The following is a 60,948-nucleotide window of genomic DNA, read 5'->3' on the forward strand; positions in this document are numbered from 1 at the left end:
GCGCTGTAAATACGAAACATTGGCAATATTAATTATTATTACTTTTATTATTCCTTGTGTTTATTTTATCTTTGAACCACCTGCATTATGCTTCTATAATGTGCATGCATATGCAACATTAATTGATGATGGCAAGGAATCTACTAAAGTTTCGTGGCAGCCAAAAAGAAGACATAAATCATAAGAATATGAAAAGAAGAAGGAGTCCTTGGGCAAGAGAAATTCATTTTAGTCGCAACTGTGATAATAACATTCATCCTAACCTAACACATCAAAATAATCGCATGAACGATATCTATACACCAAATTTTTATTAAAAAAATCAACAAAAATAAATAAAAAATAAGTTTTTTTTTATCAGAAAAAAAAATAATAAATATAGGTATTTCAGAAATATCTCAATCTTTATACAAGAAACTCAAATCACTCACAAACCCTCAAAAACATTATCAATCACAAAACTAACTTGTGTTTTTTATAACGGACCTCATACAGACTAGTAGTTCAAAACACCAATCAGAATAAGAGAGCACATGTTAGTCTAACCTTCATAGTTACCCATGACCAAACCTTCAACTGAACCATCGTGAAGATTTCATTATGATCTATAATTCCATTCCTAAAAATCATCTTATTCCTTTGTTTCCAGAGTTCTCCTACGGTTGTTATCCACACACAGAACTAGATGTTATTGACAACTTCACTCTCCTTAGTCATCTTGAATTGTGTGAAGTGCTTTTTTGGTTCATGATGAACTGTCGATGCCACACCCACCCATTCATAGCATTTTGACCACACCAACCAAGCTACCCTGCAAGTAAAAAAAGATGTGACCGTTGTTTTCGCTTCCTCCCCACACATACTACAAATGCTATTTTCCTATGATATCCCCCTCTCTTCACCAAATTTGCTTTAGTTGCTATTTTGTCCTCCAGCACCCGCCATGCAGTCAAGTGAGCTGATGGTTGAGCCTTAATCGTCCAAAATCCATCATACATAGCTACTCCTTCCCCTTGTTTATCGTCTTTTAGGATACTGTACGCTGATTTGATTGTATACTTTGTTGTTTCACTTTCCTTCCACACCCACAAATCCTCCTTTTCCTCGTTAATACTCTTGCTTCCCATCAGTCTTCCCATCTCTGGCTTTTGGTGCTTTTCCCAATCAGACAAACTCCTCATACATCCTATCTTCCATACCTATTGAAGATTGTTATTCCACTCCCATTGTCGCAGCTTATCACCCTTGCTAGAACAAATAGAGAAAAGTCTCATAAACTTATCTTTTAGCGTCTCGCCGCCCAGCCATTTATCCTTCCACAACATGATTTCTCTCCCATTTCCGACCTCCCAAAAGAAATTATCCTCAAAATATCCTTTCCACCCCTCCAACCTCCAAATCTCCTTCAAATCCCTCCACCATAAGGATTCTTACATACTAATCCTTTGGTTCCATAGGCTTCTCCAACCTCCATACTTCGATTCCAATACCTCTTTCCACAAACCTCTTTCATCACTGTCCAACCATCATATTCACTTTCCCACATTGAACTTGCTTAGCTCTAACATTCCTAGCCCTCCCATCTCCTTTGCTTCACAAACTTTTTTCCACAAAATCCACACAATATTCCTTCCTTCTAAGCCTCACACCTTTAAGAAGTTCCTCTGCAGTTTCTCTACCTAAATAAAAATATAAAAAAAAACCTATGTTGAATAAAAAAAACCTAAATAAAAAAAATAGGTTATTCTCTATCAAAAATTAAATACCAACCTAATCTATGTTGAAATAACATTTTTAGGATTAATCACCGCATTTGAAGTATTGTTTCCTTTAAAACTTAGAACTTCATTATAATTTTATCCTTAAAAAAGATTTCTTAAAACAGAATATATATTTAAAATGTCATTAACTTCTAACATATAAATTATGTGTAACTAAAGTTGGAAACAACATATCAAATTTAGAAAATTTAGGATACCAAAATAATTACTCATATTTTATACTTTTAGTTTATATATAACAATTGTCAATAGTTGTTCACAATTCATTATCATATTGAAAATTATTTATTTTTAAAACAATAAATTTCAAACTCGTATTTAAAACCATATTTAATATGAAAATTAACCTTCATGTATGCTAATGTTGAGTTGAATTTTGAAAAAATAGATCTTATTTCAATTTTCTTATGTGACATGTAATTTATCATGAATAAAACATGTTATTTACTTTTTTTAGCTGTTGACACGATATTTTCCAGATCAATAAATTCAAATTTATGAACTTGAATTCTGCGTCGTCGTATCTAATTAACATTTAGTTTGCGCAATTTATTTTCATAAATTATTACTCAAATGACCATAAAAAAAATATTACTCGAATTTAATAGTTTTATCACATTTTAGTTTATTCTTATATAATCAAACAAAAATTACATTATCGATAACGAAAATTTCTCCTATCGAGATTATATTTTTTCAAGTTGTCTATATGATTTTTTTAGCTTGTTTTCTTGTCCATTATTATTTTTTCATTTATTTGCATACTTTTCTTTCATTTCATGAATTATTTTTGCTCACAATTTTTATGGCCCTTCCCTGTTCTTTTTTATGACTTTTTTGGTAATTTTTTCACTCGTTCTGGTTTTTTATTCACTTTCTCTTACACACACTTAATTTTTTTTTAACTTATTCATTTGAGTAATTTTTATTAGGTTTAAACCGTCCGTTCATTTTCAACATTCTCCTCACCGTCCTTTTCTTTTCTCATTTCCTGGTTTTTCCTCCTATTTTTGTTCACATTTAGTTCGTATAATTTTTCAATTATTGAAATTAAGAAAGATGTGGCAATCATTGTTAGATATTTAAAAAAATGAATATATATATATATATATATATATATATATAATGAAATGTCCTAGGATAGGTTCGAAATGACTTTGATACCATGTTAAGGAGTGGACTTTAAGTCTAACTCAACCTCATAAAATCGGCTCATAAGATGAAGTTTGCACCCACTTATATACAATAAAATGTCCTCATTTCTAATTCTAGTGTAATTTTTAATAATTAAATAAAATTTCGGAGTTATTTTTAATAATTAGATAAAATTTTGGGGGTGGAAAACTGCAAGAATTAAATTAAATGAGAAAACTAAAATTAAGAGAATGAAAACTAAACATTAATTAAAATACATAGACTTGACCCCATGGATAGAAAATATTTTTATTGAAATAAAATTATTATCATTATAAACTATGCCGAGCACAAAAAAATAAATTTACATTAATTTTTATTACTTTATTAGAACAATAATCAATTCTAGACTGCCTTCAATCTCACAATTGAGGAGCTATGTGAATAAACTTTATATAATCATTTACAGAAGATTAAAATAAGATGAAACAATAAACTCTTCTCTGAGAGTTTGAGAACTCTTATCTGAGAGTTTGAGTAATATCTTGAATTTCATTTACCACCTTCTCTTACAACCATAATACGGTTATGCTTGTTTTACAAGTTAACTCTTTTTTTTATAAAAGGTTGAAACATTCATTAAATATTTTATATTTATTTTTTATTGATAAAAAACTTTGTTAGAATATTATTTTCTATTTTACTATTTGAATATCTTTATAATAAATATTTAATTTTTTTATTAAAATAAATAAATAAATATAAATTACTTCAGAGATTCAACTCTTATACAAACCTGAATAGAAAATACAACACCTTCCCTCAAAAGCTTATCACAAATTTTATTTGAACAACTTAAAAACAAGTCAACAGAACAAAACAAAGACATATAAAAAATAACTTGACATCTCATTTCAATTTTCTAAAAACAAAAGCTCTGTACCTCTATACTTTTAAAGTTTCTTGATCAAATAAATAGAAATCAGATAATCACGACACATATGAAAATAATATGATATATATTTAGTCAAATAAATTTATTACATGAGACTTAGGTATAAAGAAAAAAAAGTGTGTATAATTAACATATATGTTTTTATGAATGTATATATAAATGGGAGACATTAACCGTGCTAGCCTGGAGAGTTGCATGGCACAACTAGTATCTGAGATGAGCCATGCTGGCTGAGGTGAAGAGAGGGTGATGCTTAACGTGGAGGGCATGTGGTGTGAATGTCCCTGCAAATTATGTCTTCCATGTGGTTTAACCTTCAACTTTATTTATTACTCAAAACCCTACCATATTCTCCCTTTTCTTTTTAATTAACTTCTCTCATCTTTTTTCTTCTATATATATGCCAATTGTGGTGAACATGTATAACCACAAACTCAATAATTAATTCTCAAAGGACTCACGCGTTCGATCATTTGTTGATCCAATCGCATTCATTGGTCAATATATTATTATACAATACTATAATCATCCATCGGGGTCGGTTATCTTTCCGTGAAGGAAATCTTATGATTGTGACCCATTAACCAAGGATTGCATAAACAATTGCATTCATTTCATACTTTTATCTCAACTCATCATGCTCATTTCGGAGGGATTCCCAATCTATATCTTGCTTCATCATACAAAATAACCAATGTGTTTTAACTAATACTTCAACTTAATCATTAAATCATGGGGTCACTGCCACATATACATACAACTCTAACTTCAAACTAATGGTAAAAATTATTCATCCGTTATGGAATTGATAATAATAATCGATTACTTGTTCTAACTTCAGAGAGAGACATCAACTTGAACTCTCTCTCTCTATTATATATTAATGATATTAATTAAGTAGATAGATAAACAGATAAGAGAGATCACTTTAAATTATATTGATCCCATTATTGAATCATAATAAATTATATATCATCTAAATCATTTGTAGCAAATATTGCAAAATTATCATACACATTTTTTAAATTTACATCACATAATATACATACACATATATATATATATATATATATTCTTTGTTTCTTTATATTTAAGTCGGTGAAAGTATATTATAACACATTTTTTATTATATTGGTTATTTTTTGAAATTACAAAAATGTGTTAATTCAACTTTATATAATGGGTGTGGAGGAAAGTATGGTGCAGTTGCTACTGAAAGACACGGAGTATATAATTTTAGTCAAAAACTTAGAAGATGAGTGAATGTGAAAAGGTTAAGAAAGGCCCTAAAGTACACAATTAGTTCAACTTATAAAATTTTACAACCTACTAGGTTAGGAGTGGATTTAAATGTAGGGAGGAGATGTGAAACTGAAAGTTTTACCATCAATTCAGGTATTAGTTTGGAAAATATTTTTTTAATAGAGTTTCTACAAGGGAAAATATGAGAAAAAATGGAGTTGAGCATGCTAAGTAGTCATTTATGCGTTACGTGTGAGCTGGAAGAGGAATCAATAAGTCATTTAATTTGTACATGTAAGTTTGTTGGAAAAATATAAAACATGTGCGCTAAATGGGTGGGTGTGCATACAACTCTTCGTAATCAGCCTAGGATGTTCTTAGAACAATTTTCCTTACTAGGGATGGGGGTAGATAGGAATAGAGTCTGGAAGAGCATGTGGGTGACAGTCATGAGAAACTGAACGCTTGGGCTGGATAAAAGCATATTTCTTTTACGATGAATGGTGTTTATGCCCTATCCAATGCATAGGATCTATCAGGTAATATCCATGTAGTCATAGGAAGAGGAGCACAAGTTGGGGATGGGATTGTCGCTTCAGTTAAAGTAATGGCTAGCAGGTGAAACACATGTAGGAGATCATTTTATCTAACATTTTATATCTTCTTTCAGACTTCTAGCCTAGGATGTTGGTTGTTTTGTGCAAGTTTTCAATGGGCAGTAGGCCATATATTTGCATATAGAAATGTAAAGAAGCACAAAATCATATAAGCTTACAAGGACTTGCTACGTCACTAAGCAGCATAGAACACATTTGCACAAGAAGCTCTTAAATATTGTATGGGATAACCTCTGGGTATGATATTATTGTTATTGGAATGTATTCTAAGGACATATTTTTTGTGTTGGGTAGGATTCAGAGGGTAAGTGTGGCAAGGAATGTGTTTTTCCTACATATTTTACGTATAGGTGGACTATGTGGGTTAGGACATTCCTTAAATATCCTATTTTTTTCGCTGATAAAAGAACTCATTCATATCTTGTAATATTTTTTACCAACAATGATACACATTCTAGAAATAATACATTTGTGATAGTTGCTCTCATGTATAAATTTTGCATTTGGAGTACCTTAATTAATTATCAATTATTTCAAAAATAGTTAATTTAATTAATAAGATTAAATTTAGTAATAATTTTGTATTATTTTTCAAAATTATTACAACAAACTTTTTCATTCAGACTTTTTTTTATTAAATTACTTTTCATATAATTAATAATGTGAGAACTACCCATATTTTCCAATTCACACAAGAGAAAGAAAAAAACTCATCTTATAAATTTATAACATTTATTGTTTATTAACTATAAAATGTAAAATGATTAATGGTATTTTAATAAAAAAAATAACACAAACAAATTTTGTTAAATTTCTTGTACAAAGGAGTGAAATAATTTTTATTAATCAATTATTATTATTGTAAGTATTTATTTTTTGTGCTAAATAAAGAGTGTGAAATAAATTGAAAAGTGATAATTAAATTCGCATTGTATATATAAGTTTTTTTTATCAAAAGGAAATAATTGAAATTAAAGGAAGATATGGGATATTTCAACTCATATACAAAAGGTTAAAATACAAAGATAACATATTGTAACCAAACATTCATGTGTTTCTTCCCCTTTCGGACAAAAAATCCCTTTTGCATCATATTACATGTTAGCTAACACTCATCAACCTCTACATATTGCATATTACTTCATTTTGTACTAAAGTTCTAAATCTTACATTCATACCCATCTTCCACAACACTTAATCTTGTCAATTAGAACTCTAAACTCAGGTATATAGTGTAGTATGCGTGTTCAGATATATTTGATTCAAATTCTCACCCCTATTTCAACAACCCCTACATCCAAAATATGTAAAGCTTGGGAGGACTACATGTGTTATGTTCCTACTACAGACATCTAACTCTGTTAGCCACACTCTCGAGATAAGCGTTGTAACCCCATCTTGTGATACATTAGAAGAAGCATGCCAATTGTTATAGGGTCAATTCATCATCTACATTACTAAAAGCTCATACTCAAATACTGATTCCTCATATATCTAACAAATCATCCAGCTTTATGAACATAATTATGATGCAATTAATAACCTGAAAGTTATTCCTAACATTACAAGTTATCAAATATTTTCGTCTATTTCAAATCCCTAAAAATACTTTCTAGTTAAATTTAAGAATCAAAATCAAGACTTCATTGATCAAATAGAATCAAGCAATAAGCATCAAACAAAAATACCAAGAACAAGTAGAAAAGAGGTATATATATCACAAAGAATACATTTGATCATAGTAGATTACATTCAATCTCAAGTTTGAAAGCACTTAGTTGCTCATGATAGCTTCTTCAATCTTCATTCCTGATCTGGATTGCATAAAAAACGTTGATCTGAGAAAATTCTTCTCCTAAGAACAGAGTTTTCTTCTTTTTCTCTCACTAACTTCCCTAAATCTCTCTTCTCTGGTTCGGTTTTAACTCTGTTCCAAAATTTATTTAATGAAATATAGCTCAAGCAAGATAACCTAGCTTAGGATAGATCTTTCAGTGTTGTTTTAGCTTGGGCGAGTGATTCTAGCATGGGCTAATTTAGTATTGCACCATTAACTTAATCTAGATAATTTTAGCCTTAGCTAAATTTTGTAGCCTGAGCGAGATGCTTCCTTTAAATTTCCTTTAAATTTCCTTCCTTTAACTTAATCTATAAGTCTTTGCTTTCTTTTTCTTTCTAACGCTTCACATTCATCTAAAATTTACACAAAAATTGGGATTAAATTTCTTCATTTGTTTCCTGATTCAAAATATATAATTGAATTCAATAATTCTCATATTAGGATAATTTTCTGACATTAAGCAATAATTAAGTTCCAAAGTGTTAAATTTTCTTAATTATAAATACTACTCATTGGCACTTATCATTACCTCAGGTTATACCCCATCATTTTGTTCTATCTAGGTAACCCCAACCTGATTTACCATGTACCATGCATCTTTTCACTTAGATAATTGACTATACTATAGTTCTTGTGTACCCAAATGGACTAAGATACTAGTTCAAATACGAGAAGTTTTCCTTTTCAAACTTATATTTCATCTACAAACAGACTTTATAATGTGTCACGTAGAAGATTTCTTTTGCATCCACTTTAGCATTCTTAAATATGATTTCTCAACTTCCAAATACCCCAAATGATTGCAAGTCACATGCACTTCCAAATTAAATTTCCCTTACTGCTAAGTTCCAAAGTGTTGAATTGTTGAAAGTGATTTATGGTTTGGTCATGTTGCATTGACCATAGCCCATCCACCTATTACATATGTTCTACACCATAGTTGCAACCTTATATGTGAAGAATAAGTGGCTCACTATTTCTACAATCTCACCACACATAACACAAGTGTCATCACCTAATACAACTCCCCTAGGCTTAAATTGTCTCTTGTTTATGCACTGTTTAGGCCTTAACTTTTCAAAACATAGTTATTTTATCAGCAAATAATTAATTCAATAAAATGGATCATTTGATTGATGCTCAAATCCATATAAAAAAAAATTGAGGTTGTTAGTTCTTTTCCATATCTTTATCATTGATATTCATACAGTTTTTATCTCTACAAATCAATGCAATTACTAGAACTTGACACAAAATAGTCCAAAAAAAGACATTACACTTTCTGAATCTTGTCACAAACAATAAAATTAAAACATGTAGCATATCACCCTTTAGAGTAAATGTTGTCTTTTCTAAGTATATGGAATTGCCCTGCGTATATCTGATTTGATTGCAAATTATTCCTTTATTCCAATGGTAATATTGCTTATATTCCAAATGTTAATGATCCACTGTCAATTTCCATAACATAGTGTAAAAGTCTATATGTTCCCCGCACACCGATTATGTAACTTTTCATAAACTGGTTTAACTGTGTATTCATGTACCTCTTCATCTTTCCATATCCATACATCCTCACGATTCATGGATAAAGTCTTTTGTTTTACTTTTGCCATGAGGTTTGCTATAATGTTTTTCCCACTCAAACCAACCTCTCCTTCATTCTAAACACCATTCTATACTCCTCACTTAGCAATTGTTACCCTCCCATTTTTTGCATTTGCATACATTATAGATAGTTTATTCATAAAAGGAGTCACTTGTCCACCTATCCTTTTAAAAGTATATCTTATCACCTTTTCCAATCTTTCAAATAACATTTTCATGAAATCAATGTCCTCTTACTTCCTTTCCATATACTTCTCGTAAGCCTCTTTACCACCTTGATTCATACCCAGGCTACCATTTTCATTAAGTTTTTCCATGTCCCCTGTTTTTTACTCTTCCTTCCGTAGTCCTTGCTCAATCATTCCTAACCTCTATTTTCACTTGGCTAAGAGTGCAATATTGAATAATCTAATATCGTTGATACCTATTCCACCATGTTCCCTAGGTTTACACAAAAAAAATTCATTTATCTGAGTAAATTTCCTACCCTTTGAATTTCATCCCACAAGAAATTCATTTGTAACCTCCTAATCTCTTGGGACATCCGAGAGGTGATGCTTTAAAATAAAGATTGATAATACAAAAGAATAGCTGTGAAGATTGATTTAATTAAGCATAATATATTAAGAAAGGACATGAATATACCATTTCATTTGGTTAACTTTTTCTTGATCTTATTGACAAATTTTTAAGGTATTTTGAATAAATGAAAATTTTAACTAACTTTTTCAACAAGAAAGAACTAAATAAATTGAAGTATTATAGATAGTCCAATCCTTTTTAAAAAAAAAATTATAAACACGTGAAAAGATCCAAACATGTCATCATACATTTTAGCAAGAAAAAAACATCATATTATGTAAAAATTAAAATAATAATAATTAATGTTATCTTAAATTTAAACGATGACCGTTAAATATACACAATATGAACTTGTTAGTGTCAAGTTGAAAAAAAGTGCCATAAAGTATATAGTACTGGTACGTTGGATGTTTAAAATCTCAAATAAATCAGGATTGAAAATTGCTATGTTGACTATAAATACCTACAATGATGGAATGAATTTCCTTGAATTCATTGACAATTCGCAAGAGTCACGACAAAAGTCATTTAATTACATATTAAATCTTATTTAATAAGAATAATGGATGAGTTATGTAAATTTAAAGGTTAATTAGTGATGCAACAAAGTGTGGACTTTAGAACAATATGAGATAATATTAGCTAATTAATACTTTCAGCTATGCGAACGCTATCACTTCGCTACATTATCAAAGTTATCATAACTGCAAATTAGAACGTGTTAGAAAAAATGGGAGAGATATTTTTAAAGTTCAGGTTTCAAATAAGGTGGGTACACTGTATTCATCACCAGAAATAGGAGGAAATCATGAACACACAAAAAAAGAGACAGAAAATGACCCAAGCGTAAACATAGTTATTAATTTCACTTTTAATTTTGTAGGTATCAGAATTATTGAAGTTTAGTTTCACAATTTCTAATGATATTATTTAGATATCTCAAATATCATAATGTGTGATTTTTATCTCTTATATTTCAATTGGACCAATTGAATTTACAAGCATTGTAATCATATAATTCATTCTCTCAATCATTTGGAGGGTTTACATTGATCGATAACAAATACTAAGGACTTGAAAAATCACAGTTATAGTATTTAGAGAACAAAAACTAGAATGAGGCAAAAGTTTAATAAAAAAATGTTTTTTATATGAAATAATGTGGGATATTGTAGGAATATCCCAACCATGTTAAAAAAACTGATAATATATTTACATAACCTCCAAAAATATTAATGACCAACAAAATGTTATCTCTACGTATATTATTGCTGATTAAAAAAAAATTCAGATAACTTTTTTTTTACCATCATCTATCCAATAGTATATAAACAATTTTGTTGACCACATTACATTAGACAACAATATAAAAAAAAAATATTTAAATCACAAAATTTAGTAATTAATTATATCAAAATAAAATAAAATATTTCTAGTCCACCAATACATCCAACTTAACCGTAACAATGGTTTTCCTCCTCGCACTTTGTAATAAAGATGGAGATGACTTGTTCATTAGATATGTACTATTATAACTATGTAGTTACATGATTTTGATAAAGGTGATAAAAGACAGGTAACTATGAAATGTTCTGATCTCTAGTGGGACTATATATTATGGGTGGTCCGCATAATAGTGGATAATCTGATAAGACCAACAAACAATTGCTAGGATATATTCAAAATGATTCTGATACCATATTAAGAAGTGAACTTTAAACTTAACTCAATCTTATAAAATTGGCTTATAAGATGAGATTTGCACCCATTTATATAGTATGAAATTTCTTAATCTCTAATCGATATGTGATCTTCAACAATAACTAACTTAGTGTGGGTTAAGGTGACAATAAACGTCCACGTCTCCTTAGTGTCACCTAGACCTACACTAAATGTAATAAAATATTAACTTACATCTACTTTGTGTCCACATTCTAGATCTTAACTTATTATTATTATTTTAATATTTTTTAGTTTGAGTTAAAGGTCTCTATATCTAACATTTATTTTTGTATTCAATTTGAGTAGACTTCACTCATGCTAGTGACTTCTTTTTTTATAACTCTCATTTTTTGTTGACAGATAAAATAGATTTTTCTTATAGTGAGAAAAAAAATCACAACAGAAGTCAATTTACATAATAAAAAATATGAAAATCAAAAAAAAAAAAGTATTAGATAGTTGTATATTAAAAGTGTAATTAAAGGATAAAGTAGGTTAATTAGATGCATGTAGATATTTATTTATATATTTGTATTGTTGAATTGCATGGCGAAAGCGGAGAAAATTAATTAGGTACAGAAATGGTTAGGGATAGCATTACTTTTGTAGCTAGTTAGTGTTTACATAATTTAAGCATCTGTAATCCTAATACATGTTGCTATTTTGTTGATGAAAGGGCAATTATGTGGAAGAATTGCAGGGACCATGTTACTGTTTGGTTACCATTTGAAGCCAAACCAAGGGTAGGTCATAGCTACAACCCTTCGGAACTCATGTGTCGCTTCTGCAGTCACTGGTATCTGCATATAAGATGAATTTCATGCCAACTTCAACAAGTAATTTTCAGTTACCTTAGTTTGCAGGGCTGGGCTAAGGCTAGGGCTACAACTAGAACTAGGGCTAGGGCTAGGACTGGGATAGGGCTACCACCCCACAAACAGATGCATTCACTCACAGAGATACGCAATTTATTGCTTCTTAATCTCAAAAGAGCATCAGAAAACGACGCTTTCTATCTTTCCTCTCCTTACTATTTTGGATCTATTTATATATATTCAGATCAACACTCACTCTCATTCTAATAAGGGTTACAATAAATGTCCTTCTAATAAGGGCTTCTCTGATTTTCACTTACATTAAATACAGTGATCTAGAAGCTCATGAATGACTCATGTTGCCACACTTCAATTTAAATGTCAACTCTTCAAAATACAAAAAATAAAAATTCAATCTCTTTTAAACCTTTAAACAAGATTAATTTCCATTTATATTAAATGCGCCACCTAAATTATCTTCCTATTTTTGGAAAAATACGTTGGACCTGCACATCATATATTTTTTAATACTTGTCATTATTAAAGTTGCACCGTCTTCTTTTAAATTAGAAACTTACATGTATATATATAATATTGAGATGTCTTAACTTTCTCAGAATTTTATGAACCGGCAAACTTTACAATTGGCATAAATGTTTGTATAAAGTTAACGAAAAATATAATAAAAAATATAGTTAAGCATGTGAATGTCTCCTCTTACTTTCCTAAGCTATGAAAGCGAATTATGCTGAAGTTGAATAAATTTCCAAAAGAGATTTTTTGAAGCTATCAAACACTGAAGCCACTAATGGATTACACCATATATAAGCAGGGGTGAAGCCCAAGAACAAAAGTGATAGATTAATGGGTCATATAAGGACTTGTGTTTGACTGTTTCTTCCTGCACCTCCATATGTTCTTCTGGCACTCCATGTGAAAACACTTTTTTATCTTTCTTGTACCACCTTCATATTTTGGATTACATAATCCAGAATGGTATTCCGGATTATATAATCTGGAAGCTTGAATTTGATAGTAGCTTCCGGATTATGTAATCCGAACACGTATTTGAAAAAAGGCTTCTAGATTACATAATCCAGAAGCTAGAAAAGACTTATGGATTATGTAATCGAGAAGTTAATCATGCATATGAAAAAAGACTTCTGAATTATGTAATCCAAAAACTAATTACAAATGTGAAAAATGACTTTCAGATTACGCAATCTGAAATTTTACAAAGGGACATTTTAGAAATATGAAAATTTATGGAGGTGGAAGAAGAAAATATGAAGGTGCATGAAGAAACAGTACTTGTGTTGTTGTTATCTTTCAAATAATGTATTCAACTAGGGACAAAAATTTGGATTTTTGCTTTCTGCACCTACTACGTAATTTTAAAAATGGCCCTTCTACTTTTCATGCTCTATTTCAATTGCGACTTTCAAATTATCTATCAATCCGAAAAGACCTCCAAAATAGAACGAATATCATGAATTAATAAGAAACAAAAATGTTAATTATTATTAGAGATGCATAACAGAGAGGAGTGAGCAAACAAGTGAGATGTAACAGCATATTTCCTCATTACAAGAACATGTTTCTTATTACACATTCCACAAAAGTGTTTCAAATTGGGGAATTCAAAAAAGTGTTACATCTTAAAAAAACAGAATGGTTTTATGGACTATGTAATTTGTAAATGATTTATGAATTGTTTAATTTCAAATGTGATTATGGATTACTCAGTCTTAAATGTGTTTTCAAATTTAGTTGTCCAAGTCTTAAAAGAATCACACCATCTCAAGTGTCCCTAGACTAATCCAGAAGCCAAAATAACATGAAACAATGTGAACAAGTTTATCTCTTTCACGACAATGACACTGGTTGGACCAAAATAAACAGTAGTGGTTGAAGAAGTTCACCCACGAACATAAGTTTTGTCCACAAAGGCACAAAGAACAAAAATTATTAATTTTAGTTTTGTATTTTGTAGACCCTCATGGAGTGATTGAAGAAATTATTGAGATACTAAAAATTGAACCTATTAAAGAAAGATGTGTTAAAGTAAAAGTCTATGCACAAACTAAGTGATTGGAAATTGTAGTCCAAATAACACAACAATTAAGCATTCACAATTTTCATATACATGGAAAAAGTCAAAATTATTTATAGGTCAAGTATAATTTTACAATCTAGAAATTTTTTATATAATTTTTTATATAATTTTGCACTCAAAATTTAAAAATATATTTTTAATTATACAATCATTTTAAATTTTAAATTGTACAATATATAATCTATAATATATTTTTATATCAGAACATGCATTTCAGATTATATAAATAAATAATGTAAGGATCTAGAAAATAACCTTAGAGTGAAGTGGTATATTTTAAATGATACCTGAATATTTTATTATTAAAATGAAAATGACATATAAATAGAAAATTCAGTTATTCAGGTTTCATTTTAAAATAACCACCATTTCCCTTTTCCTTTCTCTCCCTTCTCTCTCTTCTCTCTAAGATTCTGACCTCCTCGTACATCTGTTTGACGATCAGAGTACGCCATTAGACTCCTGGCAGCAAAGATTACAAGTCTACCCGATCAGAATCTCTATTAAGTTCAGTTTTGTTCCTCTTTTTCCTTTCCTCTCCTTTTCTTCAAGATTCTGACTACCTCGCTTATCAGTTTGGCGATCGAAGTCTGCCGTTAGACTCTTGGTAATGAACCCTATAAGTTTGCCGGATCAAAATATCAGATAGAGTAAGTTCCTTCTTGGCTCCTTTTTCTTTTGAGTTAATTTTGATCTTATTAGATTTTGTACGGGTTAATATTAGATTTTGTACGGGTTAATCTTTGTTAACTCAAGGTCCTAGTTATATAGTTAGATTTTGATTAGGACTCTGTGGTGCAGGTTAATTACTTTAGCTTTTGGGTAGATTTGGAGCTCTTAGTGAGCATAAGCTAAAGTTCAGGTAAGGGAAGCTAGTCTTATTATTTTCAATAAAACCCTAGGTTAGAAGATTCTGGATGTGGAGGTGACGTGGTCACCAATTCCAATTGCAGGATTGTCTCTCTTAAAGAGTAAAATAATATATTGACTGGAATGGTTGATTTTGAATCTGTTATGAGAATAATTTGTTGAAACTGTTTGTGATTGAGAATTGAAAGTGTTTGAATGATAATATAAATGAGTTGAACTATTCCTTTTGAATATTTTGGTTGAATTACTTAAGTGAGATGTTTGAATGAGAAGTGGTTGTGTGATTTCAGATGATGATTGATTTAAAGAGCATATATTTGGATTGTTTAGAAAGTATATATATATATATATATATATATATATATATATATATATATATATATGAAGTGATTGAGTGGTGTATTGATATGTTAAATGATGTATGTAATGAGGTTAAAGTGTGATCAAGACGTAGTATTTTCAGGAAAGGAAATACCATGTTGAGATTGTTATTAGGGTGTATTGATTTGTGAGTGTCCTGTGAATGAGACGATCCTGACTCTACTGATATAATGGAATCAAATAGATGAAGTTATTCAGTTGGTGAGAGTCGAAGGAGGTCCATTTGACTGATTCTGAGGTTTGAAAGAACTGATCAGAGCATATCAAATGGATTTACCCTGTCATATGAAGATGATGAGATATTGAGATAATTATGTGCATGACAGGTGCAGGTCTCTGGATGCTAATTTCAATACACGAGTCTTCCGGAAGTAGAGTCAAGTGTCTATGTGTTGTGAGTCAGTAAAAGTCTTACATATGAAAAAATGAATTTTATGAATGTAATAGACACTTGATGGTTTGAGAAATCATATGAGAATTGATGAATTATGCTTATTAATTTGAAATTTAAATTATATCAAAACATTTTATATAGATAGCTTACCCTATTATTTGTTTGTGTTTGTTTCTCTAACTGTGATGATCGTGTATTTACACGGGAGCAGATGAGATTGCAGGTAATAGAGCTCCTCAATGAGCAACAGAAGGATTAGATAGATTTAAATTGAATGCTTTGTTTTGTTTTTAAACTTTTTGAATGTATATATTAAATCCTTATGAAGAGGGATATATTTTGAGATACAATATGAGTATATGTTTATGTTAATTAGATATTGTACGTTAGTTAGATATTGTACGCATATTTTTTTATTTATTTTTTTAAAAAAATAAAAGTTAGGGATGTTCCAAATAAAATTTTGAATTAAAATATATTTTAAATAATATAATGGGGACATTAACATTTTAAATTTGTTTAAATATCCTATATTTGTGCATGAAAAATCTATGAAGTGCATAAATAAACCGAGACTTACATGCAGTTTTTTTTTAACCTTTGGATCAAATGTACTGAGTGAAACTTATACAAATATTCTTATAAGAGTTTTTAAAAATGCTTTTGAAAATCTAAATCCGTAAGTCAAAATTTCTTCTCTAAATTTATTTGTATTTCAGAATTTATAATTAACATTTCAGATTTTGCTTTCTAAGATACGTTTTTCATTTCAAAATTATTTTTGGAAATTCATTTCTGGAGAGCAAAATACACATATATATTATTTATGTGGAAGGTCTTTCTAGAATCTGATTTCTGGAACTTCACACTCCTCTGTTTTAAATCAAAATTTTAAAGATATTTTGGACATTTAAAAATTTTGTTTAGTACAGTACCAAATTATATGTGCACGAAGAAAAAGCCTCCTTTTGTTTTTCGGCTTCTTCTTCCTACACCCCTGCATTTTTCTTCCTGCACCCCCAAAATTTTCTAAATCCCGAAACTGACCTTAATCTTTTATTTAAAAAAAGACACCGTGGTTACCGGAAATAGGAATCTGGGAATGTGCTATGGATTCATCAATCCGGAACTGAATATTTTTTTTTTCCGGATGAGAGGGTGTTTTGGAAGAAATTTTGCATAAATTATTGATTTCTGGATTGCTGAATCCGGAAGCCTAATTCTGTTACAGATTCGTGGATCCAGAATGCTTTTTTTTTAATTACAGATTTCTAAATCTGGAATGCATATTTCTGTTACCGATTGGTGGATCCAGAATGTTTTTTTAATGTGAAATACATATTTTGAATTACGGATTGGTGGATCCGAAATTTTACCGAAAATGTCAATCCAAAAATTTTCCAGATTCCATAATCCATAATGCAAAAAAATAAATACAGATAAAGTGCATTTTAGGGTTTTTAAAAAATAATTAGGACAATTTGGTCTTTGCATAACATTGTGAGGGTGCAAGAAGAAAAATGTAGGGGTGCAGGAAGAAACTGCCTTGTTTTTTTTAATAAAATGGGCCTAATAATGGGCCAGTTTGTGTCCTGGTGTTTGGATAGTAAAAGTAAGGGTAAAATTCTGATTTTTGACACTGGTTACTTTTTCCTGCACTCTATATATTCTCGTGGCACTCGCATGGTAAATGTGAAAAAAACTTTTTTCTTTCTGTAAAAAAAAAAAAAAAAAAACTTTTAAAATCCTACATTCTTTATATTCCGGAATACATAATCTAGAAGATATTTTTGGATCCGATAGTTTCTCCATATATTATAGAATCTGGAAGTAATTTAAAAAAAAATATATGAATTACATAATCCATAAGCTAATCTTATATCCAAAAATAAATTCTAAATTATGTAAATCCAAAATATGTTTTTAAAAAAATTGTATTCCGATTATATAATCTGAAAGTCTCTTTTGAGAGTAATTTATAAGTTAATCTCGTATCCAAAAAAAACTTTAAGATTATGTAATCTAGAAACTAATCACAAATCTGGATAAAGACTTCCAGATTAAACAATCTAGAAACTAATTATGAATCTGGAATAAGATTTATGAATTACGTAATCCAGAATATAAACTGCACTTTAACTTATTTTTTTTTCTTTTAGAAAGACATTTTTAGAATACAAAAATTTAAGGGGTAGCACAAGAACATATAAGGGGTGCAGGAAGAGGAAGAGGGGGCCTTTGACACTAATTGTTTTCTTGTAGATAATTCACGAGACAAATAACTTGTTTGCATCACATTGCAATTGTAAAGGATGTTTTGTCTCCAAACTAAAGACACGCTTGGCTTGTAATAATTTGTAGTGTCCAAATGCTACTTAAATTTGTAGTAAGTATTTACAGGAAAGAAAATAAATTGAATTTTTCCGTACAAACTTTTTTTAAAAATCTTTCTTTCAAAATTTTGAAAGTCTGGATATATAAATTGATGTTAGTTTATGGAAGAAACTTATCCACTTCGTTTTCTTATTTATTTTTTATAAACACATATGAAGAAGTTGATCAAATCTTATATGAGGTTCACATCTTATTATAAAATCTTTGTGATCATCTCAATAAGATGGCCCATTTTGGTTTGATAGAAGAAATATACTGTGTTAAAAAGCATATATGCGTGTGTGCTTCTGAATTTGTAGCATTGTTGAAATTAATTATTATATTTATTTTATTAGGCTGGGTAATTCATTAACAAAAGGTCACTTTCTAAAATTGTTTATAAATAAATAATTGGTGTAACATTTGAAAATCTGGCCAATCTGAGCTCACAAAAGGACTAATTAAACTCAAACACTAAAAGTGCCTCCATTCTCTAATTAAGTTGACATCTAATATGAATCATAAGCCTATGATTTACATTCACGTATAGTATAATATGTGGTATAGAAGTATAACACTTTGCTTTTCCTGCTTGAACTATTATATATATTCATCTAGTAATTCAGATTTTATTTCTCTTTAATGTAAACACTTGAAACTACCAAATAATTATAAATAATATATCTTTGTACTGGTCGGGCTCCGAACGATTGAAATCCGGGTCAAATAACATTTACAATGTAATAAACACGTAATAAAGTAGTTACAACTGATGTTGAATGAGTTAAATGCATGCTCGGTAAATATCTCAAGATAACGATAAACCGAAGGATACACTCCCATGATTTCAGGGATACACTCCCATGATTTCAGGGAATCACTACACATGTTCTGACCCATGTTCCAATAGTGTCCAACCCACACAGGTAAGGGTTCATAAGTAAACCTATAAATAGAATTTACAAGAGAAGAAAATGTATGTTTTCATATTCTATGAGAACACACCAGAAATACTAGCACTGACTTAAGCGGAGTGTAATCGCAAGTACCCCGACCGGCGGAACACTCACAGCAAGAGGAAGAACTTAAGAACTTCAAAAAACTAGGACCCCATCATCCGTTGTGATTTTTAAAAGAGTTACAAGGAAGACTTACTATATAACAATTGATAAATATTTCAAAAAGAAAAGAAAAAAAACGTTTGTTTTTAATGTGGTTGGAATATTGTTGGTTAAGTTTATCAATGAAGATGGGCCAATCCATTGATTAAAAGCTCCCACGGAAAATTGTCTCGTGAAAAACGCCTCTTCGTGCATTGCCTCTAAAACCGTGTGTTGAAACCAAAAGAAACCAAATTAAAACATCTTTCTTTCTTTTTTAGATTTTAGAAGCAAATGATTCATGCTTATATTGGAACCAGTTTCTTAATAATTATCATAATAATAATATATTATATTAAGAAGTTGACTTTAAATTTAATTTAAATTTATAAAATTAATTTATAAGATAAAATTTACACTTATTTATATAGTATAAAATATTAAATATTATTATTTTTAATCGATATGAAATCTGGTTTATCGATATATTTTATGATGCTATAAACAATGATAAAGTCAGCATCTCATCGTTTTGTTTTTGTTTGATTTGAATCACTCAAGCTGACTTTGTTTACTCTATTCTGTTAAAAAGCGTTCATTTAAAGGCTTCTAAAAAAATTAAATTCTTGCAGTGTGAAAGGATTAATTTGTGTGTACGATTAAGACTAGTGCAATTGACTTTCATCTAAAATTGTATTGTTAGATTGATATCTGATAGTATCGTTAAACAATTTGCAATTTTCTTCCTTTTTTTTCTCTGTGCCAACTACCTTAGATTTAGCAGACCTCGATCATAATTACATTATATTATAAGACAGTAACAAGTGTCATACTAATGAAAATGGCATCATGTTAATGGAATAATATTCTATTCAAAAAACGAAAGTGTTAGATGAGCTCCAATTGGCATTTTAATCCACAAATTTTGTTGTGAAAAAAATGAACAAATTGGGCACAAAGTGTTGTTGAATATATCTATATTTTTTTTCTCAATTTCTGCTTACATGCTTATCGCTGTAGATTTAAAAAATATTATAGAAAGTAATTGTTAGATATTTGGCAAAGTCTGATGAATAAGTTAAGCTAGTTTTTAGGAGTTAAATAAATATGTTGCAGATTTTATATATTTTAATAGTAGTGTCTACTTTTTAGTTAGATTTCGGTTTCGGTGGTTGTAAGGCTTTTATAAAAGTCATTCTCTTTTCATTATAAAATATACTAAATATTTCTATTATCTGGTATCAGAGCTACACATAACAAGAGTGTTTGAGAGGAAAAACACAGTACTGAAAAATGGCAGACACTACCAGTTTCACCGCACCTGTCATACCAAAATTCAATGGAGATTATGACCACTGGAGTTTGCTCATGGAGAACCTTCTTCGATCCAAGGAGTACTGGAGCATCATTGAACCAGGGTTTGACGATCTGAGAAAAATCGAATCACCTACTCCGACTCAGAAAAAGGCGCTTGAAGAAGCTATTCTCAAGGATCTCAAAGCCAAAAACTACCTATTTCAATCAATTGACAAAACCATGTTGAAAACTATCACCAGGAAGGAGACAGCCAAACAACTATGGGAGTTCATGAAAATCATGTAAGTCAAAACATGAATAAACGTAAATTGAACACATACAATTTATGTTCACAAATAGATCTTATCATATCATGATTCTCACACAATCATACAATCAAGAAGGAATAGGCACTTACCTTGATCCATGAGTGATCCTAATTGAGCAGTTACTTTATCTCCTTTATCCCAATCTATCTCTTGCAATTTCGTTCTTGTCACACACTTTCGTGATGGTTAACAGTGAGACAACTATTATTTGCAGAGACAGAACCTTATAGCCTTTAGTACCTAATCTCCATCAGATGTAGGTTTTCCATTAGGTATATCATCATATATATATTTCTCACATTAACCAATGGGCCTTTTATTCTATTATTATTATTAAATCATATTTGGGCCCAAAGCCCAAACTCTAAGTCATGTGAGTCACTTTATAGAAATTAATTTACATAATTTCTTACAAATCAAGCACCAAGGGAATGCTAGAGTGAAACGCGCACAACTACAAAGGCTAAGGAAAACTTTCGAAACCTTGGAGAAGAGGGCTGGAGAACGAATAACGGGATATTTTTCAAGAGTCATGGAGATCATCAACGACATGAGAAATAGTGGAGAAGAATTAGACGATGTCAAGATTGTTGAAAAGATTTTAAGAAGTCTCACAGACAACTTCAACTTTGTGGTTTGCTCCATCGAAGAATCAAAGGATATTGATAGCCTTACTGATGCCTAAGCATCACTACAAATACATGAGAGCAAGGTGGTTCAGAGAAGGAGTGAAGAGCACGTTCTGCAAGTGGAAAATGTGTCAAGGAACGCTCAAAGAGGAAGAGGACGAGGATGCGGAAGAAGCAGCTACAGAGGTAGAGGATGATCCTTTGTAAACAGAGCAGCCATTCAATGTTTTCGATGTGGAAAACAAGGTCACTATCAGTTCGAGTGCACTAGTGACAAAAAAAACGTCAACTATGCCGAGTTTGACGAAGAAGAAGAATGTTTACTAATGGCGCATGTCGACGTGAGCAATCTCAAAGAAAGTGGCATATGGTTTTTGGACTCCGGATGCTCAAACCATATGACGGGGGGAAAATCTTGGTTTGTTGATCTAGATGAAGGTTTTAAGCATTTTGTTCGGTTGGGAAACAGCTCTAAGATGGTAGTTCAAGGAAAAGGAAACATCAGATTTGAAGTGGAGGGGATAATACTTGTTTTGACTAATGTTTATTATGTCCCGAATCTGACCAACAACTTGTTGAGCATTGGATAACTTTAGGAGAAGAATCTGACCATTATGATCAAGAATAATGTGTGCAAGATATTTCATTGTAAGAGAGGGCTGATCATGGAGACTCAAATGAAGATGAATCAGATGTTTTTGGTTTACGCTAAGAAGAAACCAACATCTGAGAAATGTCACAGGAGGTTTGGACATTTAAATAATAAGTCCATTCAGATTATGGCAAAGAAAGGAATGGTGAAAGGGTTACCTAGCTAGAATGAGGATGTTAAGGTGTGCACAATATGCAATATGGGAAAACAACAACGAGAAAAATTCCCAAAGAAGAGCAAGTGGAGAGCAACAGAGAAGCTAGAACTAATTCATGCGGATCTATGTGGTCCAATCACCCCAACGTCTCATAGTGGAAAAAGGTATATGTTCGTGCTTGTTGATGATTTTTCCCGTAAAACATGGATTCATTTTCTTGCAGAAAAAGCAGAAACGTTTGAGGCTTTCAAAGCGTTCAAAATTTTTGTTGAAAAATAAGCTAAGACTGTGATTCGTGATCTGAGGACAGACAGAGGAGGCGAATTCACCTCAGACAAATTCAACAAATTTTGCAGAGAGCAAGACATAAAACGACAATTGACGGCATCATATACTCCTCAACAAAATGGAGTAGTATAGAGGAGAAATAAATGTCAAGATTTCTATGGCCATAAGCAATTAGATGGACGATTCATGTCTTCAATCGAAGTTTCACAAAGGAAATAAAAGACAAGGTGCCTGAAGAGAGATGGACAGGAATCAAGCCAAAGGTTGACTATTTCAGAGTTTTCGGTTCAGTTGCTCATGTTCATGTTCCGATACAAAAGAGAATCAAGCTTGATGATCGAAGTCATAGATGTGTCATGCTTGGAGTTAGTGAGGAGTCCAAGGCTTATCGACTGTATAATCCAATCACGAAGAAAATCACAATAAGCAGAGATGTTATTTTCGAAGAAGAAGCGCAGTGGGACTGGACATTGAGTACACCAGAGCAAAACATATTCACATGGGAAGATGATGATGGAGTTCTTGAAGAAGAAAAAACTGAGGACGAATATGAGGAAGAAGGACCTGAAAATTCTATAGCAATACATGCTCCGAGAGAAGAAACAGAAGAGATCACTACAGCAACAAATCCTGTGCGTGAACATGAAAAACAATAAAAAAGAGCAAGAAAGCCACCTGGATGGATGCAAGATTTTGTAAGCAGAGAAGAAGAAGATGATAACTAGACAAACTTTGTTTTTTTCATATGCAATGATGATCCGATAAACTTCTCTGAAGCGGCAAAGGAAGAAAAGTGGAATTAAGCAATGAAGTTGGAGATTCAGTCCATTGAAAGAAACAACACTTGGGAGCTCACAGAATTGCCAATAGGAGCAAAGACAATCGGCGTCAAATGGATATACAAAACAAAGCTGAATGAAGAAGGAAATGTCAAAAAATGCAAAGCACGTTTAGTGGCGAAAGGCTACTCTTAAACAACAGGGATGGATTATACAGAAGTTTTTGCACCAGTGGTCAGATGGGATACAATTAGGAGTATTCTTGCAGTAGCTGCCTAACGAGGTTGGTGTGTTTATCAACTAGACGTCAAAAGTGCTTTTCTATACAGTGAATTGAAAGAGGAAGTTTATGTTGATCAGCCTGAAGGATATCTTAAAGTAGGGGAGGAAGACAAAGTATATCGCTTAAAAAAGGCCCTCTATGGCTTAAAATAGATGCCAAGAGCATGGTTCAGCATAATTAAGAGTTACTTTACGAAGGAAGGGTTCAAGAAAAGTGACTATGATCACACCCTTTTCTTCAAGAAAACAGAAAACGATTTATTGGTGGTAAGTCTCTATGTCGATGACTTGATTTTTACTGGAAGTGACAAAATATTGTGCGCAGAATTCAAGTCCTCAATGCAGAAGGAATTCAAAATGACGGACATGGTAAAAATGAATTTTTTCCTTGGAGTGGAAGTTCATCAAAGTGAAGTTGGGATACACATATGTCAAAAGAAGTATGCAAAGGAGGTGTTGGAGCGTTTTAATATGGGGAACTGTAACTCTGTCAAAAATCCAATTGTTCCAGGAATTACTGTTTCAAAGGAGGAGATTAAAAGAGCTGATGCAACACTCTACAAACAACTTGTTGGCTGTCTAATGTATCTTACGGTAACAAAACCTGATTTGATGTTTGTAATGTGTTTGATTTCACGTTTTATGTCTGACCCTAAGGAAGAACATATGTTGATTTCCAAAAGAGTATTAAGATACGTAAAAGGAACACATGACTTTGGAGTGTTCTGTGGGAGATTGTCAAAAATGAATTTGTTGGGAGCACTTTTGGATATGTTTTCTTGTTGAATGGGGCAGCAGTTAGATGGAGTTCTCGAAAGCAAGACATAGTCACTCTCTCCTCAACCGAAGCTGAATATGTTGCAGCAAGTTCCTCTGCGTGTCACTGTGTTTGGCTAAAAGGGATGTTGCAGGAGCTAGGAGTTGTAAATGGTGAATGTATAGACATCATGTGCGACAATAGCTCGACGATTAAGTTATCTAAAAATCCAGTCATGCATAGGAGGACAAAACACATCGATGTCAGGTAACACTACTTGCGAGACTTGTGTAATGAAGAAATCATGAAGTTGGTTTTTGACTAAGCCTATCAAGTTGGATCAGTTTGTGAAGCTCAGGAATTTGCTTGGAGTTCGAAGGATGGAAAGTTAAACTGATGCTTTTACCGTATCAGTTTAAGAGGAGGAATTATGTTAGATATTTGGCAAAGACTGATGAATAAATCAAGCTAATTTTTAAGAGTTAAATAAATTTGTTATAAATTTTATATATTTTAATAATAGAGCCTATTTCTTAGTTATGTGTTACGTAAATTTCGGTTTCTGTGGTTGTAAGTCATTCTCTTTTCATTATAAAATATACTAAATATTTCTATTAGTAATGATTAACATATGACGAATTTGCCCATCCATTGTTTGTTAAATTTAGTGGTTAGTTATATAAATAAATATGATTGATTTTATTTTATAAACTATTAAAATAATTGTGTGTATCATTCAATACTGATGTTGGTATTAACTGTTTTTTAAAACAGTCACAGTCGATATTTCTATAATTTTATGATAGTTTAATCACTTATAATAGAATAAAAATCACTTATAAAGTAAATTTACTTGGGTGAATAATTTCTTAATTAAATGGATTCTTAAATTAATAAATTGGTAAAGTCTCTACGAAATTACACGTTATCAATTAGATAAATAAGAAAAATGAAAAAGTGATCTAATAGAGAATAAATTAAGAAAAATATGAAATAACGAAGTGGGAAGGTGGGAGAGTGTGTGATTTTTGGCACAAAATAGAGTGAAAAAGACTCTTGTTTTTTTTAAAAATTGAGATATTAATTCTGAGGAACAGGAAAATGATAAATTTGATAAGAAAAATAATGAAAAATAAAATATTTTTAAATTCATGTTTTGTTTTGATTAAAGATTTGAACCGAGGAAATGAATTTGAAGAAAAAGTGTTAGAAAAGTGAGATGATTTAAATTAAAGTAAATTGAATGAAAAATTAAGAAAAATGAAAGGAAAAATTATAAAAGTTCATGATTGATGTGAAATGTATAGATTAAAATTTTATGTAATTGATAAAAAATAAAAATTATAAAATTTTCCTTATATTTAAAAATAATTAAAAAGAAATATAATTTATTAATTTGTACATTTGAGTTGTTTTGTAATTAAAATTGTCAGAACATGACAAATTATCATAAAAAAATATTTTTAATTTAAAATAAAATTTGTATATTTATAATTATAAAATATGTGTGTGAAGCATGGAACTTACGTGTGATAAAAACATTATTTTTACTATGGTATGTTAACTTAGTTGAAAAAAAATACAAATTATTTAACATTTTAGATACATACAAAATTATTGAAAATTGATTTTGATAAAATTAAATAAAATTATAATATAAATAATTGTATAATATTTAAGTGAAATTGTAAATTTCGTAAAACTTAATAAAATAAATTAAAATTACATAAAAATACATCACCTAATTAATATTAAAATATAACCATACAATACAATATGATGAAAAAAAAATAGTTAAATTAAAATTATTAAGTGGGGGAAAACAACAATATAAAATGACAACTATCATTTGAAAGAGTTATCGAAATCATCAAATTTTTGTTGTTGATGGTCAATTCTTTGATGAACTCTCTCAAAATCTCTAGTTACATTGATGTTCAAAATATTTAATCCTTGTTGTAACTCTTTAATATCACCCCAAGTTTGTGAAAGCATCATAATAGAATATGAGGGTTGAGGTGCAATGTCTTCAACATTGTTATCGGGTATTGTTAAGTCTTGGTCGTCTTGTTCATCATCTTGGTTCATCCCACCATGTTGTCAGACATCGTTAACTTGAATGGTATTCCTAGTTCCATAGATGCATCGACGGAAAAGTCCATGCCATATTGAACCATGATCCATGTAATCAAAATGTTATGTGGAAGAGACATGTTGTTGTCCATGCATTTGATAATGTGTCGCGTTATGCAATGAGACCAATTAATCATATATTATTTTTCATGACCCATAACATAAAAATGTCTTCCTGAAATAATTAAGCAAAATTGATGGCCCATATACTCAATATGGACACGAACATGTAATGCAATAGTATGTCATTCATTAATATTCAAACTATCTACATTATGATTGTGCGTCTCTAATTTAATCATGGAACTCAATGTCATATCATGATCATAGTTGAGCTCCTCAAGAATGTTTGGAGATGACAATTTTTTATCTTGGTACTTCAAATTAATCAAAGTCAACCAATTTGAGTATGTGATTTATTATTAAAGTTATCAAAATTTGTCATCTTCATGTTAGAATGAAACACTTTAATCAAATTCTCAAAGTAAGGAGCTTTAAGCCACATGATAAATTTTTCCAAACAATTATCATTATCCATGTCAAAAATATCTTCACATATAAAACCATAAATATAATTTGTGATAATTAATTAAATTAATTAAAAATTATTTCACTTAAAGCACAATATTTAAACCATTTTGTATTTTAATAAAGACAAGTCTTTTACTCACAATAAAATATACATTAATATTATCAAAATTGCTAATATTGGTACATAATTTATATTAGTTTTTTTATAATTTTTGTGTATAAACACTTCATATTATTTTTTATATGTTAAAATATAAACAGGTTAACTTTTTTTACTTTATTATTTTATATATAGTATTTTGATATGAGATCCAATTATTTTACATATATAGAACTTATCTTATGAATATTATATTATTTTTACTAAAATTATATATAAAAAAATTATTTCATCAATAAATAAATTAAAATATATAAAAATATTTTACAAGTTTATTTAATTTTATTATCTTGTATTTACCAACTATTTACAATTTAATATCTTAGTTTAACAATTTTCTAGTATCTAGCCATTATCTCTTCATCTTACCAATTTTTCATTTTCAACTATTTTTTTTCAAACATAATTATATTTAATTTTATATGATGCACAACACTGTTCTTCATAAATTTGTATGATCTATGTAGAAAATTTCCATAAGACTTGTTTATTATTATTATTTTTTATTTCATCTATTAGTTTAGTTTGAAGTTAATATTAATTTAGAAGGGTAATCACATTTCATAGGGATAAGGATTTTGTAGGGATGATGATTAATGCACAAGTTGTTACTACGGAGTTCAATAAACATATTTGGACATATATCAATCAAAGGACCACACATGTATGCATAAGAGATGGAATTTAAGACTTATTTATTAATGATCTCTACAAGGAATCAAACACAGGATGTTTAAACCACATACAACACCACACTAACACGTTCCTTTACCAATGCACCTACAACACAATAATCATACAAGTCATGCAAACGTAGTCAAATAAGGAGATGATCATAACATTGCCAGCCAAATGCATGGATTCATTCACTCTCAGCCAAAGCAAAACCGTGCAAAAAATAGTTATACAAAAGGCTTTTTAATTGATTACGAGGTGTGGATAATCAATTATGTGCTTCTTTTTGAATCATAATCGATTATCCACACATCATAATTGATTAGAGAGTCGTATTACATTTTGAAAATCATGCATGCACCTTCATATATCATGTACAAATGCTTCGTTCACTTACCAACACTGATAAGAAAGCTTCCTAACCCAATACCACCACCAACGTTCATCAACTTCTAGTAGCACCAGGAACCAAGCACCTCAACTCCTCTTCTCCCAACAACAATGAGAACTCTCAAGTGACACCAAAAACACAATCATGATAAACAATAAACAATGTGATCCAAAAAGAGTATTTACGAGTTCTTAATGACAAGTTAAAACCTAATAGTCAACAATGAAATCTTTGAGCCTCCACTATTTTAGGAATCTTTGCATACAAGAATCATTGTCATGCATATGAAAAAAAAGGAATAATTCAGTTATTTTACAATCGTTGACGTGACTTTTCCCTTATTTATTTTCACACCTGATATCAACCACAAACATTCTTTTCGTGCAAATCCTTACTTTCATTTTTACACAAATCACCTTATTCAAACACAAATAACACCTATAAATTTGTCTCAACATATAACAATTACCCTACAATAAACCTAACATAAACAAATGGAGAAAAAAAATTATTATAATTAATAATACATATTCTACTATAATTATAATCAATTTTAAAGATTTTTTTTTTAATTTTAAAAAAATCTCTCAAAGTTGATTATTTGGACAACAATATGTATTTTTTTCATTCTCAAATCTTAATTTTCAACAATAAGAAAAGTAAAATATCAATAGTAATATAAAAATATTTGTTTTCACCTCTTCTCAAATTCATGCAAAGAGTAACAGGAAAGATATAATTTTCTAAAGAAATTATAATAAAAATGGAGATTGAAAAATTTGTCGTGTCCATAGATTGAATAAATAGTATCTATTGCCTCACCATCTTATATCTCTGTACACCACTTCGCATGCTATCCGACCCCCACTCAGGCAAAGCGTGAACTGTGAGCACACCACGCATCGTTAGTCGGTATAACCTTTTCTAGTAATTTGTAAAGTCAACTGTCAAGGTCAAAACCGTAATTTTAGCTCAACTTGAAAAGAGGGAAACTCTTTATTATTTATTTCGGTATTACCCATGAAAAATCAGTACTTCAATAATTTTGGAGTTTTTATAATTAACAACTAATTTTAACTATTATTTATTGTTTGATTTTTGAGCAGTTTTCTTTTGGAAAAAAACTTAAATAAATATTATAAATATAGGTATTTATTTTCAATCATATTTAAACTTTTATTTTAATAAAATATGATACATACAGTTAATAATATAAGTATCATCTACATAACATTCTAAATATGATTGAAGGTAAGCAATTATAATATTATATATAAGGCTTCTCCATTTCTTTCTTACATGTCCGTGTCTAACAGAGAGTCAGCCGTTGTGTTAGATAGAGAAAGAAAAAAGTTAGAGAGAGAAAGAGAGTTGTGATTTGTGAAGCACACAGGATCTAAAAACGTGTAATCTGACAAGACGACTTTGGAACATCATGGTTAGTCAGCAACATCTTCATCTAATCGCCTTGTGTGGTTTTATGTGTATGAACGCACCTTCGTTCTATTCAATTTCTTATCTTTTTAGTCTTTCTCCATTTGTTCAAACTTCTTTGCTCTTTATTTTTCCCTTCGCCGTGATTGGGGCGTGGGAAACTTCGAGACCCAGGTGTCTTTAGGTATGTATGGTTTGTAACTTTGAATTCTTTACTCTTCTGGGTTTCTTGTTCGCCTTTCCAAGTTTCTATTTTTTTACTCTATGGACTCTTGGTTTTGTGAAATTTGTATTTGGGTAGTCCCCGGCGTGTTTCTTGCTGTGTAGTTTTGGGAACTTGCAATAAAGTCAATATGAGTTTTGGTTCTAGAATTCTTCCGGATTCTTGTTATTTGGTTACCAAGAAAGTTGTAGTCTAGAGCTTTGATCTATTTTTCTGCTCTTTAAAGACCCTGTTATGTTATTTGATCTCAGCGTTTAGAAAAAAGACCCCCTTTCTTTTCTCGTGTGCTTGTTTGCCTCTGCCCCTGTGCGTTTGAGGGGGTATTTTATTCGATTCGTGACCTAGTAACTCCCGTAGCAAAAAATAGGGAAATCAGATTCCTTTTACAGTAACATATAGTCGAAGTTAGTATACAATAGAACCTTCAGTAAGCCTTTTATTTTGCTTCAGTTGCTCCTATGTTAAGTTAGATTGAAGAGAAACACAACCAGGTTTAAAAACCCTTAAAAAAACATGTTTCTGACTAAAGTATGGAATTTTAGCCTTTAGGTCCATGTGGGGTTTTACTTTTATTCATACACTTTGTGCTTTACCCCATTCTATCTTCCTTCTCTTTTGCTTCTTGATCACTAAGCATTGAGGGAGGAATTTAAAATAAAGTTTGTTTTATTTGCAGCTCCTCACTCTTCTAAGGTTTCAGTTGTTGTGACGTCCTCTTAGTGACTAGAGTGGAACATTGATTCTTTTAGTGGCACTTTGATGATATATTTAGTTCTGGGGTGAGAGTATATTAGAACAGATGTCCTTCCGCAGCATAGTTCGTGATGTAAGGGATGGATTTGGAAGCCTATCAAGGAGGAGCTTTGAGGTAAGGCTTCCTGGCCATAGCAGGGGCAAGTCACGCAGTTCGGTCCACGAGTTGCAGGAGCAGCCAGCGGTCATACAGAACAGCCGGTGGGCTAGCCTTCCCCCAGAGCTCCTTCGCGATGTTATTAATAGATTGGAAGCAAGTGAGAGTACATGGCCTGGTCGTAAGCATGTAGTTGCATGTGCTGCTGTGTGCAAGTCCTGGAGAGAAATGTGCAAAGAAATTGTCAGCAGTCCTGAACTCTGTGGGAAGATTACTTTCCCTATCGCCCTGAAGCAGGTATGAACCTTTTGTTCTTCTATCCTGTGCCTAGAATATGTGTAAAATATTTGCTTTGTGTATAAAGGATATGAAATCTGTACCATCATCAAAGTTTACATTTTTATGCTTCGTTGATTCTTGTCTTGTCTGCAGCCTGGGCATAGGAATGGAACCATCCAGTGTTTCATCAAGAGAGAGAAATCTAAGCTGACATACCATCTCTTCCTTTGCCTCAGTCCTGGTGAGCTTTCCTTTGTTGACACTAACATATATGAACTTATATAATAATCTTGATCTGTTCTTTCTTTGATTTGCTTTCAGTGTGTAATTTTTGTACTTATGGCATTTGATATATTTATTGACCTTTTCCCTTATCAATCTGAGCCAAGGTCACCTTTGAACTTTTAGTGGTGTTTCTTTGATTTTTTGCCCAGCTTAAGCGCTTATGATGTTCATTTCTATGTTTGGATTGGTGAAAAGGGATGGAATGAGGTGGTTGTTTTGAAATGTACAGCTTCCTAGTGGCACTGGGAACTGTTTGTCCAAATTCGTTTTTCATCAAAAACCTATTGTTGTTTACGCAATATAGGTAGTAGTAGTGTTCGAATATGATGGTCATATTCTTTGTTGCGGCCCACTTACAAGCTTCTTGTGTTATTTTATTGAAGCTTGTGAAAGTAAGTAATATCTACTGGCCACCAAGTTACTTGAGGGTTGGGATGTCACTTCTAGCTTATTCTGGTCACATATAATCCATTCAAATAATTCAACCTTGTTCAGAGCATCGTTTTGACTTGGTGTTTGTTTTGGCTTCTTAGCTTAGCTAATGTTTTAGCCGTTTGTGAGGCATGTCTATGCTTAGTTTGACTATAATTACGAGAGAATAATTCATGCCTTGCCTATCCTACTTGGTTTATTGGTTCAAATGTTTTCTATGCTGGCACAAGTACTTCCTTATCTTGAGTTGACAAATGTCTTGCTGTTCCAATATGCTGTATATATATATATGCATTTAGCAATTTTATGTTCCTGGCTATCATTGTTTTTGGGACCTGTTCTGGACTGATAACCGTGTTCCTTCCTGCAGCCCTGCTTGTTGAAAATGGAAAGTTTCTTCTCTCTGCAAAAAGGACCAGAAGAACAACATGCACGGAGTATATTATATCAATGGATGCAGATAACATATCGAGATCTAGTAGTACGTACATTGGAAAACTGAGGTAAGAAAGACTTAATTTTGGGGCTACTTGGCATGCATTTTTGCATTAACAGACAATTTTCTGGTTTTTATTGCCCTGTACAAGATCTAAATTTATGCATAATTTTTTTTACCATCACTCAAGAAAGTACTACAAATAAATTGTTTCTTTACTTTGTAGTCATTATGGACTTGCACTGTATTAATTTGTGGTTGTAGCAGGTCAAATTTTCTTGGCACAAAGTTTATAATTTATGATACACAACCACCGTACAACAATGCTATGCTGTCCCCACCTGGGCGTAGCCGTAGGTTTTCGAAAAAGGTTTCTCCAAAGGTCCCTAGCGGCAGCTACAACATTGGTCAGGTCACCTATGAGTTGAATGTCCTTGGTACTAGGGGACCCCGAAGGATGAATTGTACAATGTACTCAATTCCTGCATCATCTCTTGAGCCTAATGGCGTTGTCCCAGGGCAGCCAGAGCTCCTTTCCCACCCCCTTGAGGATTCTTTCCGAAGTATCTCCTTCTCAAAATCAATTGACAATTCAACCCGGTTTAGCAGCTCTAGGTTCTCAGACATAATGGGAACCGGCAGTGAAGACCAGGAGGGAAAGGTTGTACCATTAGTTCTGAAGAACAAGTCCCCAAGGTGGCATGAACAGCTTCAGTGTTGGTGCCTTAACTTTAGAGGAAGGGTCACTGTTGCCTCTGTAAAGAATTTTCAGCTGATTGCTGCGACATCGATGACAGCCCCAGCCCCTATAGGATCAGGACCTACACTATCCCACCCACCACAGTCTTCTTCTTCTGACCATGACAAGATCATTCTTCAGTTTGGCAAGGTTGGCAAGGATATGTTTACAATGGACTACCGCTACCCTCTATCTGCATTTCAGGCTTTTGCTATATGCTTGACTAGCTTTGACACAAAATTGGCTTGTGAATAGTTACAACAGATATATATGTGTGGTAAGAAAAGTAGGATTTAATCTCCATTTTAGATATTTGTAGGAATGTTGAAGCTCCATGAAGTCATTGTTCTTCATCTCACTGCTAAACTGTAAAGTATGGAACAATCTCTTCTTTTTGATAGTCAATACTATCTTTGTCAAACTTCGATGATGTAGATTTCCATATTTTGTATAAATATGTAATGAAAATGTAGTAGCATTCTTGCTTCCGTAAGGTATGGTGTATATTGAAAATTTGGCATTAAATATTTAAGGTGATTTCATAAATCTTTGCAACAACAAAAAAGAGTGACAGTTATCACAGTCCATCGTTGTGATTTTTGAGGAATTGTAAAGCCCTAGAGGTCGCCCAGAAGTATTTATGAAAAATAAACAAAGTATTGCGATTATAGAATTTGTTGTATTATTTTAGTTTTTTAATCGAGGTCTGATTAATTTAGAGGGGCTTGATTGTAATTGAAATGAAGAACAAATGAAGGAACAAGTTCTCCGTGCACAAATGGAGCGAGCACATTGCTTTGCAAAGGTTCATCGAAAAAAAGTGCGCTCCATTAGTTGTATTTCAGTTGAATGATGATTAAAATAATATATTTAAATTAAAATTAAACATAATTTTAATGTTTTTAATCTTTGTACAAAACTAAAAAAAAATATTTTTTAGCGTATATAAATTTCTCTTAATTTGCTTGTAAATAAATAATGTGAAAAAATACACATTCCTTAATTATCTCAAGAAGAAAAAACTTCAAAATGAATAAAAAAATTGGAAAAAGTTGAGACTACCTCGCCCTTATAAGCTTTGCGACTGATTATATCACATCTAATTATAAGAATAGTTTACTTATTTTATATTAAAACAATATTTTCTTAAATATTTTTAATTTTTATAAGTCTATTTATGAGTTGACTGTCAGGTTTTTAGATATTATTAATATATAATAATTAAATTGGTCAATTTTTTAAAATTTCTTTAACTTTTAGATAATATGTTATTTCTAAATAAAAAAAAAGTATGATTTTATTAAAAACATAATAGTGGAATATCATTTTAATCAAATATAATGGATATGAATATCTTTCAAAGAGAACTACTGTAAAAAAATTTTAAAAATAGAAGAGGTAGTATTTGTTTCAAAACTAAAAGATCCAAGTGCTATTTAACAATGCCACCCATTTTTTTTAATAGTATTTTATATTTATCAAGTGGATTGTTTATTTTATTACTATTAATCATCCTAACCTATCTGATATCAATATCTTATCCACCATAACCAAATGAAAGTTGTTGCACAATGAATTTTTTTGAAGTTATTTGATGGCCACTGTGTCGGTAAATAAAGATTGGTGCACCATTTGGCAAAAAGTTGATATGGATCATAAATACTCATTCAATTCGCTAATTGCCACGTTTCCTAAAGTTGTCTAGTTTTTACCAACATATACTGCTATGATATAATAGTATATCAAGAGGTGCATTCCAACCATATAGTGCAAAAACCAGAGGACAAACACACAATCCCATATACATTTGACATACACAAAACACACTTTTATCAAAAATATGTATTGTGGAACATTATTAACTATCCCAACACAACTAACCCATTATACATTTCCTAGTACTATGTCATGTTAAAATCTCTGTTTTCTTCTTGTTTAACATCAACTATTTTATTCACCAATCAAAACCTGTGGCACACATAGGAAGAACATGGTACAAATGCACAAGAGTGCAGGATGAGAGAATTTTGTGCTGAGATGAGCATTAGAAAGATGAAAGTTTTTAGAAATACAGTGAGATCTGGTTAAAGAGATGAAAGTGTGTGATGATTACAAGGGTTAAAAAGTGTAGAGAGTATTGTTCTATGATTAATTAAATAGACAAGAGGAGAGCATACCCAAAATGTTGAACTCCTTGACAGACTTACGAGAAGTGAGCACTGGTAGCATTTGAGCCACTAATTGTAACAAGGTGTGGAGTTGGTGATGAAGTGAATGCAGAAGATGATGGAGGTTGATGTGCATCCTCTGATAGCATCTCGAAGGTGTTCTTGAAAGCCATGGAGTATGAAGTTCTCTTCCATCTCCATTTCTCCCTCTTCCATCTCTTCCTCTGGTTGGTTCTGAGGGATGAAAGGTAAGCTGATATATAAATGTATAGTGCAAGCCCACGTGGTTTCATGGGGTTGAGAGCAGTAACCCCCTTCGGCACGGTGGGTCTTAGATTATGACAATCAATTAAATAAAAATATTATCCAAAACAAAAAGGGAAAAGTTAACCTAGAGAGTTAGGTTATGATGTACGTGGATTCAAGAAAAATAGTTTCTATAATCATTATTAATATTTTTTTTAAACGGTGATTAATGATATTTTCAATATTTAATTCATTATTTTGAAAGATGAGAAGACCATGGATATTTAATGTGAAAAGAGGTCATTATAATTTAATACAATTTTCTAAAATTTACTTGTTAACAAAAAAAAACTTTATTTCTTCTTCTTCCCTTTATTTATGTGTAACTTTTTTTTTCATCGTGGTTTAAAATTGCAATTTCTATAATTTTATTATCCTCCTTTTCATCATGGAATGTAATTTCTAAAAATTATAGTAATTTATTCATTAACCTTTCATCGCATGTAGTTTTTTCGTCAGTCAGTGTTTTGAAATTAGTCTAGTAAATAGTTACGTCACTCTTTTTTTTCTATTTTTAGTTCTACTTTATTTCCGGGTTATTTCTTAATGTGTTGAGAAGAAAAAAAATCCATGAATATGATCGTCTTATAATACTTTCTATATTTACTATAGTATTACTAGCTAAGAAAATTTCAAATTAAGTTGACGGTTGTATTTATGTTGAATAATTTTAAACTACATAAAAAATAATTGTTAATTTTCTTTTTCAATCTATATTAAGGATTTGATTATGAATCTGAAATTAATTTTTAATTAAAAAGGAAATATCTTTTACATTGAATGAAAAAATATATGATAGATTTATCAGAGTCCATAAACTTGTTCCATACAAATTAAATTTGTTCCATGTAAAGTAAAAAACAAAATAAAAAGATAAATACTTTTATTATCTTAAATCATGATATTTTGTTTCAATTTTTATATTTCTATATTTGGGAGAGAGAAATTACTCTCTCTTTTTTCTCTACAAAATCCTTAATCTAAACGTAGATATCTCTTCACATCTTTTCTCTTTAACTGTGAAACTCATGAAGCAAACAAAATCTATGATTTTTGCTTTAGAATTTCGAAAGAAACCAAATCTCTTTGGCAAATATCCTCCTCCATTATTAGCCACAAGATTTTTCCAAGGTTCTATTGTAAGGTTTGACCGAAAACAGTGGAACTCTTAATCACTTAGATTAGCGATTAAATTAGTTAGATTTCATTTTACATGAACTATTATTTATTTTTTAAAATAGAAGGAATCAGGTACTTTGTAGCTGAATTATGAAGTGTAATGAAAGTTAATGATGAAGTTTGGTAGTGATTATTATATGGTATCCCTGTGAGTGTATGTGTATGAAGAGATGATAGGACATAATATAGTATAAGATGGATGGAATGATAAACATATGATGAACCGAAACATGTCTGAAAGGGCAACTTTAAAATTGAACGATAATCCTGAAACGTGAATGTTGTAGACCATATGAGTGGATTCTCAAATAATTGTGGTCCCAGAAGAATGTCATGCGCATGTAGGAAGAAAGAAAGTAAAATTTCTTTGTTGTTATGGTCTTTGTTGGTGGAGCACTAGATTTTATATGAAAAAATCCTACCCCACACAAAAATCCTGAATTTCGTTGGATTTGGACTCACACTCAGTAGTGCGTGCCAAATATTTTGGAAGATAATCTTCTCACTTACTTCACACTTTTCTTTTCCACTATTAGGAAGCACCAGATTCACAGAAAGAACACGTATCTACCTTAAAACGTGTTTCTCAAATTGCTTGAAACCTTATTGCGGAAATAAGTGCTTCGTGTTAATTTCTTTTAAAAAAGTGGATAGATAGATAGATATTGTGTAAGGATCCAAGTTTTTTATGCTAACTGTGCCAGAGTTCGTATGATAAATGTTTCACGATTACTTGTCCATTGTACAATTTGGGTTGACATAGTGAGCGAAATCTGGAATTATAGAAACTCAGTCATCTTTAATAGCGGAGTGGCAAATGTGTTTGAAGTGTTCGCTTCGGTGCAAGTTAAGGTATGGTCTTGGATTCATGCAAAGTCTCGTTTTGCATATTTCCCGTATTCTGGTTGGGTTTTAAATTCTATGGCTTGTATGAAGTTGATTCATTAAGGTTGAGTAGTGTTGGTTGGTAATCCCTTTACTAAGTTGGTAGGTAGGTGATCTAATAGGAGTTTATTGTCAGGTATTTATGTATAAGGGTTGGACCACTCCTGAACTGGTTCCTATTTATTTATTTATTTTTATTGCCGATAAAAAATAAAAATTCCAATGTATCATTGAGTTTCAATCTTTTTAATGCTTGCTATTACATCCCAATTTACTCTTACTTTTTTGCTTGGTATTGCAATATTTACTCTTGTAAAACTCACTGTGAAAAGAACATGTTATTTGAACTCGATTTATTATTTCAGCCTTTCAAGTTCTTACTTTTATTTTTTGTGAAAATACTTATATAAAAAAATTAAAATTAAAATCAACAAAATTTTGTTTTCAATTGAATTGATTTTGATCAACAGAAACATGTAAAAAATCATTTTTTTTAACTTGGGGTGTTTGAATAGCAATTTGGGAAAGCGATATCGGCCCATACAGAGCCCATAAACACACACAAACCCAAATAAAAACTGCCCAAAACAAAGTTCACGCAGCCGAAACTAAAAACCATTGCGTCTTTTTCGTTGTTGGTTCTTCTCCACGCCACTCCACTTTTTCGAATTTTTTTTTTCACTTTTTAGTCCTTCCATGATTTTTCAACGGAAGTTTTTGTTTTCTGTGGTTTAATATATTTGCATAACTCAGTGTATTGAACAGATTTTCATTGGTTTTTTATTTTTCATTGGCTTTTAACCTAACTACTGCCGTCGCCACCACCACCAAGATTTTTCGTCATGCACACACAGTTACATTGTTTGTGAAGGCTTTTGATGAACGCCATTGTCTTAAAATTGCATGATTTGTTCTGAGCTATGGGATCTGAGGGCGTTTTCACGCTTTTACCTCAGTTCACCGAAGGTTTTGTTCTGTTTGTATGTGCCCGATGATGGAGTAGCACCGTCTATGCTCTGTGATATCATCATGCTATATTTCCCTTTGCCGTCTTCGTTATTGTTTGGTGTTTTCTACGTTTTTTGTTCTTTCGTTTCTCGATTACTTGTATTTTGGAGAAACACTAATAGTTTGACGGCTAAATGGCCGATTAAAACCTGTTAGATGGTTAAATCTGAAAGGATTTTGTTTGTTAAATATGAAGCAGTGACCAAAATTTTGATCTAGGGTTTCCTGGGGTTAAAACTCATGTTTACTGTTTTAACTGATTTAGATGACATTTGGCATGATGCTTTCTATGCTGCCCAATGATGGATAAATAGTCTATTGAACAGCTACATGGTTTTGTTCGTAACTGGACCTGCACCTATCTCTTTCTCTTTCTCTCTCTTTCTGTCTTTCTCTACGTGTGTGTGTGTGCGCGCGTCTATCTCTCGATCGTTCTATTCATACATATATATATATATACACAAATTAATTTGAGATGGTGCAAGAAGGCTGTGAACGAAGCCTGTGATGAAGCTGTAGATGATCTGTGTTTAGCTATGATATCTGAGGGTTATGCGTTCTATTTTATTTTGCAACACCAGTGTTCTCCGTTTGTTTCAGCAATTTTTCTATTGTTCTTATTAGATATGTTAGCAGAACTACACAATTTTTTATTAACATCTGAAACCCTGTGGCTTAATGCATTTGAAATAATCAGGGGAAATGTGCAAGGAGACTTGTTTATGTGATTTTTTTATAATGTAGTAACTCTTCACCCTGCCCAGTGATACCGAATTGACTAGTTAGCAACTTATTTGTTCTGTTCATAACTGGATGTGATTTTCCTTCTCTTGTGTATTTGTAAATGATTCATGATATTGTGAAATAGCCAAACTAATGAAAATTCTTTAGCTGATATGTGAGGGTTACGCTTTTCCTGTCTTCTAACAATATATTTTTCTTCTTTTGGCAGTGATTTTTTACATTTGTTCTTAGATTTAATGATGATATGCTAACATTCTTTTATTAAAATCTAGGTTTAATGCCACTTTTGGTCCCAATGTAAGTGACTAAAAAACAGTTTCAACGCTAATTTTGTTTAAAACGACTCCATGTGAAGTTGGTTAAGTTGGTGATGACTTGACAGACAGATTGAATTTCTTTTGAACGCCTTTACAGTGGCAGAATAGGTGGTGGGTTGAGATTTTCCCCTTTAATGTAGTTGCTTTAGTCATCTTCCAATCTTAGAGGCCAAGAACCCCAACAGGTGCTGCTCCATTTTCTATCCCTCTTAATTCTTTCTCAAATCTTCACATGGTTTCACGTCAAAATCTCTTTTTTCTCCCGTTTTCCCACTTTCATTGTAATGATTTAATTCTCTGTCCTGCCCAATGATGGACATCGAACGACTTCTTTGTTTTGGTCATAACCTGTCATGTGCCATTACTTCTCTCTCTCAGTATCTATCTATCTATTTATCTATCTATCTTTCTATCTCTCCATCAGTTTATGTGTATGTATGTAGTTGGTGCATGTGGGATGTGAATGAAGCCTGTTTAGAAGTCGTAGATGATTTTACTTAGCCATGAGATCTGAGGGTTATGGACTACTTCTTCCAAAAATGAATGTAAAAGATCTATGTTCCTGGTGTTATGGACTGAACTGTTCTAAAGTCTGAAGTGCCTATTTATGTTTTTTTTTCTACAATGTGTTGTTTGGCAAGATAAAAAAGCACTTGTATTATTTGTTTTTTGATGGCCATGATTTTGACTAAAGGCTTGATATTTTTCAAGTATTATCAGCAAAATTGAAAACTTAGGAAGACATGGAAATGACTCTGTTCTCTTCCATACAAAATTTATGATTTTTTCAAGTCATTTCCTTCTTTCATATCAAAGAGTCATTCCCACACTCCCACAGCTTTTCCTTGTTAGTTCTCTTGGTTTGTCCTTTACATCTACACTTGCTTACCTGTTCCTCGCTTTACCTTTTATTCCAAAAGTGGTCCGTCAGTGTCTGTTGCTAGCTACACATATTTTCACTTGGAAGGAATTCCAGTTGATGTTTGGAACCAACAGTAAAGTATTTTGCATGTGCATGTAAATACCAAACAGCTAAAATCTCTTACAACATTACATATTTCAGTATTTAGATATTTTCACTTGGAAGGAATTCCAGTTGATGTTTGGAACCAACAGTAAAGTATTCTGCATGTGCATGTAAATACCAAACAGCCAAATTCTCCTACAACATTACATATCAGTATTTAGTATATAAATTATCAATGTTGTGTTTTACAGCTGTCATTGGTCAAATATTGTTTTGTTTACTGAATGTGTTGAATTTTTAACTGTGTTTCATATTCATGAGTGATTATATTCTAATATTGTTTTAACTTGAAGAAACATATGGCCCACACTATAAAAAGCTTCTTATTGAAGATAATGCTACCTCGAACTATTTTTCTAGTAATTCAGTAGCCATGAAATCTTTGTTCGTTTTCGTGGTCATAAGAATAAACCCAAGCCTTTTTCTTTTCTTTTTTTCGTGATTAGCTTTGTAACATTTATTAGTTTATTATCTAAATCAATTCTATGTTCCAAAAAAAACTGTTTTATCTTTTTCTATATTATGCATCGGATGTAAACATAAATCATTATTACTTGTGTTGTTGAGGTTTTTATAATAGTTTGTTCACTCGTGTTAAGGTAATACATGTTTGCTCACTTGTGTATTGCTAGGAGGTTGAGGGTCTTGTCTGCACTACGGTGTTCTTTGTATATTAAAGCCTTTTATTTCTTATACAACTAGTTAAGTTGATAGTGTCATTTTAGTTATGATTTTTTTTTTGCACTTAAATGTTTTTTGTTATAACTGAGTGTCATATTTCTTCTGTTTGCCCAATGATGAATGCTCATTGTGAGATATGGTACTTTAGAATATTGTTGAAAGCCTTTCCATCTTTTCTGCCTTTCTTCCCACTGCCATCACCAACTCTGCTGCTGCTTCTCTTCTTTCTCTTCATTCTCTTTGCTGCTGTTGCTGCTGTTGTTGTTATTATTATTATTATTATTATTATTGCTGGTGGCAAGTAGAGATGACGGAGGTTGTGGGTTTGAAGTGCTAAGAGGATTGTCGAAAGGCTTTTATGGATGTTGAAATAGTACCCAATTGAACTTATCTGAGAGCACAAAATAGTTTCTGTACATTACTATTATCTGTTATGCATTTTTTGTGTGTAATACGTGTGGCATTGATCAAATATTGCCCATGGAATTTAGGTAATTGTTATGAGTTCCCATGTTCTTTATGTCTTTTTTTCCTGATTTTTTTGGCTAACTTGATTGTTCATGTGCATAGTGATGTCTTGTCAGTAATGTGTTTTTTTTTCTGAAGAGCTGCACCGATATTTTGTTTTATAGGGACAATGTGATCGAACGTTTTTAAATTTCACTTGTCAAGTTTGGTAGCAGCTATGGTGATTCTTGTGCGCCTTCCGTCTTTTTTTACTCTTATGTTTAATGCCCTTTCGTGTTCTTGTATAATGATTGATGAAAATTATATAAATATTACAGTGCTTTTAACCTGACAATTTCCTTGTTGAAATAATATGGACAGGGAAACGCGGTTTCGTTAATAATCTTCAGCTGCAAATCTATTATTTATTGTGAGTTGTGGCCGGAGATTCTTTTGTATATAGATAGAGCGAAATCTGAGATGCTATATAGACGTTTACTTTTGAGCGTGATATTGATAAAGATTTATGTCTCCAATTTTGATGTGGTCGGTTACCGTGATTGGGATGAACTCGATGTTGTTCAGTTGATGTTTGCATATTTCATGTGACGTAATGTACTCGGAAATGATTCGTGCAAATTCAAGCTTTTCTTAACCCGTCTTGTGTCTCCTTTTTAGGACGTGTTTTTGCTTAATTAAATTGAAGTTCGTGATTTATTATGGGTTTTGGGTCATTGTTGAGTGCTTCAATTTCTTGAATCTATCAAAGCCAGGTCAATGAGGGTTGTTGGAAAATTGAATGATGTTGTCTGGTTGGAAAACGACTAGCAGAAGTACTGGTATTTGTAGGTATGAATCAAACAGAACGTTTTTGTATTTCAAACGTAACAAGCCAATTGATTATTCTGATAAATAAGTATAAGCAGGAATTTGAGTACATTTTTTCTGCTGGCCAAATACTTTTATAGTGGACGAAAAGGCTTTAAATAGTCAATCATATAGTTAGAACTTGCTTCATTACTTCACATTAATGATACTACTCCCAAATCATCTTTTATATAAGTAATTAATTTCACACTAATAAAGAAAATTATTTCATTTTATTAAAATTTTGGCTGCATCTTAATTTTTTTAATTTTATTCGTTGTTAAACCTAAAATGTTATTTTGATAATGTTAATATAACGCCATACATTGCTTAGAAGAATTAGAGTATTTGAAGTAAAATATTAAGTTTACTTTATCATTGGTGTGGATTTATTTTATAAATGAAAATGGAAGTACTATTTGACAGCGTTATTTGGATTGTTTTTCTGCCTCACAATTTGTTCAATATATTATATACTAGAAAGTCTTTTAATAATGTAAATAATAAGAGTATGAAAATGACATGGATTTCATAATTATCTTCGTTCTCATAATTAGTTTTTAAAAAATCAAATATTAGGAATATTTATAGTTGTCTGGTCAAAAAATTATAGTGAAAATCTACATAAATTTAAAATTACTTGCATAAAATAGTTTATCTGTGATTTGTAATTGCATTTTTTAATTACTTTATTACAATGCAATTATTGTCCAATGTCATGAAATCTTTATATTTTTAAAAGTTTTTTTTTATTGAAAAACATAAGCAATATTATATACTTTAGTATGAGTAAATTTGTTTCAACATGTAGTGAAATTTTTTTTGGGCCAACACTTAATTTTTAGAGTTTGGCCATTTTAGAGTTTGGTTGGGCCAACAACACTACTAGGAAGAATCTAGAAGATTGTTTAGCATCTCTAAAAAAAACTTTGAAAGTAAAGTGTCTCACAAATTGAAGAACATTTTATTACTTAAATCAAAGATAAAAAAGCATGTACAAAATACTTCTATTTATAGGAAAAAGTCTCTTAAAATTTCTCAAATGAGATTGTGACAAGTGTAACCTCATTATTGTTACAATTCTTTCTACTGGGAGAGTGACAAATAACATGCTGTCATTGGAGTAAAATCTTCTCAATTGAGGAGAGGAAAACATGTGGACTTTCATGTCTTCTTTGCCTACATTTCTATTTGCACCCCTCTTTTACCATTTTACACCTTACTCTTCTTTCTATTTGCACATTATTCTACTTTGACCCAAAATATAAAACTCAATACTTCTTAACTACTATATATACAATTTTTATAAGGCTAAGAAGAAGAAAAAAATTCTACAATTTCTTCATTAAAGCTCGATTTTCATTTATTTTCTTAACCTCATTTTGCGTTTACAAAACAAATTCTCTGAAACGTGTAGTGAATCCAAAAAATCACTAGAACTCCAAAATGTAAGGTATAAAATCTTAAGTCGTTCAAACTTAAATAGTATATTATTGGGTGTCATTCTATCGATTCTTTCTTAATGTAAGACAAAATTTGTTTTCTTACCTAAAAATATTACATGTGAATATCAATCGTATTGTATGCAATTATATAAACATGTAACTATGATTATGCCACATGAATTTACTTATGAATTTAAAATGTTTTTCTTACAATATTTTTCATGGATAATTTGTAGATAATTAGTTTTTACCTACGGATTTCAAGCTTTTCCTACAAATTTTAATTGTTGGTGATCCTATGTTTCTTGTAATTTTTTATAAGGGGTCTTCCCATTTTGTGTGTGTATAAAGTATTAGTAAAATTATCGACGTATGTGAAATAACTCATGTTTTCGATCCACGAGAATTGTTGGTGATGTTTCTTCCTCTACATGGATAAAAAATGAAAAAAAAGGGCATGTAAAGTTCATAAATACTCAAGTTAATACTTGGGGAGCCAACCCTTTGGCTTTTTTTAATATGTGTGCATGTGCAAGACAAACTTTGGGACACTCGGATTTACCTTGGAGTCTTACAAAATGAGATAAACTTGGCAGCATTACGCAGTGAATCATGGTTTTGTACAAGAAAACATTGAGATTATAAATGTGGACCTAATCATTTTTACTTGATTAATATTTGGAAATCACATGGCACATAAGTGTGATTTGTCCATAGCTTAAACAATAAAGGCACATCTAATTTATGATGGAGAGCAACCACACGTGAGATTGTTTAATAAATAAATTAATAAGATTTTGTTATTGGAGCACGAAACTTAAACAAATATGGAGGCACTTCCCTTTCCAATTCAATGCTCTAATTTATTCCTCCATCTTACAATTGTGGGGCTCCATTTTATTCTTTAATCTTTTTCTTTTATGTGCCTTTGTTTTTTCTTTCTCATAAATAAATATAAAGATAAGGTGTCATTCAGCACCAACTAAGAGCTTGCTGGTAGATGTAATAGTCATGAGAGCTAGTTGAATGTCCCTACCTCCAAATTTTAATTCAATATCAACCCTACTTCTTCTTACAATCAAAGTCCTTTTCTAGTTCCCTTTTTCCATGGAAAACAATTTGTGGAGACAAACACTACAAACATATTCATTATCAATTATTCAAAATAATATGATGTTGTTTTAGTAAAAGAAAAACTTTAAGGTAATAGATTTATAGATGTTAAATTACTTCTTCTTTTTTTTATACTCAAACACTACAATTATTAAATAAAAACTAAGCTTTTTTATGGGTCAGAACCATCAATAAGATACCACTTTGAAAGAGCTAGAATTATAACCTTGTGTCAAGACCTACGGGCCGGGGGATAATCTCAGGTAGACAATTTCTATATAGCGTAGGCCTCCTCAAAGGTAACGGAGGCGTGCAAAGGTTTCCTCGAGTCAGACGGAGATTGGCCCTCGAGTGCAAAGACAGAAGGGAGTTTGACTGCAAGATCCACCTGTCGAGCAGGGACAAAAGTCGACCTTAGTGATCCGACGATGCCGAGTGGAAGGATCGTCGCTGAACGAATAAAAGTTACTCTAGGGATAACAGACTGTCTTCCCCAAGAGTTCACATCGACGGAAAGGTTTGATACCAAAAAATAATTAGTTTCTATATTTACTAAATTGAATATTATACTAAACATTTATAGTTAATTAGATACCAATTTAAAAACTATTTATTAATAATAAAAAATAATATACATACCAATCATTTTTTAAACTCTAAAATAATATCTAATTTAATCAATATAATATCTAATTATTTTTTATTTTTAAAATTAATTTTTATTTAATTTTTTTAGTAGTTACACTTAAAGTTCTTAAATTCCAAATGATAACTTGTAAACGAATTCTCTCTTTAATTAAGGAAGAGAGTTTGACCAAAATATATTTTTGCATGAATATTATAGAGCATAAAACATGTGTATCATATGCGTGTATATTTGTATATAATTAATTTATTAGTATCAACATGATTTTGAAAACAGTTACTATAAAATTGAATAATTTTTAATATATGAAAATTATATATAATTGAATTATAATACAACTCTTCACTGCAATGTATTCTTATTAAAGTTTAATATATATATATATATATATATATATATATATATATATATATATAATCTAAATCAAACAAGCATCGCAAGGAAGATTAAGCTAATAATTAATGATATAAATAATAATGAAATAAATAAATATCAAATCAATAAATCAATTGATATAGCAACATAATTAAGTCAGTAGCTATTTAATTATTTAATTGGGTAAATATGTTTTAATTTTTTCAGTTTAAAGCTACTAATACCGTTCCAAAATTATTAGTTAGACCTTAGTTTGTCTTTTTTTTTTGTCAACAAAAAATGAAATAAAATTAAGGGGATACAAAGGGGTATCCCAACCCTTTTACACCTTAGTTTGTCTTTATCGATATCATCCATTATTAGTTAGTCCTTATATTATCTCATTTTCAAAATATATAGAGAAATCAACAAAATTTGTGACAATTGGCTTAATCATTGTTATTTCCAATGTTTTAGTTTTTGTTACTATTTTAAGATTAGCACTTGATTATATAGGCATGAATGCTTATTTTTTTTAATGGTAACTAATATTGTTTAATGTTTTATCTTTGTTACAAATTCAAAACCTAAGATGTGATATTATTTTGCTAGTGGTAACATGAAAAGGAATGTTATGTCTTTGTGATTGTCCATTTATTTTAGTTTTTCATAAATATAGTTTTCGAAACAATCTTATTTAGATGCACTGTTCATAAATTAGATTTAAGTATTTCTTTTTAAAAGAGATTCAAAACTTAATTATGACGGACTAAAAAACGTAATTTTTGTAAATGTGTTTTAGTTATTATAAATATATGAATTATTTTCTTTTCAATCCTACCAAAATATTTGTTTCTTTAAATATCTAACATTTTTTTAATTATTTTTTAGTAATTGCTTTGATTCTAAAAATGAAAAAAGATATATAATTGAAGTAACAAAAAATATTTCAATTAAGATAATTAGATTCTTCGATACACATTATTTAATTAAGTAATACACTCCTTATTTAGTATAAATAAGATATATATATATATATTATTTTTTATTTAATAATTTACTTTTAACATTCATATATTAATAGTTTAATTTTGTTAAAATATTTTGATTTACTTAAACTCTTATAATTTATTTTCTATATATTAATTTTGATATTATAATTTTGAATTATTGTAAAATATTTTCTAATTTTATAACCAAAAAATGTATATCTAAAATATAATATAATATATTTTATATTTATCTATTAAAATATACTAAAATTATATGTTCTATAAAAATAATAATAATTTTTCATCTTTATACAATATAAATTAATTTTATTCATAATATACTAATATTTTGTGATTCATTATTTTTTTTCTTAGAAAAAAAAAAAAAAATATATATATATATATATATATTTGATTAATTAAATTAAAAATTATTTTATAATTTAAAAATATTTTTTTAAATTAATATAAAAAATTGTTACTACAAAAAAAATGTATATTATCGTGGGGTAAAAACGAAGGCTAAGTATGAAAAACCTACGCAAAATGTCATTATCGTCGGCATAGCGTTAATAAGAATTTTGAAGCTAATATATATTGGCGGGTGCAGATGACACATGGCGGGTGTTTTTTGCGTAGGTCAAGCGTGGGCTTAGCCTACAAGGAGTTTGGAAATTTATAAAAAATTGTGAGTTTGACCTACGCTAAGCTCACAGAAAATTATATTAGCGTGAAATAAACTCACGCTAAGCCCACACAATTATATTAGCGTGGGCCAAGCCTTCAAAATGTCCAAATAGATTGAGTTTAGTTACGAGGGGTACACAATAAGAGTAGGCTAAGCCTTCATGTTGGCAACAAATTAGCGTGGGCTTAGCCTTCAAAATATTTTTTATATTATTTATTTGAAAAATTGTAGGCTTAGCCTACAAGTTTGGCACACAAAGAATTTCACGTAACTACAGTTTCTAGTTTGAAATATATTTTTATTGAAATAAATCAATTTAAAAAATAAAACTATTTTTTTATTAAAATAAATTAATTTTAAAATTACATTAACTAATGTGAAATCAATTTTAAATTACTTTATTTCTCTTTTTCTTATTGCATTTATCCTATTTTTTTACCTATTTCATTTTTTTCAATATAATTATTCAAGATAAAATTATTTTAGGGGCAATCTAATATGAATAAATGTTTTTCTTACTAAAAATATTTTATTTATAACTTTTTTTTAAGAAATATTTAGTTACGTTAGTTTGGTTGAAAAGAATGTATGAGGATTTATAATGATGGTAAAAGTCTATATCTTATATACTAAAACTAATTTAAATTTTTTAATTAAAAAGCTAAAATTGAGAGCGTTAAGTAAAGTAAATGTTGAAACTCTGTAGTTCATAATGATAAAGCATAAGCCTAATAGTTACTTTTGTCTGCAAAGCTAACTACACTCTTAATATTTTACCCTCCAGACAAACCAAAATTTCCAAAAACAAATTACCAACTTTATATATTTTGCTTCATCAAGAAAATAAATATTCTAGTTTATTCTATTTGCATGCCAAAGGAAGAAAAAAAGCAAGGGAAGAACATAAGAGGAAAATAAGAAAGGTAAGCAACAAATATACAAATAACTAAATGGTGTTTTGAATGTATCAGTTTCCTTCGAATGCCACCAAGACAGGAAACATGTCAAATGAATTAAAGGGGAACACTTAAGGGGTGTCTCAACCCTTATACAAAGAAAGCTTACAAAATAACAAGCATAAAGATCTAGGTTCCTTTGGTTCTTGTTTTAACATAACAAGAAAGAGCCTAAAACTAAAGAGATCATCCACATAACAAATGACTACAAACATTCCCAAAGAACAAGGACACACACTCAAACAAACTATGCTTAACACCCTGCTACTAAACTTGAAAACAACAGTGCCTAGGCTCCAAAAAGAACATCAAAATTGTAGCAAAAACAGCATCAAAACAGCACCAAAACTGCAGCATAAATCAACATTTATACAGCATAAAACCAGCTAAAAACAGTACCAAAACTACAGCAGAAAACCAACATTTGTACATCATAAAACCAGCACTAAAACTGCACCAAAACAACACCAAAACTGCAGCAGAAAACCAACATTTATACAGCATAAAACCAACAAAAAGAAGTACCAAAACTGCAACAGCAAACCAACATTTGCACAACATAAAAACCAGCAAAACCAGCACCAAAACTGCAGCAGAAAACCATCATAATCCTAGCAGCTACTTCGTGATATCTAACTCCCCCTGCATAATCATAATCATAAGTTGAGCTATTAAAGCCTACCCTGCTTAAAACAAATCAGTATCTGCTACTATCTAATCACCCACCAAAGGAAAATAAACTTCTACTTTCTGATTATTTTGTACATTATCAAACTTCATCAAGAGCAGTATGCGACATCAATGAAGGTAATGAAACATAATCTAGTTAATACAAGGAAAAGCAAGTTATAGTACCATACATAGATATTGTTTTAAGAAAACTTACAAAAGGACGAACTCAAGGCAGGGGTTGATCATCAAAGCTCTGAGCACAGTGAGGGTGAACCTGACTTGTGCTTGTTGAGGTGTCACCCTGTTGTCGCTCCATCATCATGGTTAACTTTTTCTCCATGAACTTTATTTTATCCTCCAACATTGCACAATTTTGATTTTCTTGAGCAGCTATTTGAGTTGCTTGATCAACTCTTTCATTTGCTTGCATCACTTGTTGATGAAGTTGTTCATTATGAGAAAAGTAATCACTGGAAGGAGAAAGTATTGAAGGTTGGGTTAGGGAAGACACTCCATGGCGAATGTTGGAAGCCAAGTCTGCAGTGCCATAACATCGACCTCTACTCTTGCCTCCAACAACATCCTTCCAGCATTGAAGTTTTGTTGTTGGATTGATCGGTTGGCTGTTGGAAGTTGATCCTTCAGAGTTGTCAAATTGGAGGGCTTTCAATCGCTCATGGTAGGTTTCCTAGTTCATTGTGAAAAATTGTAAGTGGGACAATAATAATATAAATCATGTATACAAAAGTAGAGTAATAACTTACGTAAGTCTGTTTGGCACGACTATCTACCCAAAGTCCATCCTTCTTAGTGTGTGTGGCTATGAATAATTCATCGGGTTGAACCGGCCGGCCAAATTTTCGTTCCTAAAATAAATGGAAAAGCTACCAATATTAGATATTATCTACTAAATTTAGGCTTATGCAATAAAATATAGATACTTACTAGGCCCAATGCAATGTCGAGGTGTGATTTACGACCAATAGAGTGCAATGCCCCACCTCGAGTCGATGACCTATTCAATTTATTTTGGATTGATTGTTCTTTGAACTTTTTCGAATTCCAATAGTCCAAGAGACCAATCCATGCTTGTTCACTAATCCAGTTAGGTCTAGTTACTTTCATCCTAGCTTTACCAAGCATATCAGAGAGGCGTTTTCTCACCTTTGACTCATACACTTTTCTAATTTTCCACTCATCATGAGGGGCCCAAGTCACTCGAGTCTGTAAAAAGAACAACAGATTTAGATAAAAGTTATTGAATATAATAAATGCTTAAATGGAAATGAGTGAAAATGTTATGTTAAGATCACCTTAAATTCAGTCCACCATTTAAGTTGGACTTCCTCTGGTGTTTCGTCATAGTGATAGTAAGGACCCTAAATTGTGACCTAATTGCATGTCCAATTGCCTTAGTAGCACAATGATTAGGTGTCCATCTACAAAACATGCAAACCAAAATGTTAAACATGAAGTATAGCAAATAATTCACAATAAAGTTCAATGCGATAATAAACTTACCCTTTACCCACTGGTCGAATGATGACTCTCCCACTACCATCATGTTCTTCATCAGGGATATCATGGTGTGTCGTGGGTTGTACTGGCGTATTAGGGGAGGGTTGCACTGATGCCTGAGTAGGCTGAACTGATGTATGAGTGGGTTGCACTGATGCCCGAGTGGGCTGAACTGATGTAAGAGTGGGTTGCACTAGAATTTGAGGAGTCACCTGAACGGATGGAGCACTAGAGAAGTGAACTAATGAGGGATTAGATGTGGACTATAATGGAATGTAAGTGGGAAAGAGCGTCGGAGTATACGAATATTGGACTGCTAGAGCCACGGGCGACAGCACTGGTATAATACGAGAGGTATAAGGAGGAACATTGTCCTGTCACACAGCAGAACGAAAGGATGAGGAGGGGGTTGAGGAGGAAGGGGTCTGTAACATCCCTAACTTTTACTTTTAAAAAAAAATAAATAAAAAAAAAATATGCGTACAATATCTAACTAACGTACAATATCTAATTAACGTACAATATCTAATTAACATATAAACATATATTGTTTTCTCATATTTGTATCTCAAAATATATTCCTCTTCATAAGGATTTAATATATACATCCAAAAAGTTTAAAAACAAAACAAAACAGAGCATTCAATTTAAATCTATCTAATCCTTCTGCTGCTCATTGAGGAGCTCTATTACCTGCAATCTCATCTGCTCCCGTGTAAATACACGATCATCACAGTTAGAGAAACAAACACAAACAAATTACAGGATAAGCTATCTATATAAAATGTTTTGATATAATTTAAATTTCAAATTAATAAGCATAATTCATCAATTCTCATATGATTTCTCAAACCAATTCATTTTTCATATGTCAGACTTTTACTGACTCACAACACATAGACACTCGACTCTACTTCCGGAAGACTCGTGTATTGAAATTAGCATCCAGAGACCTGCACCTGTCATACTACTGCTGTGAAACCCACACAGCCATGCACATAATTATCTCAATATCTCATCATCTTCATATGACAGGTAAATCCATTTGATATGCTCTGATCAGTTCTTTCAAACCTCAGAATCAACCAAATGGACCTCCTTCGACTCTCACCAACTGAATAACTTCATCTATTTGATTCCATTATATCAGTAGAGTCAGGATCGTCTCATTCACAGGACACTCACAAATCAATACACCCTAATAACAATCTCAACATGGTATTTCCTTTCCTGAAAATACTACGTCTTCATCACACTTTAACCTCATTACATACATCATTTAACATATCAATGCACCACTCAATCACTTCATATATATATATATATATATATATATATACTTTCTAAACAATCCAAATATATCTCAAACTTTACTTAAAACACATAATTAATTCCAAATATATGCTCTTTAAATCAATCATCGTCTGAAATCACACAACCACTTCTCATTCAAACATCTCACTTAAGTAATTCAACCAAAATATTCAAAAGGAATAGTTCAACTCATTTATATTATCATTCAAACACTTTCAATTCTCAATCACAAACAGTTTCAACAAATTATTCTCATAACAGATTCAAAATCAACCATTCCAGTCAATATATTACTTTACTCTTTAAGAGAGACAATCCTGCAAGCAAAAATAATTGGAATTGGTGACCACGTCACCTCCACATCCAGAATCTTCTAACCTAGGGTTTTATTGAAAATAATAAGACTAGCTTCCCTTACCTGAACTTTAGCTTATGCTCACTAAGAGCTCCAAATCTACCCAAAAGCTAAAGGTAATTAACCTGCACCACAGAGTCCTAATCAAAATCTAACTATACAGAGATTAACCCGTACAAAATCTAATATTAACCCGTACAAAATCTAATAAGATCAAAATTAACTCAAAAGAAAAAGGAGTCAAGAAGAAACTTACTCTATCTGATATTTTGATCCAGCAAACTTATAGGGTTCATTACCAAGAGTCTAACGGCAGACTTCGATCGCCAAACTGATAAGCGAGGTAGTCAGAATCTTAAAGAAAAGGAGAGGAAAGGAAAAAGAGGAACAAAACTGAACTTACTCTATAAGAGATTCTGATCGGGTAGACTTGTAGTCTTTGCTGCCAGGAGTCTAATGGCGTACTCTGATCGTCAAACAGATGAACGAGGAGGTCAGAATCTTAGAGAGAAGGGAGAGAAAGGAAAAGGGTAACTTTTAGAGAGATGGTAGTTATTTTAAAATGAAACCTGAATAACTGAATTTTCTATTTATATGTCATTTTCATTTTAATAATAAAATATTCAGGTATCATTTAAAATATACCACTTCTACTCTAAGGTTATTTTCTAGATCCTTACATTCTCCCTAACAAGAAAAATTTTCGTCCCCGAAAATTGACTTACCAGAAAAGAGATATGGATAGGTTTCTCTAATGGTTTATCCCACACCACCTTCACCATACTGATGGTCTTGCCTCTGAGCTGTTTACTCTGATGGTCTTCAATCCTGACTGGTTTTGCTTCAAAAGACAAGTTATCCTTGATTTGCACATTATCCACTTCCAACACATGACTAGGGTCTGGGATGTACTTCTTTAGCTGTGATACGTGAAAGACATTATGCAGGTTTGCTAATTGAGGAGGTAGAGCAATCTCATAAGCCACTGGACCTATCTGCTTTAGGATCTGATATGGTCCAACAAACTTAGGAGATAACTTCCTTGATTTGATAGCTCGTCCTACACCTTTGGTTGGTGTCACTCTCATGAACACATGATCTCCAGCTGCAAACTCCAAAGGCTTTCTCCTCTGATCTGCATATGATTTCTGCCTACTTTGAGAAGCTTTCATTTTGTCTTGTATCTGCTTCACCTTCTCAGTGGTCTGTTGAATTAACTCTGGCCCAACCAAAACTGTTTCACCGTCCTTATACTAACATAAAGGAGTTCTGCATTTCCTCCCATTCAAAGCTGCATATGGTGCCATCCCAATACTGGCATGATAACTATTATTATAAGTAAACTCCACCAGAGGCAACATCTCATCCCAACTTCCCAGATGATCCAAGATACATGTCCTCAACAGATCTTCTAAGGATTGGATCGTCCTCTCAGACTGCCCATCTGTTTGAGGATGATATGCAGAGCTCATTCTCAATCTAGTTCCCAAAGAATCTTGTAAACTCTGCCAAAACCGTGAAGTAAACCTAGGATTTCTATCTGAAACAATACTAGAAGGCACCCCATGCAATCTTACAATCTCTTTGATGTACAATTGTGCCAACTTAGTCATAGATATTCTCAAATTAACTGGAAGAAAATGAGTGCTCAACTATTACCAGACTGCATCATGACCCCTTACTGATCTTGGTAAATGAGTAACGAAATCCATAGCAATGTTATCCCATTTCCACTCAGGAACATCTAACTGTTGTAACAAACCACCAGGTCTCTGATGTTCTACCTTTGCCTTCTAACATGTTAAACATGTAGCAACATATAGAGCTATTTCTTTCTTCATGCCTGACCACCAAAATGACTCCTTCAAATCTTGGTACATCTTATTCATACCGGGATGTGGACTAAGATAACTCTTGTGACCCTCTTCTAGGATCATTCTCTTCAGTTCTTCATTTGCAGGTATGCAAATTCTGTCATTAAATCTTAAGATCTCATCTTCTCCCATCACAAAGTCTTTAGCCTGATTTGTACCCAGTAAATCCATAGTACGCTTCAGAGTAGGATCCTCTAACTGCTTTTCCTTTATCATTCCAAGAAAATCATTAGTTATAGTTAACTTACTACAACTAATATGATCAACATGAAATTTCACTCCTAAATTTAGATCTCTGAATTGCTCAATCAACTTTTGTTCTTCAATCATCATGGTTGACACCTGTACTGACTTTCTACTCAAAGCATCTGCAACTACATTAGCCTTCCCTGGATGATACATCAGTTGGAAATCATAATCCTTCAAAAACTCCATCCATCTTCTTTGTCTCATATTCAACTCTTTTTGATCAAACAAGTATTTCAAACTTTTATGGTCACTGAACACCTGAAATTGAGCTCCATATAAATAATGCCTCCAAATCTTCAAAGCAAACACCACAGCTGCCAATTCTAAGTCATGAGTTGGATAGTTTCTCTCATGAACTTTGAGTTGCCTTGAAGCATATGCAACTGGTCTTTTCTCTTGCATCAAGACACAACCCAAACCCTGATGTGAAGCATCACAGTAAACTTCAAAAGGTTTTCCTGTATCAGGAATCACTAACATCGGAGCACTAGTTAACCTTTTCCTCAGCTCTATGAAACTCTGCTCACATCTGTTAGTCCAAGCAAAAGGTTGATCTTTGCGGGTTAACTGAGTCAAAGGAGCTACTACCCTGGAAAAATCTTCAATGAACCTCCGATAGTAGCCAGCTAGACCCACAAAACTCCTTATCTCAGTCACTGTCTTTGGACGTTCCCATTGAAGCACTGCCTCCACTTTGGCTGGATCCACTGAGATCCCCTGAATTGATATTACATGCCCTAAGAAGTTGACTTCCTTCAGCCAAAACTCACACTTAGAGAATTTAGCATATAATTGCTTCTCCCTCAAAATCTCCAACACTGTCTTCAGATGCTCTTCATGCTCTCCCTTAGTCCTTGAATAAATAAGTATGTCGTCTATAAAGACTATAACAAACTTATCCAAGAAAGGACGAAAAATTCTATTAATGTAATCCATGAACAAAGCTGGAGCATTTGTTACTCCAAACGGCATCACCACATACTCATAGTGTCCATAACGAGACCTAAAGGCTGTCTTCTGAACATCTTCAGCCTTTACCAAAATCTGGTGGTATCCAAATCTCAGATCAATCTTTGAGAATACTGAGGCTCCATGTAACTGATCCATCAAATCATCAATTCTGGGCAGAGGATATTTGTTCTTGATGGTCAACTTATTCAACTGTCTGTAATCTACACACAACCGAGACCCTCCATCTTTCTTCTTAACTAGAAGCACCGGAGCTCCCCATGGAGATACACTTGGTCTGATGAATTGTTTCTCCAACAAATCTTCAACTTGCTTCTTTAGTTCAATCAACTCTGCTGGAGCCATTCTGTAAGGTGCCATTGACACTGGCCCAGCTTCAGGTACCAAATCAATAGAGAATTCTACTTCTCTCTTAGGAGGTAATCCAGGTATTTCTTCTGGAAATACATCCATGAAATCCTTCACCACATGTATACTACTCATTTCTTCTTCATTCTTAACTTCCATCTGAGTTAAGATTACAAAACACTTTGATCCTTCTTTCAATTCTGACCACACTTGTTGAGCAGACATCCCATATGACTTCTTGGAATCTGAAAACACTATTTTCTGTTGACCACAATCTATGAGAATGTGATTGGCAGATAGCCAATCCATCCCTAAGATAACATCTAAGTCCTGAAGAGGTAGACAGATCAAATTTATTTTGAACCTGCGTCCCTCTACTATTACTGGACATTCAGAGCAAACTGTAGAGGTTAAAACTTTTCCTGATGTTGGTGTAGAGACCAACAATTCAAACGACAACTCCTTTACTAGAAGACCCAACTCCGCTACACATAAACTCGACACAAAAGAGTGTGTCGCTCCAGAATCAAATAAAACTTTCACATATCTACCAGCTATATAACATACACCTTGTACCAAGTTACCTGACTGAGATGCTTCAGCTCCTGACATAGCAAACACCCTTCCAGTTGCTTGGGGTCTACCACCTCCTCCTCTTCCTGACTGCAAGTTACCTCCAGGAATTATCCTCCTCCTATTAGGGCAATCTTTTGATAGATGTCCTTCTTTCTGACAAGTATAACACTTTCTCTCCGATGAAAGTTGAGGACAATCTTTCTTCAAATGGGGTCCAGCACAGTGATAACATGTGGGTCTCCATGGTTGTTGTTGCTGAAACTGTGGTAGAGATGTTCCTGTCCTATGTTGTGGAGGTCTAGCATAAGGTTTATGTTGTTGATGCTGCACCTTGGCCTTCCCACTGGAAGACCCTCCTTGGTGTGATCTGATCACCCTGGAATCACCATTTTCCAGGGTCTCCACCATCTTCGCCTTCTCCACCAAGGCGGGAAACTCTCTAATGCACATAGGAGCTATAGTCTTCTTCAGCTCATGTTTTAGACCTTCTTCAAACTTCCTACACCTCCAAGCCTCAGAGGTAGCTTGGGTGTAGAATCTGGCTAGGTACTCAAACCTAGTAGCATATGCATTCACTGACATCTCTCCTTGTTCCAACCTGAGGAATTCAGCTTCCTTTACAAACCTTGCACTATCTGGAAAATATTTCTCTAAAAACTTCACTTTGAAACTCTCCCAGTCTAATACTTCATCTCTAGCTTCCATCATCTGTTGAGCTCCCATCCACCAGAACTCTACTTCTCCAGACAATAAATATGTAGCAAATACCAATTTCTTATCCTCAGGGCAGAAGGTTGCCCTAAAGATCTTCTCTAAATCTCTTATCCATTGGTCTGCTTGGTCAGGAGTGGCATTCCCAGTGAACTTAGGTGGGTTGTGTCTCATGAACTCTGTCAGTCCCATCTGCTCCTGAGACTGACTGACATGGGAAGCTGTTGCACCAGATCTAGCAATCTCCCAATGATTCATTGCTGCCTGGTGATTCTAAGCCATTGCCATATTCTGTTGTTGAATAGCATTTGCCATCATCTCAATAGCCCTGGCAATCTGGTTCATCTCAGAAGAAGGTTGGGGAGGGGTAGGAGGTCTAGGAGACATGCTATACAACAGAAAAGAAAGATTTAGGATGAATCTAAAAAATCATAAGTTTTACTAACAACCTAACTAAAGCACATATAAACAATCCCATAACCCTTAGGTCTCCTAAGGTTCGAACAGCTCTGATACCATAATGTAACATCCCTAACTTTTACTTTTTTAAAAAAAAAAAAATAAAAAAAAAATATGCGTACAATATCTAACTAACGTACAATATCTAATTAACGTACAATATCTAATTAACATATAAACATATATTGTTTTCTCATATTTGTATCTCAAAATATATTCCTCTTCATAAGGATTTAATATATACATCCAAAAAGTTTAAAAACAAAACAAAACAGAGCATTCAATTTAAATCTATCTAATCCTTCTGCTGCTCATTGAGGAGCTCTATTACCTGCAATCTCATCTGCTCCCGTGTAAATACACGATCATCACAGTTAGAGAAACAAACAAATAACAGGATAAGCTATCTATATAAAATGTTTTGATATAATTTAAATTTCAAATTAATAAGCATAATTCATCAACTCTCATATGATTTCTCAAACCATCAAGTGTCTATTACATTCATAAAATTCATTTTTCATATGTCAGACTTTTACTGACTCACAACACATAGACACTCGACTCTACTTCCGGAAGACTCGTGTATTGAAATTAGCATCCAGAGACCTGCACCTGTCATACTACTGCTGTGAAACCCACACAGCCATGCACATAATTATCTCAATATCTCATCATCTTCATATGACAGGGTAAATCCATTTGATATGCTCTGATCAGTTCTTTCAAACCTCAGAATCAGCCAAATGGACCTCCTTCGACTCTCACCAACTGAATAACTTCATCTATTTGATTCCATTATATCAGTAGAGTCAGGATCGTCTCATTCACAGGACACTCACAAATCAATACACCCTAATAACAATCTCAACATGGTATTTCCTTTCCTGAAAATACTACGTCTTCATCACACTTTAACCTCATTACATACATCATTTAACATATCAATGCACCACTCAATCACTTCATATATATATATATATATATATATATATATATATATATATATATATATATATATATATATACTTTCTAAACAATCCAAATATATCTCAAACTTTACTTAAAACACATAATTAATTCCAAATATATGCTCTTTAAATCAATCATCGTCTGAAATCACACAACCACTTCTCATTCAAACATCTCACTTAAGTAATTCAACCAAAATATTCAAAAGGAATAGTTCAACTCATTTATATTATCATTCAAACACTTTCAATTCTCAATCACAAACAGTTTCAACAAATTATTCTCATAACAGATTCAAAATCAACCATTCCAGTCAATATATTACTTTACTCTTTAAGAGAGACAATCCTGCAAGCAAAAATAATTGGAATTGGTGACCACGTCACCTCCACATCCAGAATCTTCTAACCTAGGGTTTTATTGAAAATAATAAGACTAGCTTCCCTTACCTGAACTTTAGCTTATGCTCACTAAGAGCTCCAAATCTACCCAAAAGCTAAAGGTAATTAACCTGCACCACAGAGTCCTAATCAAAATCTAACTATACAGAGATTAACCCGTACAAAATCTAATATTAACCCGTACAAAATCTAATAAGATCAAAATTAACTCAAAAGAAAAAGGAGTCAAGAAGAAACTTACTCTATCTGATATTTTGATCCAGCAAACTTATAGGGTTCATTACCAAGAGTCTAACGGCAGACTTCGATCGCCAAACTGATAAGCGAGGTAGTCAGAATCTTAAAGAAAAGGAGAGGAAAGGAAAAAGAGGAACAAAACTGAACTTACTCTATAAGAGATTCTGATCGGGTAGACTTGTAGTCTTTGCTGCCAGGAGTCTAATGGCGTACTCTGATCGTCAAACAGATGAACGAGGAGGTCAGAATCTTAGAGAGAAGGGAGAGAAAGGAAAAGGGTAACTTTTAGAGAGATGGTAGTTATTTTAAAATGAAACCTGAATAACTGAATTTTCTATTTATATGTCATTTTCATTTTAATAATAAAATATTCAGGTATCATTTAAAATATACCACTTCTACTCTAAGGTTATTTTCTAGATCCTTACAGGGTCGAAGAAGAAGAAGGGGTCAAAGAAGAAGAAGGGGTGGAGGAAGAGGGCATGGAGGATTGAGGAAAACGGGATTGGGGTGATGGGCCAGAATAAGGAATGGACCCTAGTTCTATTGCAAGACCGCCATGCATAGATGTGTGAACTCCACGCCTAGCATTGTTATGTCTGATAACAGAACCATCCCTTCCTCTAGTCCTAGGCATTTTTCCTGGAATAAAAATGGCATCATAAAAAAAGAAAGCATAATAATCTGATCTAATTTAATCACAAAAAAGAAAGCGGGAAAAAATTTAATGTATAATGTTACTTGGAGACATGTTTTGCATGATTATAAAAAACAATGGAACTGATTTTTAGTGTTTGAACTTGGGAGAACTAGCTAATAAACATCAAAACCAGGTCAACTTTAACCATATTCATCTAATCCATATTCACCACAAAAAAGAGAGAAGAAAGAAGAAGAAAAGAAAAGTAACCTGAAATTCAAATGATCGGCTGACAAGGTTCAGACCAAAGCTGACCAATTGTTGAAGTGGGATTACAGTATGCTGCAAATAAATCCAGGTCAAAGTATGTTAAGTGCTTTGTAAATAAAATCTTTCATGAAGCTATAGAAAGAATAATGGCATGAAGGCTCGAACTTAGGACTTCTGCAAACTACCTAAACAACACCCCAGTGGCTTCAAACACTAGTGTTTTAAAGCTACCCAATGGCTGTAATGTAAAGAATTCAAACAGGTTACGGGCCTCTTATTTTTTACCAGTAGAA

General features: G+C 31.9%; 3 protein-coding genes and 1 long non-coding RNA gene across 7 annotated transcripts; 3 read left to right on the forward strand and 1 right to left on the reverse strand.

Moving 5' to 3' along the window:
- Window positions 1-24,299: 24,299 nt before the first annotated feature.
- Window positions 24,300-24,728, forward strand: LOC137828082 (uncharacterized mitochondrial protein AtMg00810-like). Its single transcript, XM_068634502.1, has one exon. The coding sequence runs from the start codon at window positions 24,300-24,302 to the stop codon at window positions 24,726-24,728; it is 429 nt and encodes a 142-aa protein (XP_068490603.1).
- A 5,155-nt stretch (window positions 24,729-29,883) lies between these two features.
- Window positions 29,884-33,760, forward strand: LOC137827694 (tubby-like F-box protein 8). 4 transcript variants are annotated; one of them, XM_068633958.1, is made up of 5 exons: window positions 29,884-30,027; window positions 30,923-31,393; window positions 31,529-31,616; window positions 32,463-32,595; window positions 32,793-33,760. In XM_068633958.1, the coding sequence occupies exons 2-5, from the start codon at window positions 31,046-31,048 to the stop codon at window positions 33,520-33,522; spliced, it is 1,299 nt and encodes a 432-aa protein (XP_068490059.1). In that variant the 5' UTR covers window positions 29,884-30,027; window positions 30,923-31,045; the 3' UTR covers window positions 33,523-33,760. The 4 variants fall into 4 exon arrangements, with proteins under 4 accessions (XP_068490059.1, XP_068490061.1, XP_068490062.1 ...); XM_068633960.1 differs by having other exon boundaries at window positions 32,796-33,760; XM_068633961.1 differs by having other exon boundaries at window positions 29,885-30,207; window positions 32,796-33,760.
- Window positions 33,761-38,405: 4,645 nt separating this feature from the next.
- Window positions 38,406-42,684, forward strand: LOC137828458 (uncharacterized). Its single transcript, XR_011083890.1, has 2 exons — window positions 38,406-42,279; window positions 42,411-42,684. It is a non-coding gene; the product is annotated as an uncharacterized lncRNA (long non-coding RNA).
- Window positions 42,685-49,092: 6,408 nt separating this feature from the next.
- LOC137828440 (uncharacterized) lies at window positions 49,093-51,614 on the reverse strand. Its single transcript, XM_068635023.1, has 5 exons — window positions 51,284-51,614; window positions 50,708-51,201; window positions 50,527-50,628; window positions 49,977-50,450; window positions 49,093-49,732 (listed from the first exon to the last, which is right to left on the reverse strand). The coding sequence occupies exons 2-4, from the start codon at window positions 50,903-50,905 to the stop codon at window positions 49,989-49,991; spliced, it is 762 nt and encodes a 253-aa protein (XP_068491124.1). The 5' UTR covers window positions 50,906-51,201; window positions 51,284-51,614; the 3' UTR covers window positions 49,093-49,732; window positions 49,977-49,988.
- Between the last annotated feature and the right edge of the window lie 9,334 nt (window positions 51,615-60,948).

The sequence above is a fragment of the Phaseolus vulgaris genome, chromosome 7, assembly GCF_000499845.2.
Source record: "Phaseolus vulgaris cultivar G19833 chromosome 7, P. vulgaris v2.0, whole genome shotgun sequence".
Classification (NCBI taxonomy): domain Eukaryota; kingdom Viridiplantae; phylum Streptophyta; class Magnoliopsida; order Fabales; family Fabaceae; genus Phaseolus; species Phaseolus vulgaris.

Coding starts and splice junctions, on each gene's coding strand:
- LOC137828082 (XM_068634502.1), top strand. CDS start 24,300: ATGACGGACATGGTAAAAATGAATTTTTTCCTTGGAGTGGAAGTTCAT.
- LOC137827694 (XM_068633958.1), top strand. CDS start 31,046: ATGTCCTTCCGCAGCATAGTTCGTGATGTAAGGGATGGATTTGGAAGC. Junction 31,394..31,528: donor TCCCTATCGCCCTGAAGCAG/GTATGAACCTTT, acceptor TCTTGTCTGCAG/CCTGGGCATAGGAATGGAAC. Junction 32,596..32,792: donor ACGTACATTGGAAAACTGAG/GTAAGAAAGACT, acceptor TTGTGGTTGTAG/CAGGTCAAATTTTCTTGGCA.
- LOC137828440 (XM_068635023.1), bottom strand. CDS start 50,905: ATGCTTGGTAAAGCTAGGATGAAAGTAACTAGACCTAACTGGATTAGT. Junction 50,629..50,707: donor TCGACATTGCATTGGGCCTA/GTAAGTATCTAT, acceptor CATTTATTTTAG/GAACGAAAATTTGGCCGGCC. Junction 50,451..50,526: donor GTCGTGCCAAACAGACTTAC/GTAAGTTATTAC, acceptor ACAATGAACTAG/GAAACCTACCATGAGCGATT.